This window comes from Pleurodeles waltl, chromosome 1_2 (assembly GCF_031143425.1).
Source record: "Pleurodeles waltl isolate 20211129_DDA chromosome 1_2, aPleWal1.hap1.20221129, whole genome shotgun sequence".
In the NCBI taxonomy this organism is placed as follows: domain Eukaryota; kingdom Metazoa; phylum Chordata; class Amphibia; order Caudata; family Salamandridae; genus Pleurodeles; species Pleurodeles waltl.
The window spans coordinates 130740893-130812981 of record NC_090437.1 but is presented as its reverse complement, the minus strand read 5'-3'; the positions used below and the strand labels follow the sequence as shown (position 1 = coordinate 130812981).

General features: G+C 47.7%; 1 protein-coding gene across 1 annotated transcript; it reads right to left on the bottom strand.

Moving 5' to 3' along the window:
• Positions 1-28854: 28854 nt before the first annotated feature.
• LOC138297663 (endogenous retrovirus group PABLB member 1 Env polyprotein-like) lies at positions 28855-69750 on the bottom strand. The gene is made up of 2 exons (XM_069236818.1): positions 69662-69750; positions 28855-31853 (listed from the first exon to the last, which is right to left on the bottom strand). Exon 2 carries the CDS (start codon positions 31139-31141, stop codon positions 29633-29635), a length of 1509 nt encoding a protein of 502 aa, XP_069092919.1. The 5' UTR covers positions 31142-31853; positions 69662-69750; the 3' UTR covers positions 28855-29632.
• Positions 69751-72089: the final 2339 nt, after the last annotated feature.

Sequence of the window (72089 nt, the reverse complement as noted above, 5' to 3'; positions counted from 1 at the left end):
GCTTCTCCACTGGTTTTGGAGGGGGCATTGTGCCCAGTGTGCTTAATCCTGGGAAGGATGGGGTGAGTGGATGGCTTCTCCACTGGTTCTGGAGGGGGCCCTGTGCCGTGTGATGCAGATCTTGGGGAGTGCAAGGTCACAGTCTCTCTAGTCGGTGGTTTGCCCACTGCTTGGTCCTGGGTAGTGCAAGGCCACAGTCTCTCTAGTGGATGGCTATTTCCACTAGTTCTGGAGGGGGCATTGTGCCCAGTGTGCTTCATCCTGGGAAGGATGGGATGAGTGGATGGCTTCTCCACTGGTTCTGGAGGGGGCATTGTACCCAGTGTGCTTCATCCTGGGAAGGATGAGATGAGTGGATATCTTTTTCCACTGGTTCTGGAGGGGGCATTGTGCTCAGTGTGCTTCATCCTGGGAAGGATGGGGTGAGTGGATGGCTTCTCCACTAGTTCTGGAGGGGGCATTGAGCCCTGTGATGCAGATCTTGGGGAGTGCAAGGTCACAGTCTCTTACCTGGGTGTCAGACCCACAGGATTGGCAGGGGCAAGGATGCACAACAGCCCATGGATCCAGGACTACACACTGTCCGCCGGCGGTGACGGCTGCTCAGTGGTGGCAGTGGTGGTGCTGGTGTCCAGGCTCGCAGTGGTGGGGGGAGGCTCTAGCCCATCCCCTGCAGCCTCGGACGGCTGCCCACTGGGGCTGCTGCTGCTGGCAGTGGTGTTGGTGGCAGTGCTGGCAGTGGTGGAGGGAGGCTCCAGCCCATCCCCTGCAGCCTCAGACGGCTGCCCACTGGGGCTGCTGCTGCTGGCAGTGGTGCTGGCAGTGGTGGGGGGAGGCTCCGGCCCATCCCCTACAGCCTCGGACGGTTGCCCATTGGGGCTGCTGCTGCTGGAAATGGTGCTAGTGGTGGTGCTGGTGGCGGTGCTGGAGGGTGGTGGGGGGAGGCTCCAGCCCATCCCCTGCAGCCTCGGACAGCTGCCCACTGGGGCTGCTGCTGCTGGCAGTGGTGCTGGCAGTGGTGGGGGGAGGCTCCAGCCCTTCCCTTGCAGCCTTGGATGGCTGAACCACCATGGTTGGTCGTGGGGGCTCCGAATGAGTTCCAGCACCAAGCCTCCTGTCCTTCCTGCCTGCTGGTGCATGCCCCTTGCCCTTCCTGTCAGCAGCCGGGGGTCTCTCCTTGCCCTTCCCTGTTGCAGCTGGTGGTGCCTCCTTGCCAATCCTATGCGCTGCTGGTGGTGCCTCCTTACCCTTCTCTGTCGCAGCTGGTGGTGCCTCCTTGCCCTTTCTTGTCACAGCTGGTGGTGCCTCCTTGCCCTTCCTAGACGCTGCTGGTGCAGGCACCCTTTCAGTGTTGCTGCCTGGTGCCCGGGATCCTCTCCCACCTGCAGTAGCTGTTGACACTACTGTGGCCGTGGACAGGGTGGCTGAGGTGCTTGTCTGGGTTCTGACCACCCTGGCACGACGTGAAGGACAGGGAGGGAAGCGGTAGGGAAGAGGTCAACGGTGGAGAAGAAAAGCTTCTTAGGGACATTGGGGCGGGAAGAGGGTGAAGGTTTGGGAGTGGAGGAAGAGGAAGTGGTTGTAGGCGGTGTCTGCTGTGTTTGGGTGCAGGTGCATGGGCTGGATGCTGTTGTGAGGTGGATGGCTGTTGGGTGTCTGTGTGCTTGCGTTTGTGTACTTTGGGAGGAGGAGGCACAGACACAGTGGGAGAGGACACAGGGGACGTGTGCATGGATGTGGGGGTGGTGACTGCCAGTGAGGGGCGTGTAGTGATGGGCGTGATGGTGATGGTGGGAGTGGATGAGGATGTAGTGCATGCAGGTGTGAGTGTAGACACAACTGGGAGGGAGGTGGATGAGGAGGAGGAGGGGTACAAAGTGGAGGCAGTGGATGTTGGTATGTCTGCATCTGAATGGTGTTTGCGTGAGTGCCTGTGGGATGATATGTGGTGCTTGTATTTTCTTGAACCACTCCTGTGTGTTGTCTTGTGTGCATGCAGGACTGCCTGTGTACTTCGAATAGGTTGGGGTTGAGGGTAATGGGATTGGGTAGAGGAAGTTGGAGGGGGAGGCTAGAAACAGGGACAATGGCTGCTATCAGGGAGGAGGCCAGAGCCTGGATTGATCTCTCTTGGGCCGCCATGCCAGAGTGAATGCCCTCCAGCAATGCATTTGTTTGTTGCAAATGGGCTGCCAGCCCCTGTATGGCATTCACTATGGTTGACTGCCCAACAGAGATGGATCGCAGGAGGTCAATGCCTCCTCACTCAGGGCAGCAGGGCTAACTGGGGCAGGGCCTGAGGTGCCTGGGGCGAAGGAGATGCCCACCCTCCTGGGTGAGAGGGCACGGGAAACATGCTGAGGGTCTGCTGGGAGGGCGGTGCTGGTACGGGGGTGGCGGCTGTACCTGCAGTTGGGGTGGGCACAGAGGTGTCCGCCTCCATCAGGGAGCTCCCGTCGGAGGAGGTATCACTGTCAGAACTGTCCCCTCCAGTCTCCACCATGGTGCTCCCCTCACCCTGCGTCCCACAGGTGCCCTCACCGTCAGTGGATTTGGCCTCCTGGGCCATGTGGGATGCAGCTCTCCCCGTTGCCAGTGCCTCTGCTCCTCCGCCAGATGATGCTAATGCACATAAGGACAGGATGACAAAACAAAAAGGGGGGGAGAGACAAAGGATACCCTTGGTCAATGGCGGCAACAACACCACCGTTGGCGTACATGACACACACACACAGGGAACAACCCTACGCACTAGGCAATGCACTAACAGTCACAATGCTAGTAACCAACCCATGGACAGGGATATCTACCGCCAATTGCAGCATACCTGAGACCCACAGACCCATGCCCAGTAGTGGATGCCTACTACCTTGGTTGGAGGAGGTCTCCATCAGACCCTGCCCAACATAGGACCTACCCTTCAATGTCCTGCCTGGCCTAGTGGCACCCACAGGCCCACATCCCCCACCCGGAAGCCACCCCACCACACGCAAGTAGTATATTGGGGCACTTTACTCACCCCTTTGGGGCTGCCGTGATGCCCCCAAGCGCCCATCCAGCTCCGGATAGGCCACCACCAGTATGCAGGCCATCAGAGGGGTCAGGGTTTGACGGGCACCCCTTCCTTGTTGGAAGGCCATCCCCAGCTGGGCCTCCACCGTCTTCCGTGCTCAGCGTCTCAGGTCCTCCCACCGTTTGCGACAGTGGGTGCTCTGCCTGCCTTAGACCCCCAGGGTCCACAGGTCCTTGGCGATGGCACGCCACATACCCTTTTTTTGATGGGTGCTGACCTGCAGAGAAATACACATAGGAAAAGGTATCAGTCAGACCGTTCTGCCTGCTACACTCATGGCCCACCGTAGCCCTCACATCCCCTTACGCACCGACATTGCCCACCATACATGCAGCACGCTGCCCAGGGCCCTTCCACCAACCCCCCCCACACTAGGCCCTCACACACAACCCCATGCGTTCATACCCCATGCATCGTGCTCACAGTGTACTTACCTGTTGGTCTAGAGGCCCATACAGCATTCAGTACTGGGGCAGGACCCCATCCACTAGTCTCTCCAACTCCACAGCGGTGAAGGCAGGGGCCCTTTCCCCAGTGACACGAGCCATGGTTGGTTCCAGACACAGGTCACAGCAGCATGTGCAGTGTAGGTCCTCTCCTGTTAAAGGTCAGGTAGCAAGTGAGTGAACAGATAGAAAATGGTGGTCACGTCCGCAGCGGTGCGTGCCGTCAACTCCGGCGTACATTACCATTGTCCACTGTAACCCATTGGGCCCAATGGTATCCAATGGGGAATTGCACGGTGCTTCTCGACCGCCTCCCGCAACAGCACAAAATGTCAGCAGAATTACCTCATTTCCACATGTCCCTCCATACAGGACATGTGGACGCCATTTCAGGGGTGGGCAGGCCATGGAATCTAACTGTGTCACAGTACACATAGGCACCATTTGGGCCTATCCAACAATATACTGTTACAGTCACAACATGCAATGCAGTGTAGTGTTTGTAAATATGGAATACTGACCAGCTACTCACCGTTTTGCCCCCCTAGATTGCAACCGCTGCGGATGAATAGGAGATGGAGACATCCCCCCATGTACAGGCCCCTGGTGGACTTGGCAACATTATCCTCACCTATAGACTGGACAGGGCCACAATCACAGTGCTGTGTGCAAAATTGGAGCCTGACCTATCCTCTGTTATCTGTCAGCCCACCAGGATCCCCCCTTTTGTGCAAGTCCTATCTGTGCTCCATTTCCTGGCAACTGGCTCCTTCCAAGTGACAGTGGGCTTGGCAGCAGGAATGTTTCAGCCAATGTTCTCAATACTGCTGACCAGAGTGTTGTCTGTCCTGGTTAAACACATGCACAGCTACATCATTTTCCCCCAGGTGGAAGATTTGGCCACAGTGAAAGCTGATTTCTATGCAATGGGACATATCCCCAACATTATTGGGGCTATTGATAGTACACATATTGCATTTATCCCTCCCTGGAGAAATGAACAGGGGTTCAAAAATCAAAAGAGCTTTCACTCCATGAATGTGCATATGGTGTGCCTGGTGGACCAGTACATCTCCCATGTCAATGCAAAGCATCCTGGGTCTGTGCACGTTGCCTTTATCCTGAGGAATAGCAGCATCCCATATGTGATGGCTCAAGTCCAGAGGGTGTGGCTAATAGGTGAGCCCTGGTTCCCACCCAGTTGGTGTTGGTGTATGGGTATGGTGTGGGCCCCAAGGGTTAGTGTGTGGCTAACACTTGTCCCTCGATCTTTGCAGGTGACTCTGGTTAGCCCAACCTCTCATGGCTACTGACCCCTGTGGGAAATCCCAGGACAAGGGCAGAGGAACGTTACCATGAGGCACATAGGCGAAGAAGAAGAATCATAGAGAATACATTTGGCCCCCTGAAGGCCAGTTTTTGTTGCCTCCATCTGACAGGTGGATCCCTGTACTACTTACCCAAGAAGGTCTGCCAGATCATCATGGCATGCTGTATATTGCACAACCTTGCCTTACATCGCCAGGTACCTTTTCTGCAGGAGGATGAGGGTGGAGATGAGTGTGTGGCAGCAGTGGACCCTATGGACAGTGAAGATGAGGAGGCAGAGGTTGAGGATGAGGACAACAGAAGTGCAATAATACAACAATACTTTCAATGACACACAGGTAAGACAGTGTGACTTCACTTTTCATTGACAGTTTTGTGTTTGACATTGCCTGTGGCAGGCTGATTTTCCCACTTCTATGGCCACTTACTGTACCCTTTGGCATCTCTAATTTTGGATATTTGTGCCCTACTATTGCTCCTGGTGTGTTGACTGCAGCCAACTACAGGTCTTTTCTATGTATACATTACTGTACAGTTGTATTGCAGTGTTTAAAGCTTGTTAAACGAATACATAGTTCAATCATTTGACAGACTCCATACTCAAATGGTGTTTATTTAAGTGTCAATAATTAGAGGGGGATGTGCAATGGGCTGGGGTAATGGTGCAGAAATGTCCAGGATAGAGTCCAGTCTGTGTGGATCACAGGTGCATTGTCCAAGGTTGAAGAGGAAGTGGAGCAATGGCAGTTCAAGGTGGATAGGGTGACAATCAGGAGAGGGTTATTTCCTGGCGGGGGTCTTGGCAATAGTCTCTGGCTTCTGCCTGGATCGCAGGGACCGTTTGCAGGGTGGTTCTCCTTCTGCAGGGGGAGGGGTGCTGGTGGCCTGTTGGTCCTGTGGCTGGGCCTCCTGTCCACTAGCGGCAGCGGAGGAGGAAGGCTGTTCAGTGGTTTGGCTAGTGTCATGGGCCCGCTGGTGTGCCACTGCCCCCCCTATGGTGTTGGCCATGTCTGACAGCACTCCTGCAATAGTGACCAGGGTGGTGTTGATGTCTTTCAAGTGCTCCCTGATCCCCAGGTACTGCCCCCCTTGCAGCCGCTGGGTCTCCTGCAACTTGTCCAGTATTTGGCCCATCGTCTTCTGGGAATGGTGGTATGTTTCCAGGATCTTGGTGAGTGCCTCCTGGAGAGTCGGTTCCCTGGGCCTGTCCTCCCCCTATCGCACAGCACTCCTCCCAGCTTCCCTGTTGTCCTGTGCCTCTGTCCCCTGAACCGTGCACCCACTGCCACTGACCCCAGGTCCCTGATCGTCCTGTGATTGTGGGGTTGCCTGGGGTCCCTGTAGTGATGGACACACTGCTGATTGACGTGTCCTGGGGACAGAGGTATGGGCCCGCTGGGTGGTTACTGTGGTGGTGTTTCCTGAGGGGGGAGACTTTGTGGTGGTATGGAACTGTGCCTGGGTAACTGACTGTCCGGAGGTCCCTGATGGGCCAGGTTGGTCATCCAGATCCTGGCGTCCAGAGCTGCTATCATCACTATGGGCCTGTTCTGGGGGGGAGGACTGGATATTGCTGGCACCTCCTCTCCTTTGACGTTGGGTGGGAGACCTTTGGGGATGTAAATGCAGTGTTCTTGTTTCTAGGTGTGATATCTTGTGCATGGGTGTGTTGCCCTCTATGGCTGTGTGAGTAGTTATTTGGTGGGCTAGGTGATTCTCTCTAGTTCTCATGCTTTAGGGATGGCTGTCCATGTAGGTCTGTGATGGGGGTCCATGCATTGTTGTTACATGCAGGGCTTGGTATTGGGAGTGGTGGTTTGTGATGGTGGGGTGTGTGTGAGGTGGTGGAGTGATGGGAGTGAGGGTAGGGGTAGGTGATGGTATGCAGGTAGGGGGTGATAGTAATAGAGATTTGACTTACCAGAGTCCAGTCCTCCTTCTACTCCTGCCAGGCCCTCAGGATGCATGATTGCCAAGACTTGCTCAGAAAATCTGGGGTGTCGTTGTGATGCCATGGGTGTAGTGTGAGTGGTGTGGGTGAAGGTGTGTAGGCTGATGTGTTGGGGTATGTGATGTAAGGTGCGTGGATGGTGTATAGGTGATGTGGTGTGTGGCTGTGGTCCTGGCTGTGGTCTTGCTATCTCTCTTGTGGCACTTGTTTGCATTGGTAAAGGGTTGTGGGTAATGCGTGTGTGTGTTTTATAGTGGTGTGGGTGTGTGAGTGTGGTGTGTGTATGGCTGTCAGGTGTGTGTTATTCGAATTGTCCAATATAGTGTTGTTTTGTTAGTGTGTGTGTATTTTGAGTGCCGCGGTATGTAGCACCAATAGTTTACCACCATTGAATGTTTGCCTCGGTGATTCATGGGTCATAATGTTGTGGGCAATAGTTCTGTTGGTGTAACAGTGTGGGTTTTGCTACCGCCAGTTTATCACCGACCTTTAGGCTGGCGGACTTGTGTGTGTGGCTGTATAGTGATGGATTGCTATGTGTGTGTCATAATATGGGTAGCGGTAATCTGCTGCGGCGACGGTATGTTGGCGGCAGTCAGCATGGCGTTAAGTGGTACTTACCGCCAATGTCATAATGAGGGCCTATATCTCTTAAGAACATTTACTTTCTCTTTGCAATGCAAATAGGTGACTTTCTCTTTTGGCCAATCAACGAACAAGTACTCTTCTTCCCTTGCTGCCTGGAATGACCTGTGTTCACTTTGTATGGATCTACATCATTTGCAGGGCTAAACTATAGGCCAGTGCAGAGCTCTCACGTGGGTTTGTTACTGTGCAATGAGTAACAAGGATCAGGAATTAGATTTTCCCCTCACGGCCAATGGACCAACACCGCCTCATGACCAATACCACCTCATGACTGATGGACCGACACTGCCTCTCGCTAGAGACCTCTGTGAGCAAAACCAAAGTAATGTTTTGTTTAAACATACAAAATGATGTATAAAAAGGAACATTCAACCCTCAAACGTCACTGGGTTGGGAGGAAATATTGCCTAGAAAAATAGGAGGTAGTAATCTTAGACAAATGGGTATTAAACATCATCAATAAAGGCTACTGCATGGAGCAGACACAAAAAACGTCTAATGTCAGACCATAATATGCACACATCTAAAAGATCTTCATCTACTCATATAGTAGGTGCTGAAATGTATGCTCAAATGAGCAATAAAGGCATTAACACACAAGCAGTGAATTGAGGAGTTTAATCTGTGTGCATGCTCATAGCAATTGAAGAATTACCACAGAGACCAGTATGCAACCTAAGAATTAAACAAATATGAGTCACCATAGAACTTAGAGACAACCATCTTGCAAGATGTAACACCTCTGCTGCTCTAGAAGTATCTCATGGTGAGAGAAGCTCATTTCCATGTCCCCATGCATCCAAAGCAATGGGAATGCCTCAGGATTACAATTTTGAGGGCATGTGGTAGGCAGGGAGGTTGGCGAATATTACCAATTCAAATACGTCAACACCTTTTGTTATAAAATCAGCACAGAGGGTATTCACACAAGTTTCCCGCTGTAGTGGTGGTACTTCTTGGGTGACAGTCAATATATATGTACCCATATCTCATCAAAATGTAACAATGCCAGGACAGTGTAAACCAGGTGACTACATTAGTGTACTCTGGGTTTCAGTGTCAGTCAGAAGAAATCTTTGCCCACACCATCTCAACATAAGATATCTTTGGGACCATAGACAGACATGACCACAGAGAAGATTGCAACATCAAAGAGAGATTCCAGGCATTTCAGTAACGGGCTTACTGTTACCACACATCACAGTAGCTGTCACTGAGAACAGTTATGAAGTTGATGGGAATGACGGTATTATATAACAACTTGATACTGTATGCTTCCTTACACATGTGCCCAAAACAGAACTTGCTAATGAACCAGAGGTGTCAGGGACAGGGAACATTAAGGGAGTCAGTCACAAAGTGAAGCACTGGACACATGATAAGTACCAGTCTCTATAATAACAATACCAACAGATGCCTCACTGTAAGAAAGTACCATCTTTCTTGGCATGTTACTCCCAATTTTACCTGTATGTCAGTATGTTTTTGCCTGTCTCACTGGGATCCTGCTGGTCAGGACCTCAGTGGTTATAGTTTATGGCCTAATGTGTGTGTCTGTATAGTGCTTAACTGTGTCACTGAGGTTCTGCTAATCAGAACCTCGTTGCTTATGCTCTCTTTGCTTTTAAATTGTCACTGTAGGCTAGTGACTTCGTTTATCAATTTCAATTGGCACACTGGTCCCCACCTATAAATCCCTAGTATATGGTACCTAGGTAACCAGGGCATTGGGGTTCCAGGAGAAGATCCTTATGGGCTGCAGCATTTTTTTTGCCACCCATAAGGAGCTCAGACAAACCCTTGCACAGGCCTGCTATGGCAGCCTGCATGAAATAGTGCACACACTATTTCACAGCCATTTTCACTGCACTTAAGTAACTCTTAAGTCACCTATATGTCTAACCTTCACTTGCTAAAGGTTAGGTGCAAAGTTACTAAGTGTGAGGGAACCCTTGCACTAGCAAAGGTGCCCCGACATAGTTCAGGGCCATTTCGAGTGACTTTGTGAGTGCGGGGCGCCATTACACATGTGCACTATATATAGGTCAATACCTATATGTAGCTTCACAATGGTAATTCCGAATATGGCCATGTAAGGTGTCTAAGATCATGGAATTGTCCCCCCATTCCAAATCTGGTATTGGGGAGCCAATTCCATGCATCCTGGGGGCTCCACCATGGACCCCCAGTACTGCCAAACCAGCTCTCTGAGGCTTGCACTGCAGCTACAGCTGCTGCCACCTCACAGACAGGATTATGCCCTCCTGGGGTCTGAGCAGCTCAGTCCCAGGAAGGCAGAATAAAGCATTTCCTCTGAAAGCAGGGTGTCACACCCTCTCCCTTTGGAAATAGGTGTTACAGGCTGGGTAGGGGTAGCCTCCCCAGCCTCTGGAAATGCTTTGAAGGGCACAGATGGTGCCCTCCTTGCATAAGCCAGTCTACACCACTTCAGGGACCCCTTGTCCCCTGCTCTGGTGCGAAACTGGACAAAGGAAAGAGGAGTGATCACTACCCTGTCCATCACCACCCTAGGGGTGGTGCACAGAGCTCCTCCAGTGTGTCCCAGACTTCAGCCATCTTGCTTTGCAAGGTGTGGGGGCACTCTGGAGGGCTCTGAGTGGCCAGTGCCAGCAGATGACGTCAGAGACCCCACCTGATAAGTCCTTACCTGATAAGGTAGCCAATCCCCCTCTCAGAGCTATTTAGGGTCTCCCCTGTGGGTTCTCTTCAGATTCTACTTGCAAGTTTCAAGCAGGAATCCTCTGCAACTACTGCTTCATTCTCTGACCTCAGATCAACCGCAGCCTGCTCCAGGAACCGCTCTAACAGCAACAAAGTATCCACAAGGGGTACTTTTCTTCTGCAACTTCAGCTCCAGCCAGCAACTGCTACAGTTTCCATGGTGTGCACGCTCTGAGGACTCCCTGTCTTCATCCTGCACCAGAAAGACCGAAGAAATCTCCCTTGGGGTGACAGAGTCACTCCTCTGCTCCAGCAGGCACCTTCTAAGACGTCAACCGGTACCTTTGGACTCCTCTCACACCAACAAGTGTGCTCCTAAGGACACAGAGGTTGGACCCCATCGACACAGACTGTCCTGAAGTCCTGCTGATGCAATTTGGAGGAGGTAAGACCTTGCCTTACCTGAGAGCGACTGTACCCCTGTGTATTACATCTTCTTCATCTCCTGAGGCCTCTGTGCACTATTTGCTAAATTCCTTTGTGCACAGCCTGGCCCAGGTCCCCAGCACTCCACCCTTCAACGCTCAACTCGCTGAGTAGTTGTCCGGCGGTCTGGGACCTTCCTTAGTTGTGCTGCACCAACCGCATTTTGCACCTTCTTTGTACCCATGTTCTGGGACTTCCATGGGTGCTGTCTGGCATTATAAGGGCTCTCTAAAGTGCTGAGAGCCCCCTCTTCCTCCTCACAGAGAGTTGAGGCCCCCAGGTCCCTTCTGGGTCCAGCCTGCGCCATTTTGACGCAAAACGCAATTTTGTCATAACCAAGGCTTGTTGGTGACTTCCAACACAAAATTATGTCTGCATCCATCTTCACGTTGTATGAAATTTTTTGCATCATGGAGGAACCCGCTGGCATCTTCCTAAGGGTGCATTCCTGCAGTCCTCGACTAACCGGGGACTCTTCTTTTGCACCCTCTTCCGGGTTGGCAGGGGCTCCTGTCCTTCCTGGAACTTCTCTTGACTTCTGGGCTTGGGCCCCTTCTTTTGCAGGTCTTCAGGTCCAGGAATCCAGCAGTTGTTGTTTGCAGACTTGGTTGGTTACTGCATAATCCCAATCACAAGGTGTAGTGTGTCCTAAGGAAACTTGTGGTACTTTACTCCTGCTTTTCTGGGCTCTGGGGTGGGGTAATTTACTTACCTTTCCTGTATTCTTACACTCCCAGCAATTCTGCACACACTACACTTGTCTAGGGGGGAATTTGTGATTTGCATTCCACTTTCTTAGTATATGGTTTGTGATGGCCCTAAACCTATTTTCTCCCATTGCATTCTAGTGTTTCCTATTGTCTGTATTGTTCTATGACTATTTCCTTGTCTAATTTTGGTGTCTAGTGTATATATTGTGTATAATACTTACCTCCGGAAGGAGTATTGTCTCTAAGATATTTTTGGTACTGTGTCACCCAAATAAATACCTTTATTTTTTAGTAACACTGAGTATTGTCTTTACTTGTGTATAAGTATAAGTGGTATTGCGTGAGCTTTGCATGTCTCCTAGTTCAGCCTAAGCTGCTCTGCTATAGCTACCTTTATCAGCCTAAGCTGCTGGGACACTACTACATTTCACTGATAAGGGATAACTCGACCTGGTATAAGGTGTAAGTACCCAAGGTTCCCACTATAAATCAGGCCAGCCTCCTACACCAGGGTCTTAGCCCAGGTTCATCATCAACGAGCTTCCCTGGTTCTAGTAACTCCCTATTGGCAAACTCAGTCTTGGTTCCCTTTGGTTCTGGAGAAGTCAATCGATTTTCCAGTTTTAATTCCAACCTTTCCCAGTCTTGTTCTCAACCGGGAGGGTCGTCCTCACAACATGATTCTCAATCATACACTGACTTTGGTAGCATGGACAATTTCGGGACAGCCTGGAGAACCCCCGGTATTTCGGAAGAAGCTGCCCAGTACATCTGCCACTCTTGGGCTCCAGGAACAACAAAAGCTTATAAGTCCGCCTAGCTGATCTGGTGTAGCTGGTGTTTGGACAGGAACTCAAATCCCTTTTCAGCTGATGTAACTTTAGTCATTCATTTTTTAGCTTCTCTGGCTTCCCAATGTAAGGCATGCAGAGCAGTAAATACTTATAGGTCTGCTATTTCTGCTGAGCATATTGAAATGAATGGAAAATCTGTAAGTGAACATCTTTTGAAAGGAGTGAGATTTTCCAATCCTCCAGCTTCTAAATATAATCATTTGTGGGATATCGATTTAATTTTTAATTTGTTTAATTCTGGGCAAGATAACAAATTTCTTTCTCTTAAATGCCTTTCAGCAAAGTTAACAACGTTGCTATGTTTAGTTTCATTGAAACCTGTATCTGATGTTAAGGTTTTAGATGTATCCTCAGTGCAGTTCTCTCCTACTGGTGTGTCTTTCAGAATTCATAGAAGAACGAAAAGAAATCTGTCCAAGGTTCATTATCCGTACTTTCCTTGACATCCTAAACTCTGGGCGGGTGTTCGTTTGGAGGACATTCTTAGATTGGCCAACTGGTCTAATGTTTCCACTTTTATAACTTTTTATTGTAAACCAATTTCAAATGTTGCTGATTCTGTTTTTAATATGCTTTAAACAAGCATAATAGGAGCCTCCGTTCTTCTAATAAAATTCAGATTTTCCTAGCTTTAGTGAAGGAAAGTCTAGATTTTATTAAAGACACGGAGGCGAGTATTATCCCACCGCTTCTTCATAACCCTCCCTTTATTCTATTTCAGTGCCGGTTTCCCCTGCACCACTTAATTCATCATAAGGCCATCCATTCCACCACCAAGCTCTTTCCTCAAGACGTCTTTGCATCTTTACCTCTACATGGATGCCGTCCTCTGGCCTCCTGTCGTCATCTGGAACAACTGAACTTGGTTTCTCCTTCAGTTATGGACTTTGTGAAATACTTTTTTATGCTGTTACTGGGGGTTTCTATTGTGTTGGTTATTATTCCATTGTTCTATTCCCCTTGACATGCTCTCGCAAGAAAAAAGAGCGCTTGTTGCTCGCGGTTAAGACATTTATTATGCATATGATCTTTCTATTGTTCGTTCGTTTGTGACTTAATATATGACACTTTCAATGGTTCATGGGATATGTAGTTCTCGTTTTTTTGTTTTTATCTTGGCTGCTATTGAAATTAAAGCAAGAAAAGGAAGCATAATACTCGCCTCCGTGTCTTTAATAAAATCTAGACTTTCCTTCACTAAAGCTAGGAAACTCTGAATTGTAAAGGTATATTAAAGAAACAAAATATTTGTTTGTGGTGGTGTCTGATGATGTAACTCTTAAGGTCTTTCTAAAATGGGAGCCAGTTAGTGTTAGGTTTTATGTTTATCAGAAGTTTTTAAATGTCATTCCACACAGTAGGAAATGCATGTTGAGAATTTGAGTTTTCGTGGCTTGGGAGATTTTTAGGAGAAGTTGGACTTTGTTGCTCCTATTTCTTTCCCTCAAGTGGTTCAAAATTTCTCCTTAAGGTTGTTTTGTTGTCCGATGTGCAATGTTTTATGCGTGATACAGAACATTTTGAAAACAATTGGGACACTGGGGACACTGCTAGAGCAGGTGTTTTAATTTAAATATTAATGAATATTCAAGTATTCTGAGTAATGTATTTGCGAAGAAAAAGTAATAATATAGAGAAAAATAATGCGTGCATTTGAAAATGTGTCCATGTGAGTGGCCTTCAATGTTCATAAAGTATACTTATTAATGGCTTATTAATATGAAATATGGAGCTTATGTTTGACTAAATGTAGTACTACATCATATTAAGGGTTATGCATTATGTCTTAGCTTTATTAATTGAAGGCCTTAACTCAGTGGAGGACTTGGCCTAGTTGCACGGCCTAATGCCAAGCTATATTTTTAAACCGATGAATAAAATGTCTGCTCAGAGAATTCAATTGTTATTTTCCACTGTGCTGACTAAATGTGCTCATAGCTAAAAGTCTTTCTCATGAGAACTGCTTGCTTGAAGTCGCTGTTCTTGCTAAATGTAACAACATAAGTGTAATGTGTGTAAGGTTGACTTTCTCAGGAGGAGAACAATGGAGACACTGACTGGAGTATAAGCTGCAACAATATTGTTACCTGACGAGCCGGACGATGAGGACATTACAAGAGAAACCAATCAGCGACATGTGAATTGTGTACTAGTAGAAATTATAGATTTGATATTTTAGTTTTATTGGACGAAGTGTGAACATGCGATCCCTTGACCAATAGGGACTTGGGAAGTAATTTTAGGAAATCTAACTTAGTTGGACTGCACTGATGGAAGACAGAGCATTTGCCCATTTTAATTCTTGCCGAAAGGCCTTTACTTTACTGAGTGTCTAGAGACGTGCTTAACTTTAATGCTTAAAGACTTTGGGGGTCATTACAACCCTGGCGGACGGTGTTAAAGCTGTGGAAATACCGCAAACAGGCTGGCGCAAAAAAAAATGGAATTACGACCCTGGCGGTAACCGCCAACAAAGACAGCCACTTTAACACACCGCCCGCCACGGCGGTACAGACAAACAGCCTGGCGGTCACCGCCAACAGACAGGCGGAAGACAATGTACCACCCACAGTATCATAACCTACCAATCCGCCACCTTTTCCGGGGCGGATTCTCTGTGGATAAAAACACAGCGGAAACAGCTTTTGCTATGGGAAAACGCTCACCTTAACACACTCCATGAGGAATGACGACTCCATGGAGCCGGAACTCCAAATCCTACCTGCCCTTGTCTTTCTGCTCCTCTACGAACAACAGCGACGTAGGCGCAGAACATACCGGTGAGTACTGCATCTACGACACGGGGAGGGGGGAGGCAAAAGTTAGGGGGACACCCACTAAACACCCCCACCCTCGCATATCACAACATACACACCAATGCAGTCAAAAATATCACATGAACAACCCACAATTCCCCCGGAAGAATGCAAAGACAAAGCGAATTGCGGGCAAACATTGTAATGTGCCAATATACATGTCATATAAAAATGTACAGAATAATATCTCGAAATCTGTCATAATTATATATACAATACAAGAAGTAGTGCAGATATGTACACAACAATGTCCGTGCACCAACAGTCCAAAAATGCATGGGCGAGGCCCACAATAGATACCTGACCAAAATCCGAGAGAACACTACCGGGGCATCAGATAGAAACACTACAGGCACCTCAGGGGGAAGGGAAGGGGGGGCACCTCAGCCGAATGAATGCAAAGCCAGATCCACGACGGGGCTCCATACCCATTCATGTATCCTGGGGAGTGCAAAGCCACAGTCTCACAAGTCTTTGCAGTGGGTGGTTTGCCCACTGTACCATCCTGGGGAGTGCAAAGCCACAGTCTCAAAAGTCTTTACAGTGGGTGGGTTGCCCACTGTACCATCCTGGGGAGTGCAAAGCCACAGTCTCAAAAGTCTCTACAATGGGTGGGTTGCCCACTGTACCATCCTGGTGAGTGCAAAGCCACAGTCTCAAAAGTCTTTACAGTGGGTGGTTTGCCCACTGTACCATCCTGGGGAGTGCAAAGCCACAGTGTCAAAAGTCTTTACAGTGGGTGGTTTGCCCACTGTACCATCCTGGGGAGTGCAAAGCCCCATTATCGCAAGTAGATGCAGTTCTCAACTGGTACTGGGTGGGACTGGTGCCCTGACTGGATGAGTCTCCCCGTGAAAGTTCCTGTTCTGTCACTGTCCCAGCTGCACATGGGATAAGGATGCCTGATGTGGCGGCCTATTCATACCCACACGGTGTTTGCCCTGTTCAGCGGTCTTCACCTTGGCGGCCTTGGCCTTGTTCAGCGCTGCTTAGCCATGGCAGTCTTTGCCCTGTTCAGCGGTCTTCAACATGGCGGTCTTTGCCCTGTTCAGCGGTGCTTAGCCATGGCAGTCTTTGCCCTGTTCAGCGGTCTTCACCATGGCGGTCTTGGCCTTGTTCAGCGGTGCTTAGCCATGGCAGTCTTTGCCCTGTTCAGCGGTGTTCACCATGGCGGTCTTTGCCCTGTTCAGCGGTCTTCACCATGGCGGTCTTTGCCCTGTTCAGCGGTGCTTAGCCATGGCAGTCTTTGCCCTGTTCAGCGGTCTTCACCATGGCGGTCTTGGCCTTGTTCAGCGGTGCTTAGCCATGGCAGTCTTTGCCCTGTTCAGCAGTGTTCACCATGGCGGTCTTTGCCCTGTTCAGCGGTCTTCACCATGGCGGTCTTTGCCCTGTTCAGCGGTCTTCACCATGGCGGTCTTTGCCCTGTTCAGCGGTCTTCACCATGGCGGTCTTGGCCTTGTTCAGCGGTCTTCACCCTGGCGGTCTTGGCCTTGTTCAGCGGTGCTTAGCCATGGCAGTCTTTGCCCTGTTCAGCGGTTTTCACCATGGCGGTCTTTGCCCTGTTCAGCGGTCTTCACCATGGCGGTCTTGGCCTTGTTCAGCGGTGCTTAGCCATGGCAGTCTTTGCCCTGTTCAGCAGTGTTCACCATTGCGGTCTTTGCCCTGTTCAGCGGTCTTCACCATGGCGGTCTTTGCCCTGTTCAGCGGTCTTCACCATGGCGGTCTTTGCCCTGTTCAGCGGTCTTCACCATGGCGGTCTTGGCCTTGTTCAGCGGTCTTCACCCTGGCGGTCTTGGCCTTGTTCAGCGGTGCTTAGCCATGGCAGTCTTTGCCCTGTTCAGCGGTTTTCACCATGGTGGTCTTTGCCCTGTTCAGCGGTCTTCACCATGGCGGTCTTGGCCTTGTTCAGCGGTGCTTAGCCATGGCAGTCTTTGCCCTGTTCAGCGGTCTTCACCATGGCGGTCTTGGCCTTGTTCATCGGTGCTTTGACATGGCGGTCTATGGACTGTTCAGCGGTGCTCTGACATGCCGGTCTATGGACTGTTCAGCGGTGCTCTGACATGGCGGTTCGGATACTGACAGTGGTGTGTGGCATGACGAACTCCACACTGGACATTGGTGTGTGGCATGACGAACTCCACACGGGACATTGGTGTGTGGCATGACGAACTCCACACTGGACATTGGTGTCTGGCATGACGAACTCCACACTGGACATTGGTGTGTAGCATGACGAACTCCACACTGGACATTGGTGTGTGGCATGACGTTCCATCATCGCCCAGCAGGGCTGTGGGATCCTGGTCCCTCCTGGGCACTGACTCCGGCGGTGGTCTCCTGACCAGTAACGATACTTGGGCCCTCCTGGGCAATGACTCCGGCGGTGGTCTCCTGACCAGTAACGATACTTGGGCCCTCCTGGGCAATGACTCCGGCGGTGGTCTCCTGACCAGTAACGATACTTGGGCCCTCCTGGGCAATGACTCTGGCGGTGGTCTCCTGACCAGTAACGATACTTGGGCCCTCCTGGGCAATGACTCTGTCGGTGGTCTCCTGACCAGTAACAACAGTGCTGGCGGTTGTGTCTGGACCGCCGGAAATGATTGCGCACTTCTCCGCCGTGACACTCACAACAGGCTGGGCAGACTTCCTCGGGACCTTCCCCACCTTCTTTGGAGTTACAGCTGACTCACCAATCGCCTTCGATCCCATTTCAGTTGTTGTCCCACCAGGAGTCTTGACACGGTCCCGTCGTCCACTCTCCAATTTCGGAGCCTTTACAGGGGGTGGGCTGCCAGTGCCTTGGCTCCGGGTCCTACTGCCTGCCCTGGTGGACGGTGCACTCCAAAAACCTGGAACACACACCACTGGCACTGGAGGCTTTTTGGCTGAGGCGCTACGACGGGACTGATGAACTGGAGGGGGGGGGTGGGGGCAAACAGGTCAATTTGACAGAGGGACAGTTTCTGACGGACACTGGGATGGGTAGCTGGAGGGGGTCTGGGAGTGGAGGTAGAGGAGGTGGTTGTAGGAGGTGTCACTTTAGCTGTTTTGGGTGCAGGTGCAGGTACTGGAGGCTGTCGTGAGGTGGATGGATGTTGGGTGAGTGATTGCCGGCGTTTGGGTACTTTGGGAGGGGGCGTCACAGACACACTGGGAGAGGACACAGGGGACGTGTAAATGGCAGTGGAGGTGGTGAGTGCAGGTGAGCGGCTTGTGGTGCTGGGTGTCCTGGTGCGAGTCCTAGTGCCTGTAGATGTGGTGCATGCAGGTGTGTGTGTAGACGACACTGGGAGGGAGGAGGGAGAAGAGGAGGAGGGGGACACAGTGGAGACAGTGGATGTTGCTGTGTCTGTATGGGTGTGATGCTTGTGTGAGTGCCTGTGGTGTGTGTGCTGCCTATGTTTGCTTGAGTTACTTTTGGGTGTTGACTTGTGTGCCTGCTGGTCTGTAGGTGTGCTTGGGATGGGCTGGGGTACAGGGGATTGATTCTGGGTGGAGGAAGTTGGAGGGCGGAGGCTGGACACAGGGACAATGGCTGCCATCAGTGCTGAGGCCAGAGATTGCAGGGTTCAACAGCCTGACCAGAATGAATGCCTTCCAGGAATGCATTACCATGTTGCAACGCCCTTTCTACACCCTGGATGGCATTCACAATGGTAGACTGCCCAACAGTGAGTGACCTGAGGAGGTCAATGGCCTCCTCACTGGGGGCAGCAGGGGTGACTGGGGCAGGGGCTGAGGTGCCTGGGGCGAAGGTGATGCCCACCCTCCTGGGTGAGCGGGCACGGGGCGAACGCTGAGGGGCTGCTGGGAGGGCGGTGCTGGTAGGGGAGGTGGCAGCTGTACCTGTAGAAGTGGGGCACACAGATGGTGCCGCCACCACAGGGGAGCTCCCATCCGCGGACGAGTCTGTGTCGCTGGTTGGTGATCCTGTGGCCGACGTGAAGCTCCCCTCGCCCTCCGTCCCACTGGTGCATTCATAGTCTGTGGTGTGGCCCTCCATGGCCATGTGGGATGCAGCTCCCTCGTGCTCCGGTGCCACTGTACCTCCGCCTGATGATGCTGATGTACAAAAGGACAGGGAGAGCAGGAAAAGGGGGGGAGACAGAAGAAAGAGAGTTTTAGTGCATGGCATACCGCTACAGTTGGCGGACAAGACAGACGCAGCAGCCCCATGCATTACGCCGTGCTCCTGCCCTCTGCACATGCAATTTCTGGGATATGGCCTACATGGCAATGGTAGAAATCTGCGCACATGGATGGCAAAGGGGCAACTATACATCAACTTGCCTCTGTTCTGAGCTGGGGTAGAGTCCCACATGGCCTACATTATGGAGGGGCCTTGCCTACCTAACTCGCCCTGGCCTAGGGACACCCACAGCCCACCTCCCCCACCCAGACACCTCCACTGCACGCAAAGTCCACAGAATGAGGTTGTACTCACCCCCTTGTGTCTGCTGTGATGTCCTTAAGCACCCATCCAACTCCGGGTAGGCCACCGCCAGGATCCGGAACATCAGGGGGGTCATGGTGCAACGGGTACCCCTCCCACGTTGGGAGGCCATCCCCAGCTGAGCCTCCGCCGTCTTCTTGCTGCAGCGGCGAATGTCCTCCCATCTCTTACGGCAGTGGGTGCCCCGTCTCTGGTGGGCCTCCAGGGTCCGGACTTCCTTGGCGATGGCACGCCAAATATCCCTCTTCTGGTGGGCACTGACCTACATGACATGCACAAGGAAAGAGGAACAGTCATTACCTACTGCACCGACAATGTGAGTGGCCCCCTCCCAACTCTGTCCATGTGACCCATTCATCCCCATGCATAACTGTTCTATGTACTCTGCCCCCTTCCCTCTTCCACCCAGTCCTCTCCACCCAGGCCTAGCCCATACAACGTGCTCCCTGTGTACTAACCTGTTGGTCTGGAGGACCGTAGAGTAGCGTGTACTGGGAGAGGACCCCATCCACAAGTTTCTCCAACTCCTGTGCAGTGAAGGCAGGGGCCCTTTCCCCAGACGCAGCAGCCATCGTCGCTTGCAGACCGAGGTCACAGCAGCACTAGCAGTGTAGGTCCTCTCCTGTCGAAGGTCAGGTACCTAGTGATTGAAGAGATAGAAAATGGTGGTGACGTCCGCGGCGGTGACGTCCGCGGCGGGGCGCATCATCACCGCCAGCGCACCTGTTCATTGGCTCCTGGGACCAATGGGGTCCATTTTAACCAATGCAGCATTGCGCCGCGCTCTACGACCGCCTACCGCGACGGTGTCCAACGCCAGCGCAGTTACCCCACAATTCCATTGTCCCAGTTTAGAGGTCAGGCAGCCGCCATTTCAGGGGCCCACATGGCTTCATTTACTACTGTGTCACACATACCGAGGCCTACACTCCAAACAGTTCCCGGATGGGTTAATTGTCTGTTGTAGTCTTGTGTGTGACTGTGGGTACATACCTGGAGGAATGCTGACAGTTTCTTCGCTGTTCGTACACAAAATATTAGCAGGAAAGGGACAAATTCAAATAATTATGCAGAACCAATAGTGACTCTTGGTTCAAAAAGGGTAAAACTATTTCCCTTCTTTATTTCATTTAATCATACACAGCAGCAACAGAGTCACAGGACAAATGCCTATCTATAAACTAATGACACTAAGGTGAACCTATATACAGTAATATATACACATATACATAAATATAAAGCTTATGAAACAAACAATACATACACTATTCAAAACCAAGTGCCCTACTCCAACATTTAGTAAGATAGTCACAACAAAACAGTGAACGTAGTGATCACAAATCACATATTTGAAGGGGGGTTGTGAAATGGGGATGGGTTATGGTGGAAGAATGTCCATGGCAGAGCCCAGTCTATTAGTCTCACAGGTACATTGCACATCTGCCCATTGGAAGTGGAGCTGGGGCAGTTCCGATTTGGACAGGGTAACAAAGTGGTACAGTGGGGGGACAACCAGGGTGGTCTTATTTCCTGGCGGTGGTCTTGCCATCTTGCTCTGTCCTGTTCCTGGATCTCAGGGCCCGCTTGCGTGGTGGTTGTCCGTCTGCAGGGGGTGGGGTGCTGGTGTGTTGGTCCGGAGGCGGGGCGTCCTGTCCACTAGCGCCGGCGGAGGTGGTGGGCATTTCATCGTCCTGGCTAGTGTCAGGGGCCCCTTGGAGTGCCACGGTGTCCCTCAAGGTCTTTTGAATGTCCGTCAGCACCACTACAATGGTGCCCAGGGCGGAGCCGATGGTCCTGAGCTCCTCTCTGAACCCCAAATACTGCTCCTCCTGCAGACGCAGGGTCTCTTGCAACTTGCCCAGTACCGTTGCCATCGTCTCCTGGGAGTGGTGGTATGCTCCCATGATGGAGGAGAGGGCCTCGTGGAGAGTAGTTTCCCTTGGCCTGTCCTCCCCCTGTCGCACAGCAGCCCTCCCAGTTCCCCTGTGTTCCTGTGCCTCTGTTCCCTGGACCATGTGCCCACTACCACTGCCCTCAGGTCCCTGTTGTTGTTGGGGTGTTGGGTTAGCCTGGGTTCCCTGTAGTGGTGGACACACCGCTGATTGACCTGTCCTGGGTAGGGAGGTATGGGCCCGCTGGGTGGGTGCTGTGCTGGTATTCCCAGAGGGTGGAAGTTCGGTGTTGGGCTGTGGCTCGGCAAGGGGAACCGACTGTCCTGAGGCCCACGATGGTCCGGGCTGTTCATCAAGATCCAGTGGGGCAGAGCTGCTGTCATCACTGTGGGCCTCTTCTGGGGGTGGAGTGGTGTTGTCTGGACCCTCTGGTGTGGTGACGTTCCTTCGGGTTCCTGCGGGGGTATGAGTACATGATTATTGCATGTGTGTGTTTCATGGTGTGCAATGGTTGGGTGTGCGTGTACACCAGTGCAGGCATTCCTGTGTGGGGGCTTGTGTGCTGTTGTTTGGAGGGTGTTGTTGATCTGTGCAGTGGGCATGCTTTAGTGATGGGTATCCATGCTTGGTTATGTCATGCAGGTCTTGGGGTTGGGATGGGTGGTTGGTGTCATGGGTAGATTAGTGAGGATTTGGGGTGATAGGTGAGGGTGTGAGGGTGGGGGTGTGTGATAGCATGCAGGTAAGGTGGGGGATATGATAGTTAAGATTTGACTTACCAGTGTCCGTTCCTCCAACGACTCCTGCAAGGCCCTCAGGATGCAAGATGGACAAGACTTGCTCCTCCCATGTTGTTAGTTGTGGGGGAGGAGGTGGGGGTCCGCCGCCAGTCCGCTATACCGCGATGTGGTGCCTGATACCATGGAACGCACCTTCCCCCGTAGGTCGTTCCACCTCTTCCTGATGTCCTCCCTATTTCTTGGGTGCTGTCCCACTGCGTTGACCCTGTCGACTATTCTTTGCCATAGCTCCATCTTCCTGGCTATGGATGTGTGCTGTACCTGTGAGCCAAATAGCTGTGGCTCTACCCGGATGATTTCCTCCACCATGACCCTGAGCTCCTCCTCGGAGAAGCGGGGGTGTCTTTGGCGTGCCATGGGGTGGTGTGTGTGAGATGTGTGAGGTGGTGTATGTGTTGATGAGTGTGGTGAGTGTAGTGGTATGTGGTGTTTTGTGCGTGGATGTTGTGTGGGTGATGGTGTAGTGTGCCTCTGTGTGATGGGGTTCTCTATTCTGTGCTGTCTCTCTCTGGCCTTCTCTCAGAAATTCTGGTCGTAGGGGTTTGTGGGTGATGTGGGTGTGTGTTTTATATTGTGTTGGGTGTGTGGGAGTGTTGTTTGTATGTGTATCAGGTGTGTGTATTTGGAAGTGTCCAATGTGGCGGTGTTTTGGAGGTGTGTGTGTATTTTGAGCGCGGCGGTGTGTACCGCCAATGGAATACCGCGTTTGAAAGACCGCCGCGTGGATTCGTGGGTCGTAATAGCATGGGCGTGTTTCTGTTGGCGTGGAGGTGGAGGATTTGTTTCCGCATGTTTATCGCTGACCTTTGGTGTGGCGGAGTTGTGTGGGTGTCTGAATTTCGGCGGATTCCGTGATGTGGGTCATAATAGCTTTGGCGGAATTCCGCGGCCGCGGCTGTGTGTTGGCGGTCTTCTGCACGGCGGTAAGCGCCTTATACCGCCAATGTTGTAATGACCCCCTTTGTGTTTTCTGTACTTTGATGCTGAATCCTGGTGCCTTGCTGGCCAAACTGATGTCCTGACGACAAAGACTATCTTAGCCTGCCGATCCAATTGAGGAGAGGTATGCCGTTACACATGTGTTTTATTATGCCTATTTACTTTTTCTTTTTAGGTGCCACCCACACTATTTGTGTTGACTAAAATTGTTTTGCATGAAGCCCAACATGCTAATGCTAATTTGGTGTTAGACAGGGATCCTCACTAATGAAAATTTGCTATAGGGAGGAACAGTCGATCTCTTTCCTTTGCTGAATATAAATGTATGTAATATTGTTTGCTCAATTGTTCTTGTTATTAATTTGCACTGTAACCTTAAAATGTGCAATTATTCAAGCTTTGATTAGCTTACGTTTCTTTTGCTGCTTTGGGCAGCCAGTGATGTTTCTGTATGTTTATCATTTGATTTTGAGATTATTTTACATGACTTTAGCATTGTTAATATAGAGAAGTAAATAGTCTAATTTATACTAAAAGGTGTGGTTATTCGTGACTGATAATTCGTGGGATAATTACTGACTCCTATTGATTACTAATGCTATTAATCATCATTGATTAATAATGTTATTGATTGATTACTGATTATTGATCTGCATTCATTTAATCTATGGTGGGAACATCTTAAATGCGAGTCAAAAGGTTCATCAACCTATTCGTGTCCCCTTGTCAGTTTACTTATTAAGGTCCGACACGCTAACAACACCAGTAAATTTATTTTCGAATGATGTGAAATGATCTGGTTAATTTGCTCATATGGTAAGTCAAGCTGCTGAATGGAGGATAACCTTAAGGACAGTAGGTTTTAGATATATGAAAGCAAGCTACTTTTGCATTGTCATTTTTTAGGCGGCTAAGCACTAACGTTTGTCCTGAAGTATGAGGACTGGGTGAGAGTTTTGAGTTTCCTTAGCAAGTGTAATTGGAAGAATGAAGATTCGTCTTCTTGAAATATGTGGACCCATAGTTAGGTTCTGATTAATAAGGAACCTTACTGATTTTGCATGGGGGACATTCCGGGAGAGATTTCATGTCAAGTTAGTATTTCAAGCTTTTGTTGTAATGGAAGGGGGACTTTTTTCTGTAGATGATGAGGAACTCTGTCTTTGTTACGTTCAGTTCCAGCAAGAACGAGCTCATCAAACAGTTTTAGTTTTTAGTTTTTCGATAATGTTTTTAAGGGTTGACATACTTTAAAGATACTTTAAATGTTCAATGTCAGCAGTGCACGATTTCACATGCTATACGTTGTGCTCTGTTCTCAGGTTTCCTAGTGGTCCACACAGTCCCTTGAAGGTTTATCAGCCCAGGTATTGAATTGAAGCTTTGCTCAAAGGTCAGCATTATTAGTGAAGGAAGTTTACATAAAACCACAGTGGTCTAAAAAACACCTGTCAATAGGAAAAGCAGAAAAAAAAAAATTGATCTTTCAGTGGAAAGAGGAAGATAGTTTTCCACATACTTTGCATAAGTTAAAAGTGCTACAGCAACAATTTCTAGGGGATTTCATGAAGCAGTTTAGGAGAGGTTTTTTTACCATTTCACATGTGAACTTCTTTGTCAGAGGAAAATTGGGTCCATTCCTATTTAGTTTTTAATCTAGGGATTGTGGAGAAATGCAATGGGTAGTTTTAGTTTAGAAAATCTAAATGTAAGCAAAGTATTGTCATCCATTGCCATTGTTTCTGTTACTTTTAGCTAGGAAACGTCGAAACGACGTTGTCAAAGGCACGCCATTGATCTTTGCAAAAAAAATATATAAACATAAAAAACAGATTGATATTCGTCAGTTACGGACAACTGCATTTCTGCAATGCTTATGCCCTGCTCTTTACCTAAAACATGTTATCAAGGAGGAAAACACATCTGCAGAAGCGTCCCTGTTGTCATCACATATTGAATTAGCAAAGACATCAGTCAGCAGTGGCGTCACTGTAACCGTTAAGCACCCATATCCCTTTGATCTTGACTTTCGGCTGTGCCAGAAAACATAGGGAGTAAGACTTGATGAATTATCTATTTTATATTGCATCCTTACTGTTCGTTTCGTTTTGAGAGCATTTGCTCATATCTCAATATTTCCAGGCACACAAACATCATTGTGCTTTCTGACATCAAAGGAATAGCATTGGTGAGAGTCCTTTTTCTAGGGGGATCTTGTCAGCCTCCACCCAAAATGCTTCAACCCCAAAAATCAATAATAAATGAGTATGTTTACCCAAAACTTTAAACACTTCCCACAGAAGAACTATTCCACGTGTGATAAAGACCATGGGGCATATTTATACTCTGTTTGCGCCGGAATTGCGTCTTTTTTTTTTACGCAATTCCGACGCAAAACTAACTCCATATTTATACTTTGGCGTTAGACGCGTCTAGCGCCAAAGTCCATGGAGTTTGCGTAATTCTTTAGCGTGGACACCTACTTTGCGTTAATGATATGCAAGGTAGGCGTTCCCGTCTAAAAAATTGACTCCGAGGCATGTGCGCCGTATTTATACTCCTGGGCAAAACTCACGCCCGGGAGTGGGCGGGTCAAAAAAAATTACGTCCAGCCGCTTTTGCGTCGTTTTTTAGCGCCTGGTCAGGGCAGGCGTTAAGGGACCTGTGGGCTCGGAAGGAGCCCAGAGGTGCCCTCCCATGCCCCCAGGGACCCCCCCTGTCACCCTTGCCCACCCCAGGAGGACGCCTAAGGATGAGGGACCCATCCCAGGGAACATAAGTAAAGTTCAGGTAAGTAATATATATATATTTTTTTGTGGCATAGGGTGGCCTGATTTGTGCCCCCCTACATGCCACTATGCCCAATGACTATGCCCAGGGGACATAAGTCCCCTGGGCATGGCCTTTGGACAAGGGGGCATGACTCCTGTCGGCGCAAGCATTCGTTTGAGTGCCTACCTATCTGTGATGTACGTAGGCCACACAGATGCTTCGCTTTAGACTGCAACTCTATCCGTCTGGTTACATAGAACCTAAAGGTTCAAGGCTCGGATATCAAATCAATATTTATCTGTACATAACTTAGTTGTTCAAATATGTGACAGCACAGCTATCACTCATGTGCCACAGAGGTTTCAAGCCCAAACCTCAGAAAGCAGGTCTAGCTCAGAGGCCCAGGACTCAGAGAGTCGAGCTGTCACTGCGTTGTACTTTTCCAATAATCGGATGCCTTCAGGTAGGAAGTGGCTCTCTAAATATACCTATGTTGAAGATTAAGTCTCTTTTCATTTTGGGAGCACTTGGATGACTTCAGGTAGTATGGTGCTCTTTAAAAACAATTATAGGGGTCGGGGTGGAGAGGGAGCGTGGCCAGCCAAGATCGCCTGGTGGAAGTTAACCAAAGGGGCTCCGCTACAGACTTTTGCACAGTTCACATCAATCTACAGAATATTGACTTGAACCCAAGAAGACGATCGGGGGAAGATGCGGGCATAACAGGGTTCATTCAGCCTGTACTGCCTGGATGACCCAGTGAACCGAAGATTTAAATTAGACTGGAGCGCAGTGGCCAAAGACAATTTGGTGACGGGACGAGGCAGTCGAGATCCTGGATCTCCCATCCTCTGAAGAGCTGTTCATTTAGCCAACTAGAGCTGCAGTAAAACCCTAAGGGGAGCCCCCCATTGCACACTAGGGACGGAGGGGAAGCCCTAACCGTTCCGACACCGGCGGGTATGTCCCTTTGTGACAGTTTACGTGCATGCACGCTCGGTGACATCTGCAGATCACGGTTGCCTCGCCCCTCACAGTAGTGGGCACCGATATGCAGAGAGAGGGCCATGGAAGCATAAGCAGAGCCCTGCTGAGATAACTACTGACAATACCGCCATGAAACAGGTGCCGAAGCTCACACAATACACTTTGCCTGACCCTGACCATGACCCTGTAATGGCGGCAAGTGAGCTGGGACTAAGCTGAAAGAGGGTAAGAAAACTTTTCCTGATTAATCCAGTGACTGATTAGCCCCACAACACTCTTGTTCCTCACCAGTAAAGGGCCTGGCCACAGATCATCACCCTTTCCTTTACTGGGCCATCAAGCTCAGTGCCCGACTTTAAGTTTGCACTTGGAGTCAGAGCATAGCTATAGCTGTATAGGCATTCGGCAGTCACAAACTTTTTTGCACCAGACATCAGATGAGAATCTTTCTACTCCAATTGCTGTGAGAACACAGATCTGTCCATCCATACCTCCTGTGAACAAAGGGGGAAGACAACTTGACCATGACAGACGCAATCCTACCAATATAACCCTCTTGAGTGCAAGTCACGAATCTTTATGGGGCAGTCACCACATAATTTTTCAAGAATTGCGTCACTGCACTAGAACCTGCACGAACCAAAGGCACAACAGTTACCTACCTATGACGCCTTCTGACGGTCCTGCCTGACGACCTACTACCTTTATCCCTCCAAAGAAGCAGCAACTCAACAAGGTCTCCAGCTACTTCACCCCAACCAATCCTAGGGATAATACTGCGGTATCACCCATGGCAGCCAACTCACCGTGCTCGAAGAAGACGTCGATTTAGTGGACACTCGAGTATGGACCATGAAACAAAAATAAATGTCTTAGAACAGATGGAGGAATCGTTCGAAGCACTTCAACAGCAGCTGCCTACAGCCCTCCTCAAACGTGAAGATCTTGAGAATAGATCATGCTGCAACAATATTTGTTTCAGATACCTGGAGGAGGGGGTAAAAGGCCAAGATTTGGAGACCTACGTAACAGTCCTTTTCTCGGAGATCCTGGGAGATTTGTTGCCAAAAGTAAAGAAAGATAGGGTCCATTGGGTTGGTTCACAATCATTGGGCGAGAGAAAGTGTCTACGAGATGTCCTGGTGAAAGTGCACTCATTCAAGACTAAAGAAGCCATCTAAGTGATGGTACGCGAAATGGAGACAATCGCATATCAGGGGCTTCTTGCTCTCTTTTTCAGGATATTGCTCCAGCGACATTACTTAGGCAACAAAAATTCTGTCCAGTAACTAATAATCTGAGGACTGACCATCTCAAATTCTGGTGGACATACCCTTTTGGTTTGGCTTTTGAACTTCACAACAAACCATGCCATGGCATCGGTCTTACGGAGGCCTTGATGCTCTTAGACATCCAACTGCCTGCTGCTTCACCAGCTGAGGAGTCGCCAAGCACCTCCAGTGGACAAAGTCGCAGCTCTCACACTGCAGCCCAGTCATACATGTCAATCAAAGAAGCATTGAGTGACCAACACTGGTTATGTTTGACTTAGGTGCCTCACTCCAGCTATTCCACTTTGTAAAAATCTAAACAATCTGGTTGGACAATCAAGAGGATGGGCTCTAGCACGCTGAATTTCAGAGACGCCGCATGCTACTTAAAGAAGCATAGATAAGGTTGGAGAAGAACTCTGACAGACTGTTGCTGCCTTGGGATCCTCATCTCAGGTCTACCCTTTCAATTTCTGTTCAAAACCTTGGCTAATAATGCTAACTGATATCGCCTATTATATTTGATGTTTATCTCTAAGGGGTCCCTTGTTGGGGACTAATATGTTGTAGTGGTTATTTATTCAACAGTCTTTCTTTACATATTTTTCAGTAAACTGAGGTACTGGGTTTTTCAGAACCGGTACTGATCCGGTAACCCAGCGGTGCCAGGGTACACCCAAAGACCTCGGGTACTTTCCTGATTCAGACCACAGAAACTCAGAGTCTTCGAGGTGAAGTCAAAGATCAAATTTATTGGCTGCAACCAAGTAACAAGCGTCCTAGAAGTACAACAGCACGGTTTGTATGTTCTCAGGAGACTGTCTGTCAATGCAAAATCAGGTTTCCTTATATACAGTTTTTTAAGCTTCAGGCAAACATTCTTGACATTTTGGTTGGTCATTCACATGTTTTCACTACAAAGGAAAAAACAGTGTCATGATGAAACCTCATATTTCATGTCATCCAACCCATAATAAATTACCCGGCAAGGCCTAGTATTTTACATCAGGTAAGTGTGGACCCCCAATAAAAACGGGCACCTCCCCCTCGTAAAGTAAGAAGAAGAAAAGAGCAGGTGCAGGTGTGAGCAAGATTAGGCAGGGTGTGTGAGCGATAATAAGGGTTTTATGGCATGGTGTGCCTTGATGCTATCTAATTCGGCCACTGGGAGAGGGACTGACCAAACAGGTTTGGCCTGAGGCAATGGTTCCAGCTTGCCCAGGTCATAGAAAAGTCAATCAAGGTGTACGTGTCCTTGGAATCAAATCTGACTGTATTATGAGCCTATGTGAGGGCAACTTTTAAAAATGGGAGCCACGAGTGCAGGACGAAAATGGCAATTTCAAGGTGCAAACGCTGCTGGAATTGAGCGATAATGCTCATGCTTAGTGTACTAGTCATTATCGGTCTTTTGATACTAAAATCGTACTGCTGTGACAAAGTAAATTACATGGGTCCAGAATTTTTAGAACCACAAACCCTCCTTTTGCCCTTACATAGGCAATAAACCTATTCTCATGCTAATCTGAGTCCAGGTCTATGTTTCTAAAGTCGTTGAGATGTTGCTGTAACATCATCCTAGTATTTAGCTCGTCTCTTGGTGCAGGTTTCCTTATGCATGATGTAACACAGAAACCACATATCGCAGGAGCACACTGCACGCATAGACAGAACAGGAAAAGAATGGCCAAGATCATCCCAATGACCATCAGAATCTTCCATCCCCATGCTGATATCAGTTCCCAGAACCATCCCATTAATGACCAATCTCCTTTATCTAAATGAATAGATTCGGAAATTCTATGCAGTTTGGAGATGGCCTGGTATACTGTTGGAGCGTTATCTGGGACAAAAACACAGCAACTCGATTGGATCAATGTACATACTCCACCCCGGTCTGCAAGTATGACATCTAATGCGACCCTGTTCTGAAGGGTCATAAGACGATCCGACTGGAGCTCAGCAGTCAAGTTACCAAGGGCACCAGCGGTTTCAGCCACGGTGGATTCAACCACTCTTATCAATTGCCTTATGCTCCTGCTGTTACTTATTTGTCCCCAGAACGGCAGAAAACCCTTTACGAAGTCCCCAAATTCTTGTCCTGCAGTGTCTTCTTCACTGAAGACGCCTCTAACTATCCTTGTCTTGTGGTAATCTGCTGCTGCTGTGTAGGTAGGGGGCAACAGGAACGAAACGAAGCATGTGCCCGAAAAGTCAGGGGGCAACCATGTAAAGGCTCTATCATGGCAGATGAAATAGGTACCCTTAGCTGCCAAGAGTGGAGGGGAGGTCTGAGATGCGAAGACATATGTCTCAGTGCAGACGCTTTCCCCTAGCTGAGCTCTGGGATTCTTGCCAGTACCTTGCAGACACAGGTGACCCTGATGGGGTACAACCCAAATCAGGGAAGATATCTTAGCTTGCTGTTTCTCACTCATTGTGGCTTCATATCCGGTCATGTTCCATCCTATATATGCCATTGTCTCATCTCTGGGGATAGTCTCGTAGAAGATATTGTCCTTCATCATGTCTATGATACCTTTTACTAAAGCATCTTTCTTAGGGTTGTCTTCCGCAAAACGTAGGGGGTAGTGTGCATAGATGAATATCGTTCTGAATGCCCACACGGAACCATTGTGGCTGAAAGGCAGGATCAGATAAGGGATACCTTTATCTGCTGTGTGAGGCATAAGGCCACACACCCAACAGTTAGTTGTATTTATCACTAGTTGGTGTTGGTTCAAAAGCTGGATGAAGGAGTTAATAATGAACTCTAGTCTCCTAGCAGATTCATGTTTAGGGAGGAGTTGAAAAGAATGTGGGGAAACAGTGGAAGGAGGAGGTGTAGACGAGGTAGTGGGTGCCAATATCACGTTAAAACAGAATAAAATATATCCTATAAAAAACATAAGTATACTAAATAACATAAAAATGCACAGCAGCAAAAACCGTTTCCTGGTTATCGTTTCACATATTCTCTTCTTGAAACTCAGTCTTTCAACATGTTCTCCATTTTGGAAAGATTCCATCCTCTAACCGTTGCCGTTCGTGGCGGTTGGTTTACTTCACTTAGGAGTGTTCTGAATGTTCCAGGCCGCCCTAGAACAAACCAGACCTGTAGACCTTGTGTCCATAGGCTACCCCCCTAAGTCTTTTCAGCCACGATCCTACAGCTGAACCCGGATGGAGGTTCAAAAAACACAAAAAAAAGCAAAAAGTCATTCAAAAATAATTTTCCATAATGGAGAACTTTGCTAAAGGGAAGAAAAGTAAACTGTTTTATTTGTCCTTTATTCTTGGTCGTAGATTATAACGGTTAGTCCCAGGTATCGTGTGGTCCTGAAAAAGGAGTTCAGGTTCTGTAGTGTCCAATCGAACTGACGGTGATACTGCTGATTGTAAAATGTCATCACTTTCTTTCTCAGTGAGTGTTCCTTTTATTCGTGCATCGCTGAAAGGCAGAAAACGTGGCACGGTTTCAGTCTCTGAGTCGGCGACACCTTCCTGGACCCACCGGTCATATGGCAGAGGTAGGGGTACCCTTTTGCAATGGGTCCCATGGATCCAGTGTTTCTTCCCTTCTACTCGAACAGCTGATCTTGTGGAGAGAAGAACGAGGTGCGGTCCGGTCCACCTGGGCTGCTCGTTTTTGGTTCGCTGAAAGTTCTTTATTAAAACCCAGGATCCAGGCTCAATGGGATGACCTGGAGATTCAGAGACCGGAGGCAGGGTGTTGTGGACCTGTTGATGTAAGACACGCAATTTAGCCGTCAATTCATACAGATAGTCAAGCAAAACAGGATGCTCTATCTCGCTAAACTTCTTGGGCCTAGGCACTCCCCATATATTGGCCGGGCGGCCGAAGACTATTTCATAAGGACTAAGTTTCACTTGTGAATGCACAGTCATTCTGGTTGATAGGAGTGCTAAGGGTAGAGCGTCAGGCCATTTGAGACCAGAGCTCGCTTGTATCTTGGCCAATTTTAGCTTTAGAGTGCCATTATAGCACTCCACTAATCCAGCTGATTGGGGGTGATTTGCAGCGTGAAACTTTTGGCTTATGCCTAGCCCTTCGCATACTTTCTTCATCAGTTGACCCACAAATTCACTTCCATTGTCACTCCAGATCATTCTCGGCATTCCGAATCTAGGGAAGAACTCTTTCACAAGGGCTTTGGCTGTGGATAGCGCAGTATTGTCTTTTAGGGGATAGGCTTCCACCCATCTTGAAAAGGCACAAACAACAACGAGTACGTATTTTAAGTTGTTGCACCTCTCCATGTGGATGAAATCTAGCTGCAAAACCTCAAACGGATACGTAGGAGGTGCAAAATGACCAGCTGGAGTTGGGGTTCCTCTACCAGGGTTGTGTTTCAGGCATACCATGCAATTTTTAACCACATTTTCTGCGCACTTGGGAATTCCTGCATTTTGCCATACTGGGGCCAACAACTTACAAATCCCTTTCACACTGATGTGAGCCATTCCATGAGCCATTGTAACTACTGCAAGCACATACGCATCGGGTAGCAACCATCTTTGATGTTCTGACAACTCGACCCAACAACCATTCGCATCCAATTTACCCGTACTTTCTCTCCACACACTCAATTCTCTCTCTGTGGCTTCAGCTTGAATCGATTTCACGCTTTCTATCGTGTCTTCACACATTCCAACATCACCAATCCATCTTGCAGGGCCCGCGACATACATTCGGCTCATCACATTCCTTGCCGTTTCTTTTGCGACCTCGTCAGCAAATGCATTCCCACGACCAACATCATCAGTCACCTTTTTATGTGCGCTACACTTCACAATCGCAACTTGCAACGGTAAAGTAAGTGAATCAAGGAGCTCATTTACCAACTGACCATGCTGTATTTTAGATCCATGCGAGGTCAGGAACCCACGTTCCTTCCACAAACGCCCAAAACTATGGGCCACACCAAACGCATATTGGCTATCGGTATAGATCGTCACTTTCATTCCTTTTGATACTGTACATGCTCTTGTTAGGGCTATTAACTCAGCTGCTTGGGCTGAATTATGTGGGATACGTGCAGCTTCAACAATCGTACACAAAGTTGTCACAGCATACGCCGCAGTCGTGTCACCATTCGGGAGCTTAAAGCATGAACCATCCACCCACAAAGTACCATCACTCTTTGCAATGGGAGTGTCCAGAAGGTCTATTCTCCCTTTCGTTTCTTCTTCTGTTCTATGGAGACAATCATGTTGTTCAGAAGTATCTAACTCCGTCACAATTGGCAATAACGTAGCTGGGTTAAGTGTAGTGCATCTTTTTATATGTACATGGCTTGCTAACAATGTCAACTCGTAACCTGACAATCGAGCACTAGTTAAATGCTGTGTCTTGGTTCTGTTTAACAACGTGTCCACTGCATGTGGAACCATTACGATTAATGTGTTATTCATCACTAAACCAGCAGACTGTCGGATAGAAACAGCAGCTGCCGCTGCCGCTCTTAAGCAGCTCGGTAGTGCCTTAGCTACTGGGTCTAAGGTTGAAGAGAAATAGGCGCATGGACGCTCCCTGTCTCCAAACTGTTGTGTCAAAACTGCTAACACACAACCTTCTTTCTCATGGACATACAATGTAAAAGGCTTGCTGTAGTTGGGGGTACCCAACACAGGAGCTGAACATAATGCATCACGTAATTCGACAAAACTTTTCTGACAATCTTCAGACCATGGGACGGGATTTGGTGTATCTTTACAAGTTAATGCCACCAAGGGTTTGGCTATTAACGAAAAATTAGGTATCCATTGTCTGCAATATGATGTAATACCCAAGAAAGCACGCACTTCTCTTTGTGTTCTTGGAACACTCATTGCTGCAACAGCCCTGATTCTCTCTGGGGTCAGTTGCCTTCCCTCCTTCGAAAAGAGATGACCTAAATAGGTCACTTCTTTTTGACAATACTGTAACTTTGAAAGGGACACTTTGTGGTGTAAATCAGACAAATTACGCAATAATGACAATGTTGCTTCTTTGCAGATCTCCTTAGTATCTGCGGCAACTAGCAAATCATCGACATATTGAATGAGAGTGGCGCCATCAGGTAACATAAGAGTGTCAAGTTGTGCTTTCAAAGCCTGACTATAGATAGATGGACTTTCACAATAGCCTTGAGGAGCTCTCTTAAATCTGAAGCTTCGTCCTCCCAAATTGAAGCCAAAAATGTCCCTGCTCTCTTCTGCAATAGGGATGCTGAAGAATGCATTTTTCAGGTCTATTACTGAAAACCAAGTGGCTGAAGCTGGAATCATTGTCAACAATGCAGTGATATCGGGGACGACTGGAAACTGTGGCACAACTATTTTGTTCACCTCTCTAAGATCAATTACAAACCTATAAACAGGTGGCTGAGTAGGGTCAGTATGCTTCAAGACAGGCAAAACAGGACTATTGCAAACGTTGCCTCTTGTCTCTTCAATTACATCCTTCTCAATCAGATCACGAATAATTGCCAACAACGCTTTTTCCCCTTCACTAGAGATCTTGTATTGGGGAATACGTGGCATTTTAACATTGGCTTTTAATGTTATCACATATGGCTGAATTTCCAAAAGACCTGCATCATTAGGTCCAGTAGCCCAAAGAGTATTAGGAAGAGACGAAAATTCTGGTGGAAATCTGTCCTTTGACAAATACATTGGTGAAACCACTTTCTTACCCAATGTGAGTTGCACTCCAGAAGGAGAGCAATACAATGTTGCATACAATCTCTTTAACAGATCTAATCCTAACAAGTTCTCGCCACAACCTGTCGTCAAAATAAGGGGTGTTTCAAATTTACAAGGTCCAACAGAAAGAGATATAGGGTTAGAAATCGGATTTCTAACTGGGGCGCCGGAAAACCCTACTGATACATTTGTTTCGCCAGACAAAGGTGCGCCAGGGAGTTTTGAGTGCATAATAGAACTCTTGGTAGCACCAGTATCCAACAGAAAAGGTTCTGACACACCTGATGCAATCACCTTAACATAAGGCCCACTCTGATCTACTGGAACTGAAACAACTCCCTCTCTTTGTCTATGGCTGTCCTAGCAATCATTACTGTCCAAATGCTCATCCTCTGTATAGTAATCATCAGTATAGTACTGAGCCGTCCTACCAGATGCATTAACCTGTTGATCAAATCTGTTCATTGAGTTTTGAGGGAGGAATGGGCGCGCGCTCTGGGGAACATATCCACGTCCTCTTCCTCTAGGTGCTTGTGGAACACCTCGACCTCTTAAACCGGAAGTACCATTTGCACGCCGTAGCAAAGCAGGGCAACTATACTTGAAATGACCCTCTTCCTTGCAATATGAACACTGATTGGGACCTACTGGGATACATGGTTGAGCATACTCGGCTCTTTGCGAGTTTCTCTGAAACGGTTGGGGCTGATAGTTATTCTGATAGTTGTTCTGTGCACCACTATTCTGACCACCATGTGGCGGGTACGCTTGTTGTAACAGAACCTTCGTTTTCAATTCTTTTGTTTTCTTCTCTACTCTATCTCTCTCAGCTTTATCTCTATTTTCGTAGTACTGTGCAGTAGCCATTATCTGTGCTGAAGAGGAAACTGCCCAAGAACTTTCTGAGTCTTTTAACTTTTTACACAACTCAGGAAGCAGATTATGCACAAATTTATCGACGAACAAACGTTGACCACCTTCCGTGCTCATATCTTGACCACTGTGGTCCACAAACGTTTCTTCAAACCTGGTGAAGAAATCTGATACCGTTTCTTCTTTCTTTTGCTTACATGCAGACAATTTATCCCAGTTTACACGCATCGCAGGCATTATAGTTTTCATGTAATCAATAATCCTACCAGGAAGCTCTGTCACTAAAGGCTCAGGTTTAGCACCACCAATTTGTCGGGCATCTGCAGCAGCAATATTAGCCCATGTGTCACCTAACTCTTGAGCATGGTCTGTATGGCGAATCTTTCCCCATAAAGGCTGTGGAACAACATTCCCAAACAACATGTCTATGTCAGCTAAATTCATAATGCAAGACCCCGCAGTCTGTGACAATTCCTTGTAATACCCTGTAGGATTCTTACGGGGATCAGGCAATGTCTGCTTAAGGGCTAAAACTTCAGCTCGCTTCCATGGAACGTGTACCCATACACGCTGGAAATGAGGCAGGACAGGTGGATTAGCATTTGGGTCCCCTTCCCTCCACTGTGGGGGAACTTCTCTCCCTTTCTTTTTAGTAGAAGAATCATATTTAAACAATAACCTGGAAACACCTTCAGTCCTAAACGACAATAACATCGCAACTGCTTTCTCGACATCTGAACCCACAATCAAACCTGTCGCAAAATCGAACCGTACACGACACAACTTAGGCGGATTGGGCTCCAAACCATTTTCCTCTAAATCCTCAGAAAGAAAAGTACACATTTTTTCAAAAACGTATCTCTGTTTCGGTTCTTCCCACTGATGGAAGACATCCATAACAGACTCTAGTTCATATCTCGCTGGTTCAGTAACCCATTTATGCGCCAAATAATTCAGTGTCTCTTTCTCCATACCATCAGGCAATTGGCTACGCAATTGTTTACGCTCTGAAACTGGGGTCGTAGCTAATGACCCAAAGAGAGGGGGTAAAAGACTAGTCACAGTGTTTGTCATTCTCTGACGGATAGAGGGAGAGGTTGACAAATGAACAGGAGGAAAAACAGAATGAGACAAGGCAGAGACAGAAGCAGTGTCAGAAACAATACCAGGAGTGGTAGTCGCCATAGTAGTCAAAGTTGCAGGAAGTAAAGGCAGAGCAGATGTCAAAGCCGGTGGCCCTTGAGGAGGCTGCACCGGAGGAATGGGAACCAACTGAAGAATAGCTGGTGGGTGCTGGGGAGGAGCAGGAGGCAATGCAACCACTGGTTGTGCAACTAGAGGTTGCGGAGGTGCCGTTGCATTCTGCGCATAGGGTGGTGGCGAACTTAGCAAATGCGACATTAGGGGATCTTTTTCAGAGTCTTTTGCTGCATCTTGCTGAAGAGGCGGCAAAACTGGATAGCATTTATCTACTGTCATTTTATGTCGCCTATGCAACTGCTCATTCAACTGTTCTACTTCGTTATCTTTAAACTGTATAGCAGCTTGCATAATCGAAATACCTTTTTCTCTCTTATTTTTCTTAGCTAATTTAATTTCCTTTTGCTTGGCTTCCTTACGCCATAAGCGGAAAGAATCAAACATTGCCGGCCGGGCTTTCTTCTTAAAAAGTCTAACTTCGAGGTTATCTAAGATTTCTGTGTCAAAGCTACCATTTTGGGGCCATTTTAAAACACCATCTTTTCTGGTGTAACGGATCCATACTTCATTATATGTGATGGGGCCTACTCCGTGCTTCACATATAATTCATAGGTTGGAGTTCCAATCGGAGGAACCGGACATGAGTCCTCCAACCGGGAGTCCCTTTTACAACCAAGACAAAACAAATTTCCAAGTCTGCTAAGACCAGGCATCTTCGCTCACTAGTCTAGCTTCAAACTTCAAAGGATTATCGTTTACGATAGTTTCGTGAATACACGAGTCCTTCGGCTTTGGTACTTGCAAGTTCCAAATCAAAGTGATCCCGAAGGGATACCAAACCAAATGTCCAACTAAGGACCAAACCAAGTGTCCAACTAAGGACTGGGAGACGCTCCACTGATACTTAACTGAAAATATCGATGACGTCACCAGAAGACTTGTCTTATCGTTTCGCTCTACCAAACATCAAGGGTCCAAATCAGGGCGACAGCCAGTGCAGCAGTCCTTCGTAGCCGTCGGGAAGCGGGGAACCTCGCAGAAAAGACTTTCGGACCACGTCGACATGCAGGGGTCGATGAAGTGGCGGCCTTCCTCCAGAATTTTCACACGAAGCTCCTCACGGACCTCAGGCTTGGACCGGTACCGCTGGTATCGCCCCACGTTGGGCGCCAACTGAGGTACTGGGTTTTTCAGAACCGGTACTGATCCAGTAACCCAGCGGTGCCAGGGTACACCCAAAGACCTCGGGTACTTTCCTGATTCAGACCACAGAAACTCAGAGTCTTCTAGGTGAAGTCAAAGATCGAATTTATTGGCTGCAACCAAGTAACAAGCGTCCTAGAAGTACAACAGCACGGTTTGTATGTTCTCAGGAGACTGTCTGTCAATGCAAAATCAGGTTTCCTTATATACAGTTTTTTAAGCTTCAGGCAAACATTCTTGACATTTTGGTTGGTCATTCACATGTTTTCACTACAAAGGAAAAAACAGTGTCATGATGAAACCTCATATTTCATGTCATCCAACCCATAATAAATTACCCGGCAAGGCCTAGTATTTTACATCAGATAATTGTGGACCCCCAATAAAAATGGGCACCTCCCCCTCGTAAAGTAAGAAGAAGAAAAGAGCAGGTGCAGGTGTGAGCAAGATTAGGCAGGGTGTGTGAGCGATAATAAGGGTTTTATGGCATGGTGTGCCTTGATGCTATCTGATTCGGCCACTGGGAGAGGGACTGACCAAACAGGTTTGGCCTGAGGCAATGGTTCCAGCTTGCCCAGGTCATAGAAAAGTCAATCAAGGTGTACGTGTCCTTGGAATCAAATCTGACTGTATTATAAGCCTATGTGAGGGCAACTTTTAAAAATGGGAGCCACGAGTGCAGGACGAAAATGGCAATTTCGAGGTGAAAACGCTGCTGGAATTGAGCGATAATGCTCATGCTTAGTGTACTAGTCATTATCGGTCTTTTGATACTAAAATCGTACCGCTGTGACAAAGTAAATTACATGGGTCCAGAATTTTTAGAACCACAAACCCTCCTTTTGCCCTTACATAGGCAATAAACCTATTCTCATGCTAATCTGAGTCAAGGTCTATGTTTCTAAAGTCGTTGAGATGTTGCTGTAACATCATCCTAGTATTTAGCTCGTCTCTTGGTGCAGGTTTCCTTATGCATGATGTAATACAGAAACCACATATCGCAGGAGCACACTGCACGCATAGACAGAACAGGAAAAGAATGGCCAAGATCATCCCAATGACCATCAGAATCTTCCATCCCCATGCTGATATCAGTTCCCAGAACCATCCCATTAATGACCAATCTCCTTTATCTAAATGAATAGATTCGGAAATTCTATGCAGTTTGGAGATGGCCTGGTATACTGTTGGAGCGTTATCTGGGACAAAAACACAGCAACTCGATTGGATCAATGTACATACTCCACCCCGGTCTGCAAGTATGACATCTAATGCGACCCTGTTCTGAAGGGTCATAAGACGATCTGACTGGAGCTCAGCAGTCAAGTTACCAAGGGCACCAGCGGTTTCAGCCACGGTGGATTCAACCACTCTTATCAATTGCCTTATGCTCCTGCTGTTACTTATTTGTCCCCAGAACGGCAGAAAACCCTTTACGAAGTCCCCAAATTCTTGTCCTGCAGTGTCTTCTTCACTGAAGACGCCTCTAACTATCCTTGTCTTGTGGTAATCTGCCGCTGCTGTGTAGGTAGGGGGCAACAGGAACGAAACGAAGCATGTGCCCGAAAAGTCAGGGGGCAACCATGTAAAGGCTCTATCATGGCAGATGAAATAGGTACCCTTAGCTGCCAAGAGCGGAGGGGAGGTCTGAGATGCGAAGACATATGTCTCAGTGCAGACGCTTTCCCCTAGCTGAGCTCTGGGATTCTTGCCAGTACCTTGCAGACACAGGTGACCCTGATGGGGTACAACCCAAATCAGGGAAGATATCTTAGCTTGCTGTTTCTCACTCATTGTGGCTTCATATCCGGTCATGTTCCATCCTATATATGCCATTGTCTCATCTCTGGGGATAGTCTCGTAGAAGATATTGTCCTTCATCATGTCTATGATACCTTTAACTAAAGCATCTTTCTTAGGGTTGTCTTCCGCAAAACGTAGGGGGTAGTGTGCATAGATGAATATCGTTCTGAATGCCCACACGGAACCATTGTGGCTGAAAGGCAGGATCAGATAAGGGATACCTTTATCTGCTGTGTGAGGCATAAGGCCACACACCCAACAGTTAGTTGTATTTATCACCAGTTGGTGTTGGTGCAAAAGCTGGATGAAGGAGTTAATAATGAACTCTAGTCTCCTAGCAGATTCATGTTTAGGGAGGAGTTGAAAAGAATGTGGGGAAACAGTGGAAGGAGGAGGTGTAGACGAGGTAGTGGGTGCCAATATCACGTTAAAACAGAATAAAATATATCCTATAAAAAACATAAGTATACTAAATAACATAAAAATGCACAGCAGCAAAAACTGTTTCCTGGTTATCGTTTCACATATTCTCTTCTTGAAACTCAGTCTTTCAACATGTTCTCCATTTTGGAAAGATTCCATCCTCTAACCGTTGCCGTTCGTGGCGGTTGGTTTACTTCACTTAGGAGTGTTCTGAATGTTCCAGGCCGCCCTAGAACAAACCAGACCTGTAGACCTTGTGTCCATAGGCTACCCCCCTAAGTCTTTTCAGCCACGATCCTACAGCTGAACCCGGATGGAGGTTCAAAAAACACAAAAAAAAGCAAAAAGTCATTCAAAAATAATTTTCCATATTGGAGAACTTTGCTAAAGGGAAGAAAAGTAAACTGTTTTATTTGTCCTTTATTCTTGGTCGTAGATTATAACGGTTAGTCCCAGGTATCGTGTGGTCCTGAAAAAGGAGTTCAGGTTCTGTAGTGTCCAATCGAACTGACGGTGATACTGCTGATTGTAAAATGTCATCACTTTCTTTCTCAGTGAGTGTTCCTTTTATTCGTGCATCGTTGAAAGGCAGAAAACGTGGCACGGTTTCAGTCTCTGAGTCGGCTACACCTTCCTGGACCCACCGGTCATATGGCAGAGGTAGGGGTACCCTTTTGCAATGGGTCCCATGGATCCAGTGTTTCTTCCCTTCTACTCGAACAGCTGATCTTGTGGAGAGAAGAACGAGGTGCGGTCCGGTCCACCTGGGCTGCTCGTTTTTGGTTCGCTGAAAGTTCTTTATTAAAACCCAGGATCCAGGCTCAATGGGATGACCTGGAGATTCAGAGACCGGAGGCAGGGTGTCGTGGACCTGTTGATGTAAGACACGCAATTTAGCCGTCAATTCATACAGATAGTCAAGCAAAACAGGATGCTCTATCTCGCTAAACTTCTTGGGCCTAGGCACTCCCCAAATATTGGCCGGGCGGCCGAAGACTATTTCATAAGGAATAAGTTTCACTCGTGAATGCACAGTCATTCTGGTTGATAGGAGTGCTAAGGGTAGAGCGTCAGGCCATTTGAGACCAGAGCTCGCTTGTATCTTGGCCAATTTTAGCTTTAGAGTGCCATTATAGCACTCCACTAATCCAGCTGATTGGGGGTGATTTGCAGCGTGAAACTTTTGGCAACTTTTAAAAATGGGAGCCACGAGTGCAGGATGAAAATGGCGATTTCGAGGTGAAAACGCTGCTGGAATTGAGCGATAATGCTCATGCTTAGTGTACTAGTCATTATCGGTCTTTTGATACTAAAATCGTACTTCTGTGGCAAAGTAAATTACATGGGTCCAGAATTTTTAGAACCACAAAATGGATAGTACCTTTTAAGAAGGACCAGAGGGAAAGTAGGGGGGCATGTTGAGGAGGGGGTCCTACAATCAGGAGGGCCATGGGTCTGGACTGGGGCATTGAGGGAAGGGGAACGCAAAGAAAACTTTTGGTGAAGCTGGATTTGACCCAATCGGACCAATCGGGCTTCATTAAGGGCAGACAGACTCATGTTAATCTGCGACAAGACATTTACTTAATAGAGAAAGCTACAAAGAAGGGGATACCAGAGGTAAAAAGATATTACCTATCTAGGTATTAAAATCACACCCAAATTAACTAGCCTATACATGGCCAACTACCCCCCACTCTTACGTCAATTGAAGACGGATCTCAGACGATGGCCTCCTCTGTATACTTCATGGCTGGGACACATCAATGCTATTAAAATTACTGTATTGCCTAAAGTTCTTTACCTTTTTCAGTCCCTTCCTATTGCCCTGGAAAGAGAATTTTTACCAATACTGCTCACTTTTATTACCCGCTTCATTTGGCAAAACAGTATAGCCCGGCTATTGTTCAGAATTCTTAGACTACTGAGGGATGGGGGAGGATTAGCTCTTCCTGATTTCCACCTCTATTAAAGGGCAGCTCAACTGCACGTCATAACTGAGTGGTCCCTCTGGGGATCATATAAGCGCTGGTTACATATGGTTAGTTGGACGGGTTGTCCGTGATATATTGTGGAAAACTAGAGCAGAACGACCACCTAATGCATATTTGAGCACCCCCCAAAAATATGACTTTAAAAAACTTGAGATGAATTAAATAGAACCAAAGAATGGAATTTTTTCCTCTCCCCGTTTACACCAATCCACTACAACCGGCCCTTTCCCCAAGCGTGGAGTGAAGTTGACTGCCTGAAACTTTCAGACCGTTTCCATAACTGGGATATTTTGGCTTTTGAGAATTGAAAATGCAATTTTGACCTAGCCGACTCCGAACGCTACCATTCTACCCAACTGAGACATTAGGCATTATGCCCAGATGTTAGAGAAGCCTCCAGTAGGGACAACACTCCCTTCGAACAATTTGTGAAGTGAGCCGGGAATGCATTATTGTTCATTACTGAACAAACTCCAGAATCCAGAGCCACAACATATTGAGTTTTGGGAACATATACTAGGGTCCAACACCCCAGAAGCAAAGTGGAGTACCCTATGGATAGAAATTCAAAAATGCAACCACTCAATAGGCATGAGGGGTGCACACTATAAAATCATGTACGACTGGTACCTGTAGCAAGGTAAACTAAAAAAGATATTCCTTGATACATCTGATTTATGATGGTGTTGTGGACTCCTGGGCGACTTCCATCACATCTGGTGGGATTGTCCAATGATTCACCCATTTTGGGACGAGATTATTACGTGACTGAAAGACATTTTGGGTTACCTGATCCCGGAAACACCAAGCTTCGATCCTCTGGGCCTGAGCGATGACAAGTTGAAACATCAAACTATGGGGGATAAAGCGATTATGTAGCTGTGCCTGGGGGCGGGAAAACTAGCAATAGCTGCAACCTGGAAGGAAAAGGATGCCCCAAAATTAACTCAATGGCATGCACCTTTGTAGCAAGCTCTCACAATGGAAAGGATGGCAGACAACTTTTGAGGCCATTAAAAAAATTTGTGAATATACCTTGGCCCCTTTTGTATCGCATTTCTCAAAAGATTGCCTCGGGTGGCCTGCCCTACCAGAACAAGGGCACGCCACCTCTGTTCTGACACAACCAGGGTCCACCCCTACTTTCCGGAGACTAGATCAGTTCTAATACTGTAGTCTCTTACAATCGTTCTACTCAATCTATGCAGTATAAGCAATATACTTTCACATATCTATTTACTGTCCTTATGTTCTTTTAGTCTTTTCATTTTCCTATGTTTCGAGTTTTGGCTTTTACATTTTGATCTCTAGCTCCTTTGATGATTGATAGGGATCAAGGAATTTGGAGGAGGGGGGGAATTTGTCAGGGGGAAAAGTTTAACTTGTACTGTGTCGTTTAGATAACAGCTGAGTTATTATATAGCTGACATGTACCAAACCAGTATTTGCAATTGATAGACTCAGTTCAGTACTATGGATAGTCGTTGACATGACGTTATGGTTAATGTATTTTCTTCAGTTGGTTTCTGTGATGTACAAGGAAAAAACATCTTTCAATAAAAGTAATTTTGACAAAAACCCCAAATATGATGGTGTTTCTTTTATGCTTGGAAAATGCTGCACGATTCCAGTTTCCAGCGCATAAACAGTAGTCAAGCGTTCTATAAATGCAGTTATGTTTTTACACATTATTATTACACTCATGTCATATTGACAAATTTGTGGCGGTACATACCAGAGATACCCGCTGTTCCCGTTACATCACTTATTAAACATAACTTAAATCGACTGGTTCGGTTATTTTGGTTAATTGTGATTGGAGTTTCAGCTGTATAGCAAATTATCTCGTCACATAATGAAGCATTTATGCAAAATCTCTCCGATAGTCTGTTTTTTCTTGTCTCTTTTTAGGGTCAGGGGCAAGTGCTCTGGCCACTGTTGTAATCTCTCTGTGGGCTTTCAACCACGCCCAGCACACATGCTTCTATGTCATTGGTTTGTGGGCTTGCCTTTTAAAAATCTCTTGATTTCATTTGTGAAAGGCATGCATACGTCATGCCTTTTCCAGTGTTTAGCCCTCTTCTAGAGCACTGGTAAACTACTGAAAACATACAAGGCTCCTTGTTTTCCGTATGGCTTCTGGACTATGTTTTCTTTTTATTTCCTATGTAGCTATCTCGCTGGGCAGTAGTTGAGCGCTTTGCATGACCTCAACCCTGTTACATGGATAATTGCTTAACTGCCAATAGGCTTGACTGCGAGCAAACTTCTGTTTCCTTTTTTGTGCTCCTTCACACTCATGACGTGGCGCTTTAAATCGGCTAGTTTTATCTCTAGCAACCACATTGTGCTTGTTGCTTTCCCTTCATTCCCACCACCTCACTCCCGTCGCTTCATGCATGCCCTTTCCCTCACTGTTCCTAGCTAGTAGAGCTGCTCTTTGACTGGAATTAAATATTTAAAGTGCAAAACTAACTGCCCACTGTCTCCTGAGGTAGATTTATCGGGCCTCATTAAGAGGTAGTAGGCTGAATTCAGAGTGTTGCTTTGAATTCATTGTTATGTGTAATGTATATTTGTGTCCTACACTTATCTTTAGCGGGATCACTAACTGTGTTCTGTGGAGACAGAGATTGCACCCCAGCCTCTTCAGCAAATGCATTCACTCTGCTTCTCGCAGTGCTGCACTGATGACTGCCGCCAACCACGTCCTTATGGGCTCCGCATGGGTATATTTCCATTTGAGCAATGATTGTGCGCATCTTCCACTAAGACTTCTCCTCCTGTACACGGTGTAACACACTCAATGACAGATTATTTATGCACACAGAGCCCCACAGCTCCCACCTGATGAATTTGTTCTTATGCACAATTAACCTTGGCTACACGTCACTAAAGTTCTTCCACTGCACTATACATGGGTTGTGCGATCACTTTATTACTGATCGGCTGCGTATGGGGGCCCACTTCCAGTTCCCTGGAAAACTCTGTGGAATAAAGCAGTTTCTAGTGTTAATCAGCTTGAGTTTTGAGAATGACCAAGGACCGTTCTTCATAGACTGGACTCTACTCTCACTTTCGTCGCTGCATGCATGCACCTTCCCCGTTCGTTGCTTGCAGAGCTGCTTTTCGACAAGTAGTGGTAATCCTTTCAGTAATCCCTTTGGGAGCGCGTAATTCACTGAGCTATCCCAGTGGTGTGCATGGGCATAGGAACCTTGTCATGGTCAATTATGTTGCTGCTGTCAGACTGCACACAGCCTTTTGACAGCGATTTAATCTCCAGATTCATCTATCTGTAAAATGTTAATCTTACACTCTCTCTTTGTGTATTTGTGTATATGGAGCTAGGCTTACATATAGATGTAGATGTATACATATATTAGGTACATATTCATATGTGTTTGTAATACAGGTGTGGAGAGTGGGATTGACTATTAATTATGATTGTTGAGTGAGGGTCATGAAGCCCCTCCCCTCACAGATACTGGTAATAAATAGTATATTACCAAGCAATCCGTGACACAGTTAACAGGATTTTTCTCATGTCCCTTTCACATATATAGTAATGGTAAGAAGAAATAAAACATTTGCTCTGTAATTCTAAATGTATGAACATGCATGTATTGTGTATCTATCTATCTACACACACACACACACACACACACCCACGCACGCACTCTCACTCTCTTTGTCTCTCTCTCTCTCTCTCTCTCTAAAAAAGCAAAGGCTAAAGGGACGTTATAGTTAGCTGAATAGGTGACCATGGCAGGTAAACCATACAATTTTAAACTAACAAAACCACTGAAATTCATCAGTTGTAGTTAAGAAACTAAGGGCCAAATGTATGACCCCGAGTTTTGCGACTCGCAATTTGCAACTCGTTTGCGACTCACAAATTGCAAGCCGTAAAACCTTATGAACAACAGTGTACTTTACACTGTTTGTGATTCACAATTGGGCCGCAAATAACCTACGTCATGAATATTCATGAGGTTGGTCGCAATTTGCGACCCCATTGGGAATGGCCGTGGACCCCTACCTCCTTCCCCACAACTAATAACATGGGAGGAGCAAGTCTTGGCAATTATGCATCCTGAGGGCCTCGCAGGAGTAGCAGGAGGACTGGACTCTGGTAAGGCAAATCTTTACTATTATATCCCCCCACCCTAACTGCATGCGATCACAAACTCCTACCCCTACCCTCACCCCCATCACTCCACCACCTCACATATACCCCACCATCACAACCCATACATCCAAATACCAAGCCCTGCATGCAACAACAATGCATGGACACCTATCACAGACCTGCATGGACACCCATCACCAAAGCATGTCCAAGAGAGAGACTCACCCAGGGCACACAATCACCACTCACACAAGGGCCAAGGCGATAGTGCAAGCACAGTAATTGAGGAAAACACACCCATTGCACAAGATGGCACACACAGATATAATAACAATGCATTTACACCCCAACAGGACCCCTACCCAACGTCACCGGACAGGAGGTGCCAGCCATATCCAGTCCCCCCACAGAAGAGGCCCACAGTGATGACAGCAGCTCTGCACGCCTGGATCAAGATGATCAGCTCAGCCCATCAGGGACCTCTGGACAGTCGGTTCCCCTGCCACAGTCCCAAGCCACCGCAGAAACTCTCCTCTCAGGATACACCACCACAGCACTCAACCAACGTGCCCATGCCACTGTCCCCAGGACATGTCAATCAGCAGTGTGTCCACCACTACAGGGACCCCAGGCAAACCCACTAACCCAAGACAATCAGGGACCTGGGGTCAGTGGGCACACGGTTCAGGGGACGGAGGCACAGGACAACAGGGAAGCTGGGAGAACTGCTGTGCAACAGGGGGAGGACAGGCCAAGGGAACCCACTCTCCACGAGGCACTCTCAAACATCATGGGAGCTTACCACCATTCCCAGGAGGCCATGGGCACGGTACTGGCCAAGTTTCAGGAGACCCAGCGGCTGCAGGAGGGACACTACATGGGGATCAGGGAGGGCTTGAAGTCCATTAACACCACCCTTGTCACCATTGCAGGGGTGCTGGCAGACATGGCCAACACCATGAGGGAGACAGTGGCATACCACCGGGCCCCTGACACTAGCCCAACCGATGAACAGCCTTCCACGCCCGCCGGCGCTAGTGGACAGGAGGCCCCGCCATAGGACCAACAGGCCACCAGCACCCCATCCCCTGCAGAAGGAGAAACACCCCACAAACAGTCCCTGCGATACAGGCAGAAGACAGAGAACATTGCCAAGACCCCCGCCAGGAAATAAGACTCTCCTGAATGTCACTCTCCTGTCCCACTCTGTCACCCTGTCCCTCCTGGAACTGACATTGCTCCCCTTCCTATGCCCCATTGGACAATGCACCAGTGCTACCAAGAGACTGGACTCTACTATGGACCTTCCTCCACCATCACCCCAGCCCCTTCCACATTCCCCTATACACATTAGCCGATAAATAAACACCCTTGAATCACAAACCAATCAGGAGTCAGTCTGTTCTTTCACAAATGTATAATTACATCATCCACTAATATCAATGTAAATGTTCATTTCCTCATAACATTGTATGACAGTTGTTGGGCAGCAATAAATATAGCAGAAGGCAGAATGAGGTACCCAGATCTGTGAAATGAAAAGCCAAAGTGAACTGTCAGTGTCCATAGACAGGGGGTTAAGAGGCTGACTCATACAATGTCCTACAGTAGTCAGATATGATAGGAGCAGTGGCAGTCTCTTACCTGTGTGTCATTGGAAGTACTGCATGATGACGTTAGCTCGGTTGTCAATACCTTCTTCCTCTGCCTCCTCTTCCTCACTGTCCACAGGCTCCACAGCTGCCACAAGACCATCATGAGGGCCATCCTCCTGCAGAAAAGGCACCTGGCATCGCAATGCCAGGTTGTGCAACATGCAGCATGATACGATGATCTAGCACACCTTATTCAGTGAGTAATATAGGAAGCCACCTGTTAGATGGAGGCACCGGAATCTAGCCTTCAGGAGGCCGAACGTCCTCTCAATAATACGCCTAGTTCACCCATGTGCCTCATTGTAGCGTTCCTCTGCCCTTGTCCTGGCATTCCTCACTGGGGTCCGTAGCCATGAGAGGCTGGGGTAACCAGAGTCACCTGCAAATGTCTAGGGATATCTGTTAGACACACACTAACCCCTAGGGACTACCCCATACTCAGACACCCATTCATACTGTGTGGGGACCTTGGGCTCACCTATTAGCCACACCCGGTGCCTCTGGAGTTGGCCCATCACATAAGGGATACTGCTATCCCTCAAAATGTAAGCGTCAGGCACAGAGTCAGGATACTTGCCATTCACATGAGAGATGAACTGGTCTGCCAAACACATTATCTGCACATTCATAGAATGGTAGATTTTTCGATTTCTGCACACTTGTTCATTTCTGTGTGGTGGGACAAATGCCACATGTGTACCATCAATGGCACCAATGATGTTGGGGATATGTCCCAGGGCATAAAAGTCAGCCTTCACTGTGGGCAAATCCTCCACCTGGGGGAAAACGATGTAGTTGCGCATGTGTTTCAGCAGGGCTGACAACACTCTGGTCAACACTTCAGAAAACATTGGCTGAGACATCCCTGATGCCATGGCCACTGTAGTTTGAAAGGAGCCACTTGCCAGGAAATGGAGCACTGACAGGACCTGCACTAGAGGGGGTATTCCTGTGGGATGGCGGATAGCTGACATCAGGTCTGGCTCCAATTGTGCACACAGTTCTTGGATTGTGGAATAATCAAGTCTGTAGGTGATAATGATGTGTCTGTCTTCCATTGTCGACAGGTCCACCAGCGGTCTGTACACCGGAGGATGACGCCTTCTCATCATCTGCCCCAGCGGATGTGCCCTATGGAGGAGAATGGTGAGCAGAGGGTTATGTACCACATAGTTTGCACAAGTGTGTTTTCAGTAATGTGAGTAAATCCGTGTGTGGGGTTGTTTGTCTGTATATCAGTCAAATAGTGCTGTGACGCAGTTAGGTGCCATGCCATGTGCCCCCCTGAAATGGCGGCTGCCTGACCTGTAAGGAGGGAGAAGGGGAAATGAGGCAACTGCACTGGCGTTGTGCAGTGTCGCTGTAGGCAGTCAAAGACCGCCGCGCAATTTAGCATTGGTTATCATTGGGCCCTATGGGTTCCGGGAGCCAATGACGATGTACTCCAGCGGTGACGGTACGCACCACCGCAGACGTGACCGACATTTTCTATTGCTTCACTCACTTGATACCTGACCTTCAACAGGAGAGGACCTACACTGCAAGTGCTGCTGTGACCTCAGTCTGGAAGCGACAATGGATCATGTGTCGGGGGAAAGGCCCCCTGCCTTCACCTCAGAGGAGTTGGACAAACTGGTGGATGGGGTCCTCCCCCAGTACATGCTACTCTACTGTCCTCCAGACAAACAGGTGAGTACACTGTGAGCATGATGCGTGGGCAATGCCTGTTTGGAGTGGTGTGGATGGAAGATACATGTGTGTGGGGGGGTCTGAGGCCTGTATGTGAGGATGGTGAGTGTATGTATGTCAGGGCATGGGTGGGAACTGGTGGTCAATGAGTATGATGGCCCGGATGGGAGAGTAATTTCCTTTCATCCTGTACCTTTCCTCTAGGTCAGCTCCCACCAGAAGAAGGGTATTTGGCGTGCCATCGCCAAGGAAGTGCGGACCCTGGGGGTCTACCATAGACAGAGCACCTACCGCCGCAAGAGATGGGAGGAACTGCGCCGCTGGAGCAAGAAGATGGCGGAGGCCCAGCTGGGGCTGGCCTCCCAACGTGGAAGGGGTTCCCGTCGCACCATGAGCCCCCTGATGTTCCGGATTCTGGCGGTGGCATATCCAAAGTTGGATGGGCGCTTGAGTGCATCACAGCAGCCACAAAGGGGTGAGTACAGTGTCATTCAGCTGACTCTGTGCGCTTTACAAAGTGTCTGGGTGGGGGATTTGGGCTGTGGGTTCCCCTAGGCCAGGGCGAACTTGGTAGGGTAGGTCCCTTGTTAAGCAGGCTCTGAGGCACTCCAACCCCAATAGTGTAAGTGGGCATCTACAACTAGTCAGACTCCTGTGGGTTCCAGGTGTGCAACAAATGGTGTTAGGCATAGTACCCCATGGGCAGGTGATTTTGTTACTAACTGCAAGTGCATGGCCTAGTGCATAGGGCTGCTCCCTGTGTGTTGTGTCCGCCAACAGTAGTGGTGTTGCTGGAATTGACCATGTGTCTCCTCTGTCTCTCCCCCCTTCTTGTTTTGTCACCCGGTCCTTGTGTGCATTAGCATCATCTGGCGGAGGAGCAGAGGCACCGGCGACGGAGGGAGCCGCATCCCAAATGGCCCTGGAGGGTGAATCCACGGAGTCTGAAGGCACCAGTGGGACGGAGGGCAAGGGGAGCTCCACGACGGGGACAAGAGGGGACACAGGGACAGCGACTCCTCCTCTGATGGGAGCTCCCTTGCGGTGGCGGGCACCTCTGTGCCCACCACAACAACAGATACAGCCGCCACCCCCTCTACCAGCACCGCCGTCCCAGCAGCCCCTCAGCGTGTTTCCCGTGCCCTTTCACCCAGGAGGGTGGGCATCTCCTTCGCCCCAGGCACCTCAGGCCCTGCCCAGTCAGCCCTGCTGCCCTCAGTGAGGAGGCTATTGAGCTCCTGAGATCCCTCACTGTTGGGCAGTCAACCATTCTGAATGTCATCCAGGGTGTCGAGAGGCATTTGCAGCAAACAAATGCATACCTGGAGGGCATTTATTCTGGCGTGGTGGCCCAACAGAGAGCATTTCAGGCTCTGGACTCAGCACTGATGTCAGCCATTGCCCCTGTGTCCAACCTCCCCCTCCAACTTCCACTGCCCAGCCCCAATCCCCTCTACCTCAGCCTATCACAAGCACACCTTCCGAACAGCATGCACACACATCGACACACAAAAGTGGCTCAGGAAAACATAAGCACCACACATCCCACAGGCACTCATACAAGCAGCATACCCATGCAGACACACCAACATCCACTGCCTCTACTGTGTCCCCCTCCTCCACGTCCTCCACCTCCCTCCCAGTCTCGTCTCCAATCACACCTGCATGCACTACATCATTAGCCACTACCTCCATCACCAGCACACCCATCACTACACACCGCTCACATGCAAACACCACCCCTACTACCATTCACACATCCCCTGTGTCCTCTCCCAGTGTGTCTGTCAGCCCTCCTCCTAAAGTACACAAACGCAGTGTAGGATGCTGGACTGGCTTGTAGTGAGTACCAAGGTGTACTTACACCTTGCACCAGGCCCAGGTATCCCTTATTAGTGTATAGGGTGTCTAGCAGCTTAGGCTGATAGATAATGGTAGCTTAGCAGAGCAGCTTAGGCTGAACTAGGAGACGAGTGAAGCTCCTACAGTACCACTAGTGTCATATGCACAATATCATAAGAAAACACAATACACAGATATACTAAAAATAAAGGTACTTTATTTTTATGACAATATGCCAAAAGTATCTCAGTGAGTACCCTCAGTATGAGGATAGCAAATATACACAAGATATATGTACACAATACCAAAAATATGCAGTATAGTATTAGAAAACAGTGCAAACAATGTATAGTTACAATAGGATGTAATGGGGACACATAGGGATAGGGGCAACACAAACCATATACTCTAGAAGTGGAATGCGAACCACGAATGGACCCCAAACCTATGTGACCTTGTAGAGGGTCGTTGGGACTGTAAGAAAACAGTGAGGGTTAGAAAAATAGCCCACCCCAAGACCCTGAAAAGTGAGTGCAAAGTGCACTAAAGTTCCCCAAAGAGCACAGAAGTCGTGATAGGGGAATTCTGCAGGAAAGACCAAAACCAGCAATGCAACAACAATGGATTTCCAGACGAGGGTACCTGTGGAACAAGGGGACCAAGTCCAAAAGTCACGACCAAGTCGAGAGAGGGCAGATGCCCAGGAAATGCCAGCTGTGGGTGCAAAGCTGCTACTGGACAGTAGAAGCTGAGGATTCTGCAGGAATGACAAGGGCTAGAAACGTCCCCTTTAGAGGATGGATGTCCCACGCCGTGGAGAGTCGTGCAGAAGTGTTTTCCTGGAGAAAGACCGCAAACAAGCCTTGCTAGCTGCAAGTCATGCGGTTAGGGTTTTTGGATGCTGCTGTGGCTCAGGAGGGACCAGGATGTCGCCAATTGCGTCAGGGGACAGACGGGGCGCCCAGCAGGACAAGGAGCCCTCTCAGAAGCAGGCAGCACCCGCAGAAATGCCAGAACAGGCACTACGAAGAGGAGTGAAACGGTGCTCACCCGAAGTTGCACAAAGGAGTCCCACGCCGCCGGAGGACAACTCAGGAGGTCGTGCAATGCAGGTTAGAGTGCCGTGGACCCAGGCTTGGCTGTGCACAAAGGATTTCCACCGGAAGTGAACAGAGGCCGGAGTAGCTGCAAAAGACACGGTTCCCAGCAATGCAGTCTGGCGTGGGGAGGCAAGGACTTACCTCCACCAAACTTGGACTGAAGAGTCACTGGACTGTGGGAGTCACTTGGATAGAGTTGCTGGATTCAAGGGACCTCGCTCGTCGTGCTGAGAGGAGACCCAGGGGACCGGTGATGCAGTTCTTTGGTGCCTGCGGTTGCAGGGGGACGATTCCATCGACCCACGGGAGATTTCTTCGGAGCTTCTAGTGCAGAGAGGAGGCAGACTACCCCCACAGCATGCACCACCAGGAAAGCAGTCGAGAAGGCGGCAGGATCAGCGTTACAGAGTTGCAGTAGTCGTCTTTGCTACTTTGTTGCAGTTTTGCAGGCTTCCAGCGCGGTCAGCAGTCGATTCCTTGGCAGAAGGTGAAGAGAGAGATGCAGAGGAACTCTGACGAGCTCTTGCTTTCGTTATCTAGAGAATTCCCCAAAGCAGAGACCCTAAATAGCCAGAAAAAAGGGTTTGGCTTCTTAGGAGAGAGGATAGGCTAGCAACACCTGAAGGAGCCTATCAGAAGGAGTCTCTGACGTCACCTGCTGGCCCTGGCCACTCAGAGCAGTCCAGTGTGCCAGCAGCACCTCTGTTTCCAAGATGGCAGAGGTCTGGAGCACACTGGAGGAGCTCTGGGCACCTCCCAGGGGAGGTGCAGGTCAGGGGAGTGGTCACTCCCCTTTCCTTTGTCCAGTTTCGCGCCAGAGCAGGGCTGAGGGGTCCCTGAACCGGTGTAGACTGGCTTATGCAGAAACGGGCACCATCTGTGCCCATGAAAGCATTTCCAGAGGCTGGGGGAGGCTACTCCTCCCCTGCCTGAACACCTTTTTCCAAAGGGAGAGGGTGTCATACCCTCTCTCTGAGGAAGTCCTTTATCTGCCTTCCTGGGCCAAGCCTGGCTGGACCCCAGGAGGGCAGAAACCTGTCTGAGGGGTTGGCAGCAGCAGCAGCTGCAGTGAAACCCCTGAAAAGGCAGTTTGGCAGTACCCAGGTCTGTGCTACAGACCCGTGGGATCATGGGATTGTACCAACAATGCCAGCATGGCATAGAGGGGGCAATTCCATGATCTTAGACATGTTACATAGCCATATTCGGAGTTACCATTGTGAAGCTACACATAGGTAGTGACCTATATGTAGTGCACGCGTGTAATGGTGTCCCCGCACTCACAAAGTCCGGGGAATTGGCCCTGAACAATGTGGGGGCGCTTTGGCTAGTGCCAGGGTGCCCACACACTAAGTAACTTAGCACCCAACCTTTACCAGGTAAAGGTTAGACATATAGGTGACTTATAAGTTACTTAAGTGCAGTGTAAAATGGCTGTGAAATAACGTGGATGTTATTTCACTCAGGCTGCAGTGGCAGGCCTGTGTAAGAATTGTCAGAGCTCCCTATGGGTGGCAAAAGAAATGCTGCAGCCCATAGGGATCTCCTGGAACCCCAATACCCTGGGTACCTCAGTACCATATACTAGGGAATTATAAGGGTGTTCCAGTATGCCAATGTAAATTGGTAAAATTGGTCACTAGCCTGTTAGTGACAATTTGAAAGAAATGAGAGAGCATAACCACTGAGGTTCTGATTAGCAGAGCCTCAGTGAGACAGTTAGTCATAACACAGGTAACACATACAGGGCACACTTATGAGCACTGGGGCCCTGGCTGGCAGGGTCCCAGTGACACATACAACTAAAACAACATATATACAGTGAAATATGGGGGTAACATGCCAGGCAAGATGGTACTTTCCTACACAACCCCCCACCAAACGAAGGACAATAAGACTAGCCATGACCTGATGAGTCTTCATTGTCTAAGTGGAAATATCTGGAGAGTCCATCTGCATTGGAGTGGGTACTCCCAGGTCTATGTTCCACTGCATAGTCCATTCCCTGTAGGGATATAGACCTCCTCAACAATTTAGGATTTTCACCTTTCATTTGTTTTAGCCAAAGTAGAGGTTTGTGGTCTGTCTGAACAATGAAGTGAGTGCCAAACAGGTATGGCCTCAACTTCTTCAGTGCCCAGACCACATCAAAGGCCTCCCTCTCTATGGCAGACCAACGCTTTTCTCTAGGGGTCAACCTCCTGCTGATAAAAGCAACAGGTTGATCCTGGCCCTCAGAATTAAGTTGTGAAAGGACTGCCCCTACCCCTAATTCAGATGCATCAGTTTGGACAATGAATTTTTTGGAGTAACAGGGGCTTTTCAGGACAGGTGCAGAGCACATGGCCTGCTTCAGCTCCTCAAAAGCTTTCTGACAGCTAGCTGTCCACAATACCTTTTTAGGCATTTTCTTTGATGTGAGGTCATTAAGAGGGGCTGCAATGGAGCCATAGTTCTTTATGAACCTCCTGTAATACCCAGTGAGGCCTAAGAAGGCTCTCACCTGGGTCTGAGTTGTAGGGGGAACCGAATCTATAATAGTTTGGATTTTCCGCTGAAGTGGTGCAATCTGTTCTCCACCTACCAGGTGTCCCAGATAAACCACCTTCCCCTGCCCTATCTGGCACTTTGAAGCCTTGATAGTGAGGCCTGCCTTTTGCAGGGCCTCCAAAACTTTCCATAGGTGGACCAGGTGATCATCCCAGCTGGAGCTAAAGACAGCTATATCATCTAGATATGCTGCACTAAAAGCTTCCAGCCCTTGCAAGACTGTATTCACCAACCTTTGAAAAGTGGCAGGTGCATTTTTCAATCCAAAAGGCATTACTGTGAATTGGGAATGGCCTCCAATGGTGGAAAATGCAGTTTTTTCTTTTGCATCTTCTGATAATTTGATCTGCCAATACCCTGCAGTCAAGTCAAAAGTGCTTAGATACTTGGCAGATGCCAGTGTATCTATGAGCTCATCTGCCCTGGGTATAGGGTGAGCATCAGTTTTGGTTACTTGGTTGAGACCTCTATAGTCAACACAAAACCGCATTTCCTTCTTTCCATCTTTGGAATGAGGTTTTGGTACAAGTACCACAGGAGAGGCCCATGGACTTTCAGAGTGCTCAACCACTCCTAGTTCAAGCATTTTCTGCACTTCTTGTTTTATGTAGTCTCTGACATGGTCAGGCTGCCTATAGATCTTACTTTTGACAGGCAAGCTGTCTCCAGTATCTATAGTGTGCTCACACCAAGAAGTGGTGCCTGGCACAGTAGAGAAGAGTTCAGAAAACTGACCCAGGAGAATTATGCAGTGGTCTTTCTGCTCAGCAGTAAGACAATCTGCCAGTACTACACCTACCACTAGAGAATCTTGTTCTGTGGAAGAGAAGAGATCAGGGAGAGGGTCACTCTCTTCTTCCTGTCCCTCATCTGTTTTCATAAGCAGGGTGAGATCAGCCCTGTCATAGTAGGGTTTCAGGCGATTGACATGGAGCACCCTAAGGGGACTCCTGGCAGTGCCTAAGTCAACTAAGTAGGTGACTTCACCCTTTTTCTCAACAATTGTGTGGGGTCCACTCCATTTATCTTGGAGTGCTCTTGGGGCCACAGGCTCCAAGATCCACACTTTCTGCCCTGGTTGGTACTGGACCAAAACAGCCTTCTGGTCATGCCATTGCTTTTGGAGCTCTTGGCTGGCCTGAAGGTTTTTACTGGCCTTTTTCATGTACTCAGCCATCCTTGATCTGAGGCCAAGTACATAGTCCACTATCTCTTGCTTTGGAGAGCTTTTAAAGGTTGTTCCCAACCCTCCTTAACAAGTGTTAGAGGACCTCTCACAGGGTGTCCAAATAGGAGTTCAAAGGGGCTGAAGCCCACTCCTTTTTGGGGTACCTCCCTGTAAGCAAAAAGGAGGCAAGGTAACAGGATATCCCATCTCCTGCGGAGTTTTTCAGGGAGTCCCATAATCATGCCTTTGAGAGTTTTGTTAAATATCTCCACCAGTCCATTTGTTTGTGGATGATAGGGTGTAGTGAACTTGTATGTAACACCACACTCCTTCCACATGGCCTTTAAGTAAGCAGACATGAAATTGTTTCCCCTGTCTGATACCACCTCTTTTGGGAAGCCCACCCTGGAAAAGATTCCCAGGAGGGCCTTTGCCACTGCAGGAGCTGTAGTGGTCCTTAGAGGAATTGCTTCAGGATATCTGGTGGCATGGTCACTACCACCAAGATAAACCTATTGCCTGAAGCAGTAGGAGGGTCAAGGGGGCCAACTATGTCAACCCCTACCCTTTCAAAGGGAACCCCAACCACAGGTAGTGGAATAAGGGGTGCCTTTGGAGTGCCACCTGTCTTGCCACTGGCTTGACAGGTTTCACAGGACTCACAAAATTCCTTTGTGTCCTCTGACATTCTAGGCCAATGAAACAAGGGGACAAGCCTGTCCCAAGTTTTCATTTTCCCCAAATGTCCAGCTAAGGGAATGTCGTGGGCTAGAGTTAGGAGGAACTTTCTGTACTCCTGAGGAATCACCAATCTCCTGGCAGCTCCAGGTTTTGGATCCCTTGCTTCAGTGTACAAGAGGTTGTCCTCACAGTAAACTCTGTGAGAGTCACTGGCATCCCCATTTGCTTGTTTGACAGCTTGCTGCCTTAGACCCTCTAGTGTGGGACAGGTTTGCTGTGCCACACTCAGCTCCTCCCTGGCAGGCCCCCCTTCACCCAAAAGCTCAGCAGTGTCTGCTTCCAGCTCCTCTGGTGTAGGTTCTGCACAGGGTGGAAATTCTTCTTCCTCAGAAGAAGAATCCACTGTAGAGGGAGGGATAGTAGGTAGTGCTTTACTTCCACTAGCCCTAGCTTTAGGGAGCACTTGGTCCATTCTTCCAGGATCCAAGTCACCCTGTCCTTTTTGATTTTTGGCCTGAGCCCTGGTTAAAGCAAAAATATGCCCTGGGATGCCCAGCATTGCTGCATGGGCCTCCAACTCCACAGCTGACCAAGCTGATGTCTCTAAATCATTTCCAAGTAGACAGTCTACAGGTAAATCTGAGGCAACCACAACTTTCTTTGGACCAGTAACTCCCCCCCCCCAGTTGAGATTTACAACAGCCATGGGGTGGCTAAGTGTGTTGTTGTGAGCATCAGTTACTTGGTACTGGTGACCAAGTAGGTGTTGTTCAGGGTGGACCAGTTTCTCTATTACCATTGTAACACTGGCACCTGTGTCCCTGTAGGCCTGAACCTCAACACCATTTATTAGGGGTAGTTGCTTGTACTTATCCATGTTAAGGGGACAAGCAACTAAGGTGGCTAAATCAATAGCCCCCTAAGAGACTAACACAGCCTCTGTGGTCTCCCTAACAAGACCAACCCCAACTAAGTTACCAAAAGTGAGCCCAGCTACTCCCTTGGATTGGCTATTAGTAGGTTTGCTCCCACCACCACTGCTATTAGTAGGGACACTAGGTGTAGCAGTAGGGGTTGTAGTGGTAGGAGGCTTGGTGCTTTTCTTTGGACAACTGGGATCTGTTGTCCAATGGCCTTTTATTTTACATAAATAGCACCATGGTTTCTTTTATTTGTTTTGATTTGAAGAGGATTTGGACCCACCACCCCCACCAGAGTGTTTTTGTGGGCCTGATAAAGACTCATTTTTAGATTTGTCCCCACCCTTGTCAGAAGACTTACCATCCTTCTTCTTGCCATCTTTGTCACCCCCTGTATGAACTTTTCTGTTCACCCTTGTTCTGACCCATTTGTCTGCCTTCTTTCCCAATTCTTGGGGAGAGGTCAGATCAGAGTCCACCAGGTACTGGTGCAACAAATCAGACACACAGTTATGAAGTATATGCTCTCTCAGGATTAAGTTATACAGGCTTTTATAATCAGTAAATTTACTGCCATGTAACCACCCATCCAAGGCCTTCACTGAATGGTCAACAAAGTCTACCCAGTCTTGTGAAGACTCCTTTTTGGTTTCTCTGAACTTCATCCTGTACTGTTCAGTGGTTAAGCCATAACCATCTAGGAGTGCATTCTTAAGAACTGCAAAATTATTGGCATCACTTTCTTTTACAGTAAGGAGCCTATCCCTACCCTTTCCACTAAATGATAGCCATAGGATAGCAGCCCACTACCTTTGAGGGACATCCTGTACAACACAGGCCCTCTCAAGTGCAGCAAACCACTTGTTAATGTCATCCCCCTCCTTATAAGGGGGAACTATCTTGTGCAGATTCCTAGAATCATGCTCTTTTGCAGGATGACTATGGGGAATACTGCTGCTGCCACCATGGGTTTCTAAACCCAATATCTGTCTTTCTCTTTCCACTTCTAAGGACTGTCTATCCAAATCCAGCTGTTGCTTTTTGAGCTTCAGTCTGGTTTGTTCCACTCTCAATCTATTGAGCTCCCTTTCTAACACTCTGTCATCAGGGTGGGTGGGTAGGTCATTCCTTGAAACAGAAGTATGGTGAGAATGAACAGAAGGAGACCTGTTCCTAACAGATGGCACCTTAACAACTTGGCTAACAGAAACAGCACTTCTACTATGATGAGAAGGGATACTCTTACTGTGATGTGAGACAACACTATCAGTATGATGTGACTCTACATCAGTACCAGCCATGCTAGGTGGCTTGCTAGGGGGCAGGCTGGAAATCTTCCCTCCCACATCTTTTGCTAGGGGTGCCCCAGAATCAGAGTGGGAACCATCAGCTAATTTTTCACCAGAAGTGCCACCTCTGGCTTTATCTTGTTCAACAAGCATCTTAACCAACAGTTCTCTAGAGGGATTCTTCCTTACACTTAAACCTCTTTCTATGCAGAGACTCCTTGCTCCTTTCCAGTTAAGGTGATCATAAGCAAGTTTGGACAGATCAACAGTTTGGCCTGTGCCAGACATTTTAGAAAGTGTTTAAGGGATAGAAAAAGTGAGAAAAAAGTTTTTCAGAACTTTTTGGAAAGACAGAAAAAAAACTTTTAAAACTTTTTAAGAACTTTTTAGAAAGTTTAGAGATACTTTTCAGCACTTTAGAAAAGAAGTGAGAAAAGAAAAGCAAAACTTTTTGGTTAGGTGTACATAAACTGAACTTGTTTTGTATATTTTTCTCTTATGAAAAGTACAATGACAAAAGTGGTAAGTAGTTACAAAGTACTTATCCCACCGCTGCACAACCAATGTAGGAGGCTGGACTGGCTTGTAGTGAGTACCAAGGGGTACTTACACCTTGCACCAGGCCCAGGTATCCCTTATTAGTGTATAGGGTGTCTAGCAGCTTAAGCTGATAGATAATGGTAGCTTAGCAGAGCAGCTTAGGCTGAACTAGGAGACGAGTGAAGCTCCTACAGTACCACTAGTGTCATATGCACAATATCATAAGAAAACACAATACACAGATATACTAAAAATAAAGGTACTTTATTTTTATGACAATATGCCAAAAGTATCTCAGTGAGTACCCTCAGTATGAGGATAGCAAATATACACAAGATATATGTACACAATACCAAAAATATGCAGTATAGTATTAGAAAACAGTGCAAACAATGTATAGTTACAATAGGATGCAATGGGGACACATAGGGATAGGGGCAACACAAACCATATAATCCAAAAGTGGAATGCGAACCACAAATGGACCCCAAACCTATGTGACCTTGTAGAGGGTCGCTGGGACTGTAAGAAAACAGTGAGGGTTAGAAAAATAGCCCACCCCAAGACCCTGATAAGTGAGTGCAAAGTGCACTAAAGTTCCCCAAAGAGCACAGAAGTCGTGATAGGGGAATTCTGCAGGAAAGACCCAAACCAGCAATGCAACAACGATGGATTTCCAGACGAGGGTACCTGTGGAACAAGGGGACCAAGTCCAAAAGTCACGACCAAGTCAAGAGTGGGCAGATGCCCAGGAAATGCCAGCTGTGGGTGCAAAGAAGCTGCTACTGGACAGTAGAAGCTGAGAATTCTGCAGGAACGACAAGGGCTAGAAACTTCCCCTTTGGAGGATGGATGTCCCACGCCGTGGAGAGTTGTGCAGAAGTGTTTTCCTGAAGAAAGACCGCAACCAAGCCTTGCTAGCTGCAAGTCGTGCGGTTAGGGTTTTTGGATGCTGCTGTGGCCCACGAGGGACCAGGATGTCGCCAATTGAGTCAGGGGACAGAGAAGATGCCCAGCAGGAGAAGGAGCCCTCTCAGAAGCAGGCAGCACCCGCAGAAGTGCCGGAACAGGCACTACAAAGAGGAGTGAAACGGTGCTCACCCGAAGTTGCACAAAGGAGTCCCACGCCGCCGTAGGACAACTCAGGAGGTCGTGCAATGCAGGTTAGAGTGCCGTGGACCCAGGCTTGGCTGTGCACAAAGGATTTCTGCCGGAAGTGCACAGAGGCCGGAGTAGCTGCAAAAGACGCGGTTCCCAGCAATGCAGTCTGGCGTGGGGAGGCAAGGACTTACCTCCACCAAACTTGGACTGAAGAGTCACTGGACTGTGGGAGTCACTTGGACAGAGTTGCTGGATTCAAGGGACCTCGCTCGTCATGCTGAGAGGAGACCCAGGGGACCGGTGATGCAGTTCTTTGGTGCCTGCGGTTGCAGGGGGACGATTCCGTCGACCCACAGGAGATTTCTTCAGAGCTTCTAGTGTAGAGAGGAGGCAGACTACCCCCACAGCATGCACCACAAGGAAAGCAGTCGAGAAGGCGGCAGGATCAGCGTTACAGAGTTGCAGTAGTCGTCTTTGCTACTTTGTTGCAGTTTTGCAGGCTTCCAGCGCGGTCAGCAGTCGATTCCTTGGCAGAAGGTGAAGAGAGAGATGCAGAGGAACTCTGACGAGCTCTTGCATTCGTTATCTAGAGAATTCCCCAAAGCAGAAACCCTAAATAGCCAGAAAAGAGGGTTTGGCTACTTAGGAGAGAGGATAGGCTAGCAACACCTGAAGGAGCCTATCAGAAGGAGTCTCTGACGTCACCTGCTGGCCCTGGCCACTCAGAGCAGTCCAGTGTGCCAGCAGCACCTCTGTTTCCAAGATGGCAGAGGTCTGGAGCACACTGGAGGAGCTCTGGGCACCTCCCAGGGGAGGTGCAGGTCAGGGGAGTGGTCACTCCCCTTTCCTTTGTCCAGTTTCGCACAAGAGCAGGGCTGAGGGGTCCCTGAACCGGTGTAGACTGGCGTATGCAGAAATGGGCACCATCTGTGCCCTTGAAAGCATTTCCAGAGGCTGGGGGAGGCTACTCCTCCCCTGCCTGAACACCTTTTTCCAAAGGGAGAGGGTGTAATACCCTCTCTATGAGGAAGTCCTTTGTTCTGCCTTCCTGGGCCAAGCCTGGCTGGACCCCAGGAGGGCAGAAACCTGTCTGAGGGGTTGGCAGCAGCTGCAGTGAAACCCCGGGAAAGGCAGTTTGACAGTACTAGAGACTCGGGGGATCATGGAATTGTCTCCCCAATGCCAGAATGGCATTGGGGTGACAATTCCATGATCTTAGACATGTTACATGGCCATGTTCGGAGTTACCATTGTGACGCTATACATATGTAGTGACATATGTATAGTGCACGCGTGTAATGGTGTCCCCGCACTCACAAAGTCCGGGGAATTTGCCCTGAACAATGTGGGGGCACCTTGGCTAGTGCCAGGGTGCCCACACACTAAGTAACTTAGCACCCAACCTTTACCAGGTAAAAGTTAGACATATAGGTGACTTATAAGTTACTTAAGTGCAGTGGTAAATGGCTGTGAAATAACGTGGACGTTATTTCACTCAGGCTGCAATGGCAGGCCTGTGTAAGAATTGTCAGAGCTCCCTATGGGTGGCACAAGAAATGCTGCAGCCCATAGGGATCTCCTGGAACCCCAATACCCTGGGTACCTCAGTACCATATACTAGGGAATTATAAGGGTGTTCCAGTATGCCAATGTAAATTGGTGAAATTGGTCACTAGCCTGTTAGTGACAATTTGGAAAGAAATGAGAGAGCATAACCACTGAGGTTCTGGTTAGCAGAGCCTCAGTGAGACAGTTAGTCATAACACAGGTAACACATACAGGGCACACTTATGAGCACTGGGGCCCTGGCTGGCAGGGTCCCAGTGACACATACAACTAAAACAACATATATACAGTGAAATATGGGGGTAACATGCCAGGCAAGATGGTACTTTCCTACACCGCCGTGGCGGTCGAAGTGTTAAAGTGGCTATCTGTGTTGGCGGTTTCCGCCATGGTCGTGATTCAATTTTTTAACCGCCTGCCTGTTAGCGGTATTACCGCCACTTTAACACCGACCGCCAGGGTTGTAATGAGGGCCATAATATTTAAATACATTATACGACAAGCAGGGTGCTTGAGAGGGGCCTAAGGGGCAGTGCAAAGAGAGAATAATGAGGATTGGTAGGTGTACTAAGTGAGAGAAAACATAATATTTTGTAAAATTACCAATATTTTTGACAATTTTAAAAACTGAGAGGTAGAGTGCGTGTGCGTTTTTTTCTCAATGTATGTGAAAATTCCTGGTGAAATCTGGCAGACATCTCACCATGCCGACAGAAAACATCTGCACCCAACTATTCATCAGAAAATGCATTTATTAGGGGGGTGTAGTACCCACACTCCCCAAAAGCTACACTCCTGTCTGTGGCCATTGGACACACATTGCACACATCCACCCTGCCCTTAGAACCTACTACGTATAAGTTTCAGCAACGCACAGTGGACTCAGAGCCATGCTGTAAGCCCAACCCACTATCCCCAGTGTCTGTTGGATACTAGAGGGCAGATGTACTTATTATGTTCTAGGCTTACATCACAAAGGTGAAACAAGCCTGCACTAAATATTAATTTTGGATTTACTTTCCAGCACTGCCCAAAATAACACAAAGCAGCTCTTTGTGCCTTTTTGATTACTTTGCCTCAAGGGGGGCACTCCATGGGTAGTACATGAATGTTTACATACAACCACCCACTGTTTGACACAAAGCCATTTCTATAATCAATAGTAGATAGGGGTTTTCACCAAAAAAATAAGACGTCTTTGAAGCTGGTGTTAAAAAGGAGAAATGCTCTTATTTCTCCTAACTTTTTCCAACTTGCATGGCCCCTTTTCACACATAACTCTGCATGAAAGGGACGTTTCATAGGTGTTGCTGTGGGTGTACCCACACAACATCCATGGAAGCTGACACATTCCCAGATTTACAAGGTTTTGTAAACCTGAGAATGCATCAGATTCTTACGGCACCCCAGGCGCAACATGGCTCAGGCCTGCCACAGCATAGCCTGTGTGTGCATTCCCTCTGCCACCCAAACTTGGCATTTAAAATCTCTTGTCAAGCCTTAAACTCCTCTTTTTTTTACATATAAGTCACCCCTAAGGAGCCCATAAGGCAGGTTTCCATGTACGTAAAAGGCAGGACATATACATTTAAGTTTTCAACAAGGAAACACTCCTAAATTTGTTTTTCATTACAGTGAGGCCTGTCCCTCTCATAGGCCAAAATTGGGAATTCCGTATATAACCTTTAAACTGTGATTCTTGATCTGAGAGAAAGAGTTGCATCATGTTTAGTACCATTGGAATGTTAATAATACATTTTCTTTACTGGTAAAATCGTATATGTTTAGAAATGCCACGTTTAGAGCTTGGGATTACTCTGCACTTACTGCCCTGTGTGCCTACAGCCTATCTCCAATACTCATCTGTCTTGGGTTAGATGACAGCTACACTTACACTTGTGCATTCCCTTCAGACACCCACAACACAGGATACTCAGCCACATCTGCATACTGATAGGTCTTCCAGGGGAGGGGGTTGGGAAGGGCTCTCACTTATACCTCAGAGAGTAGTGACCCGGTACACACAAAGAGGCTGATTGCCTTTTACTGATAGTCTGGAGCTAAATCTGACCTGAAAAGGAGGCCTGTGCACTGCACAAAATCTGTTTGTAATCACCCCCCATATCAAAGGCACTTTCTAGTATAAGTACTGGCTCCTTGACCCACTAAAATCAGTACATTTCTGTACTCAAGGAAATGCTGCTGGAGGAAAGACTGCTAAATGCCAGGATTGCCACACTGCCAGGATTGACTGCTCCCAGGAACTGCTGCCATGCTTTGCTGCACCGCCCTGCTGCCTGCTGATCGCTGCCCTGTAGCTCAAGACTTGTTCACCAAACCCAGGGTGACTCTGAGAGGCTTTTCCTTTCCTTTGCCGCTCGCTACTTCAATCACCCCGAGTAACTTTGCCAAACTCTGCAGCTTGCATCTGATCACCCGGAGCGGCCCTGCTGAACCTTTGCCACTAACTGCTTCCATCAACCTGAGCGGCTTTGGCAAACTCTGCCGCTTGCAACTGTCATCTCCCAGAGCGGCCCTGCTGAACCGTTGCCAGGCAATACTGAAGTCACCCAAGAGACTTTGCCAAACTCTGCTGCTTGCAACTGTGATCACCCGAAGCGGTCCTGCTGAACCTTTGCCTCTCTCTAATTCAATCACCCCGAGCGGCTTTGCCAAACTCTGCCACTTGCAACTTTGAACACCCAGAGCAGTTCTGCTTAACCTTTGCTGCCAGCTACTTCAATCACCCCGAGCGGCTTTTTTAAAATCTGTCCCTTGCAACAGTGATCACCTGAAGTGGCCCTCCTGAACCTTTGCTGCTTGTTACTTCAATCACCCTGAGTGGCTTTGTCAAATTCTGCAGCTTGCATGTTTGATCACCCCGATTGGCCCTGCTGAATCTTTGCCACTTGCTACTTCAATCACCCCCAGCGGCTTGCTAAACTCTGCCTCTTGCATCTTTCGTCATCCGGAGCGGCTCTGCCAAACTTTGCTGCTTATTGCTTCAATCACCCGAAATGGCCTAGCCCAATTTTGCTGTGTGCAGCTTCGATCACCCAGAGTGGCCTTGGTAGCTGTTGCAGCCCATATTCTCCCTGCACCAGGAGCGGTACTGCTAAACCTGGCTGCCACACCGTTCCCTCGCAGTCCCCACCTGCTTCCCTGGTGACTGCGTCTAGGTATCACTCATCCGATCCCCCAGAGGAGCGCCACCAGGACATTACCGTAGTCTGTGGAATCAACTCGCACTCATGCCAAGGAGACCCCGGCAGCACCTCTTCAATCTCATCATGGATCATCAACCCTGTTTTATTTTGAGTCTGCAAAGCAAGTATTTAACATTTACATTTTGGATCTGTATCGTTCTGATCTTAAATTAACCAGATAAATGAGCTTTATTTTTCTACATCTGTGTGGAATCTTTTTGTGGTGTACCTCCTGTGATCATTGTGTGTGTGTTGCACAAATACTTTACACATTGCCTTCTAAATTAGGTCTGCCTGCTCTGCGCCAAGCTACCAGAGGGGGAGCTCAGGCTAATTTATGTTGTGTAATTGCTGTGACTAAAATTGTGGTTCCTACTAGGACAGGGTGCATAATCTGCCAACTAGAGACCCAATTCCTAACACTACCATACCACTCAAGTGCTTATCACAGAATTTGAGTGTCATCACCTCAGGCTGATCAACAGACACATGCAGCAAACACTTATGCTCACAGACAGACACAAATTTACATAAACATTCACACATGTTGAGAACCCCTGTTCACACATACATACAGGAACTGCAATCCCACGTTGCTCACTCTCACCAACCACTATCCAACTTTTCCTCCCAGCATACTGCTCCTCTACTTATGTAATCTATGCAATCCATGCTGTCAAGAGGCCATACGGTATTAAACACAAACAAATAAATAAAAGGAAGAGGTATGGTTGTCACATGGGTCAATATGGGTTGACCTGGGGGAAGTAAGATTCCTTTCAAGGGCCATAGCGGTTCTCCGCAATTGGGGGAAAAACTCTTAGGGTAGTGCTGACAATCCTTTTCTTTGCTCCTGGGAGTAAAATGAGGCTTTTAGGAGCTCCAGGCAGTCTCCAGTGGCTCTTTGGGGCTTCTGCATGTTAAATGGAATGAAGGTGCCTCCGAAGACGTTGTTAGATACTGGGGCCCATATTTATCAGGACTCATGCAGTGCTGTGTTGCACTGCTTGAGGAATCCTTGCATTGCGTTTTTCTGCTTTCTTGCCTTATTTTCTATCAGATGTACCACGACACAAAGATGACACAACTACCACACAGCATGTTTTTGTGCCGTAATGTGCTGCAATGCAATTTCTTCTTACATGGTAGTTAGATATTGGGCTTCTGGTTGCCAGAAGTATGCTCCCTGAGCAAGCAGGAACCCCAATCCTCATCAGGGTAAGTCACAAATACACCCTAATGCGATTGAGCACATGCTGGGTACAGGTACCCAGTTGAAGCCGCTGAAACAAAGTACCTTAAAGTCCTAGGGGAATATTTACAAGCAACTTAAACTGCCGGGTGTCATTTTTTTGATGCGCTGGCAGCGCAAGCTGCAGACCCATATCTACAAGTCCATGCAAAGCCACTTTGCATGGCTTTTCATGACCTTGTAGATATGGAGTAAGGCACTGCAGTGTAAGTTGCTGCAGTGCCTTACTATGTATCAAAGAGGCATTCCATGGGTGTGTAGGGTGGGTCTTCCCAAGAAACATCCATGGATTTTGATGTATTCCTAGATTTACAAGGATTTGTAAACATGGGAATGCATCAAAAGCCTACTTCTCCCCAGGGGATGTATAACGCAACTTTATTTCTCCTTGTTTTTCCTCTTTCTATGTGTCCTGCATTCTGCAGCACATATAGAAGGAGGAATACGCCTCCAGTGATTGTTTTTGTGCAGGAAGGAATCCCTTCCGGCACATAAACAATAATTCCTATAACGCAGACACCATTGCACCATGGTGCAAGGGTACCGGCATTGGTGAATTGCAGCCAATTGTGTGCCAGTGCAGTGGAAGAGGACAGGAATGCACTGTATCTCATAGATACAGCACATTACTGCCATTTTTTTGACAGAGGGCAGTGCAGAAAGAAGCCTTGTGGCACTGCCCTGCACCAAAGTATTGCAAGTAAGCCCCCTAGTGCAGAACTGTTGCAGTGGTTACAAGCCACGCCGTCAAGGATATGCTTCAAATATCCCCACATAGTCAAGGAAATGTGTTGAAGTTCCCCATGCAGCAGTGGCAATGCATGGGAGCCGTAGTGCGATGGAGTCCAGGTGCCAACCTCATCGACATAAAGGCAATGTGCTAATTCCGAAGAGCGCAGAGGCTGCGATGTGGAGTGCGGCATTGTCGTTGAGGCTGTAGTTGATGGCGAAGGAGGAGCCCTGCGTCAAAGAAATTGCTGCAGTGCTGGTTCCAAAAGCAATGTGCAATAGCAGCGATGTGCCAGTTCTATCCACGTAATGGTGGCAATGTGTGGTTCTGCTGCATCAGTCCCTGAAGATGTCCAGGACTGGGGTGGCATAACTTGGCAGGTCAGGCTGACACCTAGCAGAGTCCAGTTGGGTTGGGTGGAAGTCTTTTGTGCCCCTGAGACTTCAAATAATGAGACAAGTCAGTTGGCCCCTGGAGTCACTCTGGGTCCTGGGTTCAAGAGAGGTCCAGTTCTTCTCAGCCAGACATGGAGGGCAGAACATCAGTTCAGCCAGACAGCAGTTCTTTTAGAGGAGCAGCCAAGCAGAGTGACAGTCCTTGTAACAGCACAGCAGACCTTCTTCCTGGCAGGGTATCCACAGGTCCAGAAGTGTACTGAAGTGATAGGGTCTAAGGTCCAGATCGTATACCCAGTAGTTCCTTTGAAATGGGGGATACTAAAGAAGTCTTTTAAGTGCACAGAGGTTCTCCCTTCCTGTCTCGATCCAGAGTCATTACAGTTGGGTATTCCGCCCTTCGTGTGTGGACAGGAGACAGCCTACTCTGGAGTAAGTTCTAAACAAGTGGCAGTGGCCTATAGTTCAACGCATCTAAACCCTATTTCCTACTGTAATAGAAATTAAGTAAACAGTGAAAAATTCCTTATGTGTGCACTCATACCAACACCTGCTGCCAAGGAGCACTCCTTTAAACAAGGAACTACGATCAATTTGAATAATGTTGGTGCACCATAATGAACAATATTACATAGTCCAATTCTTTAATGTAGATCCAGTTAAGTCTTCTCTTTATCTTTTTCTCTCTTAAAACAGCACACATTCATAGCAGAAACAGCCGACGCATTTTGTCCTTAAAAGAGGACTTCTTCAGTGCTGTGATACAATAATATATAATTCTATTATAGTGTGCACAACCACAAATATATTTACAAATGTACATTACAACAAGACACTAGAAGGTTAGACAAGGTATCACATATAATTTACTCAAAATCTTATTGTGAATATAAACAAAGACAAGGGAAAACTTCAATTGTGGTAGAACAAAAAATATAAACACAAGAAAGAAAAAATGATACCGACAACCTTTATAAGGAACAAACCTAAACCAAATAATTTTAAAACTGTACACCAAACTAATTTTCGGCTTTAATGATGGTGTAGATGTAGGTGAATTTAGAAGAAGAGAGATTCTTTTGTTTATTCCAATTAAAATAACAGGCCATTACTGATTTGTTCATACAATATAAACAAAATACATTCTCAAGAGACAGGAGAAAATAAGAACAGGCGTATTATAATTAATAGCATTTTCATTTTAGTTGTCTCTACCCAAAGGGAAACCCCCCGGTATAAAAATCCTTCTATAATTAATGACCATCACAAATAAATGGAGCGCACCATAAAAGATGTCATGTTCATAAGATGACAAATAGCATAGTAACAGACATGTTCCTGAATAGTGTCCACAATTATTCATTTTCCATTCTCACTACATTCAGGGACTAGTTAATCTGATTGTATATAATTTCTAACTCATACCCACAGGTAAAACAAGAAGCAAAATGTATTTAATAATACTGCTCTCTCATTTAAACCATACTTAATTATCTAAATGTCATAAGGTATAAACTGCTCCACATACCTAATGGTTCAATTCAATTTCAATCCGCCATATTCAGGAGATTATTTCCAATGTTAAAATAGTGCCAAATACATCCAATATCAGCGTCTAGTATGAAATAAGAAGCTGCATCACATCAACAAAAGGCTAATAGTCATACTTATCAACAATGCAAACACTATGGCGGCCATTTTGATCTTGGCGGTAGAGCCCACAGCCAAACATGCTGATGGTCGACGGAAGATTATGATGCCCGGAGCCTCACTGCCATTGATGGCGGTGAGAGCCACCAGGCGCCATACTGGTGGTTGGTGGTGGGGGAGGATGCTGCTCCACCCTCACAGCCACGTCAGTCCAGACATTGCCATGCCTATAATGATGCAGTCATAGGCGTGGCGGTGTATGGAGACGCAGCGATGCTGGTGGAGCAGCATCCTAGGAGCCCATTCCCTCCCGGAGCAGCGCACAGAACAGGTAAGTGGTGGCTGAGAGAGAAGCGGAGCGAGTGGGGGAGGTGTGTTGAGTGAGTGATTGCATGCATTGGGGTGTGTGTGTGTGTTTGTGTAGGGGAATGTGTGTCTGCGTGTATGAATGCATGTGCGTAAGTCAGTATATGGGTGCATGTGTATGTGGAGGTTAGGGGGACATGAACGGAGGTGGGGGTTTTGGGAATGGTGAGGGGGGGTTGTGGAGGGCCAACAGGGAGATTGGAGGGAGGAGGGATGGGGGGTCAATTTTTCAGGGTTCAGGGTGGGGGTTGGGGGCAGGTCTGGAGGATTGGGGGGTGGATGGGTGTTGTGGCAGGAGGGCCTGGCGTGTCACAAACTGGTGACAGGAATGAGAATTGCTGTCACCTGTATCCTTTCCGCCAGGGATTATCTGGTGGGGTATCCTGCCAGGAAATCCCTGCTGGAAATGGGATCATTATCCCACCGGCGGTCTGGCCTCCACCACCAGGTCGAAAGTGGCTACCGTCGGACCAGCAGTCGATTCTGGCCTGGCGGCAGGGAGTAGTGAACTGGCTGCTTTGCACTACTGTTTTCTGTATATGGTGGTCTGAACCGTAATGCCGTTAGCGGTAATTACCCCCCGCGCCGGCGGTGCGGTCATTGCTGCCAACATCGTAATGACCAACTATTTTTTTAAAGCCCATATTTAAATATAGCAATGTTAGTTTTCACAACGACGCGAACGCTACGCTATGTTATTACATCAGCATTCCGTTCTAACCAAACTTATTATTACAATTTGCAAGTATATATACTGGTCATAACCCAAGAGGGGTAATAAGGCAGTTTTATTAATCAGCAACATGTTTGCTGCCTCCTAAACTAATAGCTAAATGGGTTATTTCAATTAAAGGTTGTTGTATTGCTCTAAATTAATACCAAAAAACATCACACAATGTGTTGTTTGAATTATACAGCAATCCTTACCAATACTAAAAAATAGGATATACCCATGTAATTACCTTACTGAATAATGACATGCACAAAGATTGTTCAACATTGGTCTCAACTGTCGACAACTTATATATAAATAGAAAAGTCCCGAAAAAAGTATAAAACGCCACTAGCCTAACACCATTCTTTAGAATGGCTTTTATAAACTTTCAGGTTGGTTTATTACCTTACCTTCACTCATGCCAAAACAATGCAACAACTGACCCTCGCTACAGCGACATGTTAAAAAATTGAGGTGTTATCAGCACCCGATTTTTAAAGCCCCGACCTCACCAGTTAGCCACAATGCAACATCAAAGATATTACACCCATACTCCAACATAACAAAGTGAATAGTTATAACTTACTCACTTGTAAATTAGTCACAACCCACTAGGAAAAACTGTCTGTATAATTAAATCGGCACTACCCCTTGATGTCACTAAGGATGTGTACAGTTTTAAAATTATATGTTTTAGGTGTGTTCCTTATAAGTGTCGTTTTTTTCTTTCTTGTGTTTGTATTTTATGCCCTTTCACAATTTTGTTTGCCCTTGTCTTTTTTTTATTCACAATAGACTATTGAGTAAATTGTATGTGATACCTTGTCTAACCTTATAGTGTCATGTTGTAATGTATATTTGTAAATATATTTGTGGTTATGTACAATATAAGGGAATTATATGTATTATATTACAGCCCTGAAGAAGTCTTCTTTTAAGGACAATACACGTTGGCTGTTTCTTCTATGAATGTGTGCTATTTTAAGAGAGAAAAAATAAAGAGAGGACTCAAATGGATCTACATTAAAGAATTGGACTATTTAATAATGTTCATTGTAGTGCACCAACATTATTCAAATTACTCTGGTGCAAGTGTGACACTTTGGTCAGCTCCTCCCTCCCATCCTGTCAGGATGGGTCATCAAGGCCCATGAAGTCACACCCAAGCTCACATTATGTGTGTTTATCTAGAGGAAATACATAAAGCCCAGCTGTCACCAGCCCT

Coding starts and splice junctions, on each gene's coding strand:
- LOC138297663 (XM_069236818.1), bottom strand. CDS start 31,141: ATGGAATCTTTCCAAAATGGAGAACATGTTGAAAGACTGAGTTTCAAG.